Source organism: Apium graveolens, chromosome 4 (assembly GCF_009905375.1).
Source record: "Apium graveolens cultivar Ventura chromosome 4, ASM990537v1, whole genome shotgun sequence".
In the NCBI taxonomy this organism is placed as follows: Eukaryota; Viridiplantae; Streptophyta; class Magnoliopsida; order Apiales; family Apiaceae; genus Apium; species Apium graveolens.
Window position 1 is genome coordinate 63,425,106 of NC_133650.1, and position 71,904 is coordinate 63,497,009.

The window sequence follows — 71,904 nt, forward strand, 5'->3', positions numbered from 1 at the left end:
ACCATGGGAGTGATGGATCAGGATGTAACTTTTAATGTGTTCAATGACATGAAGTTCCCTATGGAAAATGAGGAGTGCTTAAAAGTGGAGTTGGTTGATTCTGTGGTTACTTCAGAACTTGATCAATTGCTAAGGTCTGATGCCTTAGAGAAGGCCTTGTTGGGGAATTCCGATAGTGAAGATGATGAAGGTGATGAGCAGTTACAATTTCTGAATGCTTCTCCCTGGAAGAGGAAGATAGATATGCCTTTTGAATCTCTTGAAATGGAGGAGCTGAACAAAGCTCCTAAGCGCCTCCATCCATCTATTGAGGAAGCTCCTACTCTTGAGCTTAAGCATTTACCTGAACATTTAAGGTATGCATTTTTAGGTGATGCATCTACTTTGCCTATTATTATTGCATCTGACCTTTCAGGTAGCGACGAGGAGAAGCTTTTGAGAATTCTTAGAGAATTCAAGTCGGCAATTGGTTAGACTATAGCAGATATTAAGGGAATCAGCCCTTCGTATTGTATGCACAAAATTCTCCTAGAGCCAGGAAGAAAGCCTACTGTGGAGCAACAGAGAAGGCTAAATCCGATCATGAAAGAGGTTGTGAAGAAGGAAATCCTCAAGTGGTTAGATGCAGGTATCATCTATCCTATTTCTGACACTTCATGGGTGAGCCCAGTTCAGTGTGTGCCAAAGAAAGAAGGTATCACTGTGGTAGCAAATGAGAAGAATGAGCTTATTCCTACAAGGAAAGATCACTTCCCTCTTCCTTTTATTGATCAGATGCTTGACAGATTGGCTGGGCATGAGTACTACTGTCTTCTGGATGGTTATTCTGGTTATAATCAAATTTGCATTGCACCGGAAGATCAGGAGAAGACTACTTTCACTTGTCAATTTGGTACTTTCGCCTTTTGAACGGTTTCTTTTGGGTTATGTGGAGCACCGACCACATTTCAGAGATGCTGACTATCTTCTCTGATATGATTGGTCAGAATGTGGAGGTGTTCATGGACGATTTCTCTGTGTTTGGTGATTCATTTGATGAGTGCTTGCAGAATTTATGCGACGTTCTCAAGAGGTGTGTTGAGACCAATTTGGTTCTCAATTGGGATAAATGTCACTTTATGGTGCGACAGAGCATTATTCTTGGGCACAAGGTCTCTAGTAAGGGTTTGAGGTGGACAAATCCAAAGTGGGGGTCATCGAAAATCTTCCCCACCAATTTCTGTAAAGGGATTTTGCAGTTTTCTTGGTCATGCGGGCTTCTACAGGCGGTTCATCAGGGACTTCTCAAAAATTTTGAAGCCATTGTGTAATTTGCTAGAGAAAGATTTTCCTTTCAAGTTTAATGACGAGTGCCTTGCTGCTTTTGAGACATTAAAGAAGAGTTTGATTACGGCACCTATCATAACTGCACCTGATTTGAGTGAACCGTTTGAGATGATATGCGATGCAAGTGACTATGCAGTTGAAGCAGTTCTTGAGCAAAGAAAGAAAAACATATTTCATGTAGTCTAATATGCTAGTAAGACTCTAAATGGTGCTCAACTGAACTACACTACTACAGAAAAAGAACTTTTGGCTATTGTCTATGGTTTTGAGAAATTTCGATCTTATCTGCTTGGGACGAAGGTGACAGTTTTCACTGATCACGCTGCCATTCGATATCTCGTCTCAAAGAAGGACTCAAAGCCTAGATTGATCATATGGGTTCTTTTACTCCAGGAGTTTGAATTAGAGATAAAAGACATAAAAGGGACTGAAAATCAAGTCGCTGATCATCTCTCGCATTTAGAGGATCCAATTGCAACTTACTGGATAAGGCATTAATAAATGAGTCTTTTCCCGATGAGCAGCTGTTTGGAGTACAAGAGGAAGAACCGTGGTTCGCAGACATTATGAACTACCTTGTGAGTAATATCATGCATCTCGACTTGACATACGCTCAAAGGAAGAAGTTTCTGCATGAAGTGAAGTGGTATATGTGGGATGAGCCGTTACTTTTTTGAAAAAGAGCTGACCAAATCATTAGGAGATGTATTCCTTACAGCGAAACGGGGGGGATCTTGCAAGATTGCCACTCAACGGCTTATGGAGGACATTATGGTGGAGAAAAGACAGCAGCTCGTATTCTTCAAGCAGGTTTCTTTTGGCCGACTTTGTTTAAAGATGCTCATCAGTTTGTTTGGAAATGTGATCGATGTCAACGTGTGGGTAATATGTCCAAGAGGGATGAGATGCCTTTTAATGTGCTTCTCGAGGTTGAAGTCTTCGATGTTTGGGGAATTGACTTCATGGGGCCATTTGTCTCATCTTGTAACAATCAGTATATCTCATTGGCAGTTAATTATGTCTCGAAATGGGTTGAAGTCAAGGCGTTGCCAACAAACGATGCGAATGTAGTGCTTAATTTTCTTCATAAGCAAATATTCACAAGATTTGGAACTCCAAGAGTCATAATCAGTGATGAGGGGTCGCATTTTTACAATCGCAAGTTCACTGCTATGATACAAAGGTATAATGTGAATCATCGCATTGCTACGGCTTATTATCCTCAGATGAATGGTCAAGCTAAGGTATCTAACAGAGAGATCAAGCGCATTTTAGAGAAGGTAGTGTATGCATCAAGGAAAGATTGGTCTTTGAAACTTGACGAAGCTGTTTGGGCGTATATAACAACATACAAGACTCCATTGGAAATGTCGTCATTTTAGTTGGTTTATGGTAAGGGGTATCATTTGCCGGTAGAGCTCAAGCATAAAGCGTATTGGGCTTTGAAGAAGTTGAATCTTGATTTGGATACAGCTGGAAAGAAGAGGATGCTTCAATTGAATAAAATCAATGAGTTTCGACTTCAAGCATATGAAAACAACAAAATGTATAAGGAGAAAGTCAAGAGGTGGCACGATAGGAGTCTAGTGCTCAAATCATTTATACTGGGGCAACAAGTTTTTTTGTTTAACTCTCGTCTCCGTCTTTTCCTGGAAAGTTGAAGTGAAGATGGTCAGGGTCGTTTGTTATCAAAACTGTGTTTCCACATGAAGCAGTGGAGATTTTTTAGAATGATCTGGGCCAAGCATTCAAGGTAAATGGTCAGAGGTTGAAGCATTATTATGGTGACACGGCAAACCGTGAGGTGGTTAGTGCTATTTTATTGACCGTTTGATCTCGCATATCTACGTCGAGCTAACGACGTAAAACAAGCACTTCTTGGGAGGCAACCCAAGTTTGTTGTACATTAGTAGGTAAAGGAAGCAAGAAGAAAAGAGAAAAACATAAAAAAATCAGAAAAATAGAAAATTTCAGGGCCAACTTCAGAAGCTGAGCGCGCCCGCGCTGATCTAGCGCGCGGCCGCACTGGAATTCCAGAAACCAAGCGCGCGCGCTCTGATCTAGCGCGCGCCCACGCCGATCTGGCAGAAGGTGAGCGCGCCTGCGCTAGTCTAGCGCGGCAGCGCTGGGGTCCCGATTCAGAAAAAAAAATAAAAATAAATAAAAGGTAGTTTGTGTAGAGAAAATCAGAGACTTCTTTTAAAAATCAATTTCTACCCGAATTTCACTCTTCCACATCCCAAATTTCCCTCTCCAAATTAAACCCATTATTCCCACTATTCTCATAATCAATTCCCATTTCTATTCCATATCTAATTCTCTTCTCACCTCCTATATATACACACACTTATACACAAACTTCTGCGCCACTTCTCAAATTCTCAAACACAATTCTCTCTTTAACACCTATCACTTATTCTCTCTTATTTAATCCCAATGGTACCCAAGAGATAAAGAACTCCAAGTCAGCAGCAACACCACTGATTCTTCGAGTGCAGGTGGTATGAGGCCGAGGTTTTCAACTCCCGAGGCAGAAGCGGAGTATACGAGGCTTCTCTCGAAGCCTATAGCAAAGGAGTGAGGTTTTCTGCCATCAGGGAAAGATGGTAAGTTGTTGGAGATGATCTTGGAGAAGGGCTGGGTTGCTTTTTTGTGAGGCACCTGCTGTTGTGCCCATGAGTGTTGTTCGATAGTTTTATGCGAATGCAAAGGCAGAGAAGAATCGTTTCACTGTGATTAGGGGGATGAAGGTGGAGTACAGTGCAGATGCGATAAGGAGGGTGATTGAGCAGCCCGCGAGGAAGCCCGGTCAAGATACCTGGAACGATAAGACTCCGGAGGACTTTGATTTGGATTTGATAGTTGTTACTCTTTGTGTGCCTAAGACTCATTGGAAGTTCAAGAGGGGCACGACTGATTATTCCACATTCTCTGCTTCGTGTATGAACAAGTTTGCTCGTACATGGAATGCATTTATTTGTGCTAATATCATGCCATCTTCTCATATGCATGAGGTTACTGTGGAGCATGCATATTTGTTGTGGGGAATTCCGCAGGGTGACTATGTGGATCTTGGTATGGTGATTTACCAAGGTATTATGAGGTTTTTACAAGGGAGTACTACGGGTTCTATACCCTATGTGTCCATTATGACGAAGTTGTGTGCGGTAGTTGGTGTTCGTTGGCTAGCACGCGAGCAGCTCCAGATTTCGAGTGCTCCGATTGACAGCACCACTTTGGCGATGATGCAAGAGTGGGATGGAGGCAAGCCTGATTTGAAGGGACTTGGTTATTCTTTTGACCATCTGCCTGGTGGGAGGCCAGCTGCTGGGGCAGCTCAGTCGAGCAGGACTGCATGGAGATCTCAGTTGGGCGAGGAGGCTGGTCCATCGCAGCAGGAGGAGGCAGGAGCATATGTTGGAGTTGGTATGAGCACGACGCAGTATAGACGTATAGCGAGGAGGATGGATGTAATGCATGACATCCATAGTCAGTTTGCATGTGATATCACCCAGGCATTGAGGACTACTTTCAGAGCCACGGGTGTGGACATCCAGTGGCCAGTATTTGGTGAGAACTCCGTGTATCCACCTCCAGACACGCCTGACACTCCACCCTTTGAGGGTGAGGATCCTGATTCTGAGTAGGTATGCCTGATTCCTTACTACCACCTTCACTGAGGACAGTGAAAATTTTAAGTTTGGGGGAGTAGTTGAAGGACTATATTTTATGTGAGTCGCATGTAGTTTGCATATTCATGATAATTTAGTGCATGTAGTTTTTTAGTTTAGTGCATATAGTTGCATATTTTGCCATGTAGTTTTTTTTTGTAGTTTTTATGATAGTTTGTTCATATAGTTCTTGTATTTGCATAATAACATGACCCCTTAGATGATTTTTCTGATTGACTTATGATATAGATGTTAGTGTAGTGATGTTAAGTCTTATCGAATTGATTTGCATGCTAGAGACAATTGTATTTCACTAAGTCTTATATGTTGCTTGAGTGCTAGATCACGGTCATGGTTTGTTTATTGTCGAGGTTTAATCGCTTGTTTAAATTTAGAATTTAGGATATTCTCTTAAGGATAAAATAATATGGATTTTTTAAAAATTGGAGAAATTGGATTTCATTGCTAGTTGTGGTGGCTAGATGTCAATTGGCTAGTAGTCGACTCATATTTATATGAATAGTCTAGGGTTGCGAGATGGAGCGAAACACACTCGTTCAGAAATTTATGAAAAATAAGAAAAAAGGGAAAAAAAGAAAAGAAAAAATTGATCACGAGTGGGCTCTTTAGTACTTGAGTTATTAAGTTCTTAGGGGACTTTGTGCCTAGTTACCTAAGGCTTTTACGGTCTGGGATCTGCTAACCTAACGCTCGTTACACGGGTACTATTGTATAAGTCTTTTGTGGAGCTCACTCATTGCACGGTCAAATAAGCATATGTGTTTTGTTTATGTGTTGTGAATAAAAGCGTGAATCCATATAGAACTCAAATATAAGAATTGAAGTGTTATAAGTTATTTTGAGTCTAGCTTTTATTTTATTTATAACCTTGTGATTGCTTTGATGAGTAGTGAGTCATGATTATTGATCTAGTTGTGATAGTATATCTATAAGCATTTGCACACACGCACGTCTCTGGTTTGTAGGTTGATTTGTGAGGTTTGATTGATCTTTATGCGAATAACTGAATTTTTTGAGATGTTGTTTGTTGATTGGTTTAGTTATTCTATTGGGGATCGTTGCATTCATTTAGTTCCATTCATGCATTTTTATTTCTTGTACTTTGAGTCTGTTTATGCTTGAGGACAAGCATCGATTCAAGTGTGGGGGTATGTTGAGTGGTAATTATGAAACTTTATAACGCTCCATTAAGCTTTAAATTGGTGTATTTGTACTCAAGTTGTTGGTGTTTTAATGTGTTTTCTAGTATTTTTGCATTTTAGGCATTAATCCGGGATTCAGGTGAATTAGCATTGATTTGATGCTAATATGGTATTAGGATGGTGTCCAAGGAATAAAGCTCGCGAAGAATAACTCATTGCAGCAAGAAATGAAGGCAATTCCATTTTTTCCAGAAGACCAGTGCGCCTGCGCTGTGCTAGCGCGCGACCGCGCCAAAGAAACAGAATGTCAGCACGTCCGCGCTGGTGAAGCGCGCGGCCGCGCTAGTTCGGGAATTCAGTTTCCTGTTTCAATTAGCAGATTGTTTTTCTGGGCTTTTGGCTTAATTGGGAGGCTATTTAAAACAATAAAAAGATGTTTATTTATAACAGAGCGTAAGGAGAAGACAACAAGAAGACCTATAGCACAATTCAACGAAGATGAAGAAGATCTAGTTTATTCTTGTGAATCTTTGTTTCAAGTTGTAATCTTGGATGCTCATTTCTTGTTTTGTTGAACTTAATACTCTGGATTACGTACTTTGTTTATTATTTGTTTATAAAGACTACGTTTATTATACCATGCTTTCATCGGAACCCACGTTGATGATGAGTCCGATTATGGGCTAATCGTTATCATGGGGTTCTAGCGAATTTATTTATGGATTTCTTTAGTTGATTATTTCTATGCCTTAGTGTGTGGTGATTGTATGATAACCTAGTATTGGCTGTGCTTATTTGTCTTATGAGCGTCGTGAACTTATAAGATAGCTTGTTAATTCTTAATAAAGCGATAGTGAATTTAAGGATTTAGAACTTGCCATGCTAGCATAGGTTCATGTGTTATTGTTATGCATGATTCGTAGGTAATTTTAACCATCTTACTTGCCCTATGTAATCATGATAGATAACTTGTGCATTAAACCGTTATGTTGTCAAATTCTATAGACATATAGGGTCTCAATATAATTGGTGTCTATTCAGCTTTTATCTCTTTTGTGGATGTCTGGTAGTATGGTATTCGTGCAACGAAAGTTGGCGTTTATCAGTTTCGTGTTATCTGATTAGTGTCATCACCATTACATGCTAAGGTTAAGAATGAAATGGCTATTGAATGAAGTACTTAATGAAGTTAGAATCCCATGTTTGTGTTATATATTATTCAACTCTCTTTACTCTCTTAGTTAATGTTCTCTAGTATAATTCTCAATAGTTAATCATAGTATAATCCAAACCCAAATTTATTATTTATCTTAGCATTGAATAATAGCCATATCATTGTTGCATAAGTGCATAAATCACAAAGTTAACCTAAACCAGTCTCTGTGGGAATAAACTAGAAATAATTCTATATTACTTGCGATCGCGTATACTTGTGTGAATTATTAGCGTGTGCTTAGCGACTAACACCTTTTTTGCATGGCCGCTTCTGCTTCTTTCTTGTTTCCCTGATCCTTTTTGTTCTTCTTACCCTTAGCTCCAATTCGGTCAAAGACAGATCTCTTAGATTGCTGGGAGTCCCCGGACTCCTCCGGTTCTTCCTCAAGTTTGTCTTCTTCCTGGAGCCGGGTTTGCTCCTGCCTGTAGAGCCGGATTGCTTCTGCCAACTCATTACTTGTGAGGTTGGCCATGTGCTCGTCAGCCACCGGGACATTAGTGTACTTGTATTGGTTCAGTTCAATGAGGGTTCTAGCATCCCGAGTGTTGACAATCCTCTCCATAACTGGAGTGTATTGAAGTGGTTGCTCCCGGAGTGTTTCTTGTTCGGCTCCCGGGTCCTGAGCCTATGAGTGGTCCGGCTCCTGGACCTGAGTGCTAGCAGAGGGTCTCCCAGAAGTATATTTTCCTGCTCTTGCCATTGTCTCAAAAATACCAACAACAACTAACAAAAATTTCCAACTAACAATATTGATCTAAGGTTGTTTTTCGTCAATCGCATAAACTATCCAGAACAATAACAAGCAGTAATAAACAGCTTTCTGGGACTAGTTTAAATAATATTCTGGGACTATTTAACAATGTGGTAGAATGAGTGCAGCTGGGTTCTAGAACATAAAGGCTGAAGGGTTTTTAGCACATAAACGTAACGAAAACGTAAATTTAAATCTTAAAAAAAAACGAAACCCTCCGCAGGATCCATGCAAAAAATAATATTTAATTCGTAGTTCAGTATGTTTACCTTAAGAAGCTTTACGTTAATGGAAAGATGGAGGTCTTTAATAGAGATCCAAGAACGATGATCGGAAATCCCTAGCAGCTGCTCCTCAAATGTGAAGCACTCCACCGGTATCCACCAAGAGTACAATATGATGGGGAGGAAGAGGTTGAGAGAATTAGGTGCCTCCCTCTTGTTCTACTTTAGAATTAGGGTTAATTATTTGGGTTTTTTGGCAAATAGGGTTTATAATAGTATATTTATAGGCAAAATTTTCATCTGAAAATTTTCCATAAAATATTATTATTATTAACCCTTTAATTGATTATTCTTATTGACCAATTGACTAATAATTAAAACACCTTTTAATCATTAATCCCTTTTCTAAACACTTTAGAAAAATAATTCTCTCACTTGATTTAATTTCCAAAATTAAATTCTTAATTAATAATATTAAGAATTAATTAAATCTCATTTAATCAATTATTAAATCTGCTAATTAATTATTTATTTCACAAATAAATAATTACCAGTCATTATTAATTAATTCCTCCACCATTAAATCATTCTCTTTTATGGTGTGACCCTGTAGGTTCAATATTAGGCCGGTAGTAGAAATAAATAATAATAAAACTATTTTATCATTATTTATATAAATTCTCTAATTCATTAAATATGATTAATTAATAAATTAATCATATTTATTCTACATCGTGAGGGATACTTCTCAGCATATCGCGACTATCCGGATAATACGAATTCACTGCTTAGAATACCAAGAACCTATTCAGTGAGTAGTTACCGTACAATCAATTCCTTCTACCCTGCAATGTCACGATTAAATACAAGACATGGAACTTGTGGCAAGCCTATCTTATTTAATCATTTGCTTTCCCATTCACTATGCTTAGTTCTATTTAATATAAATTAGAAACTCTATTCTAATTTCATTCACTCTGGCCAGAGATTCCTGAACTAGCATAAGTGGATCAGCATTGAACATTTTCTTCCTTCACTGGAAGGGGTAAATCCTTTATTGATCATACACTATCTTCATGTACAAATTCCTATACCCAGTAGAGCCCTTATAATTGTCCCTGGAGACTAAAAACTAAACCAAAGCATAGTTCAGTGTACACAAGATGACTATGATGACCTTAAGTCTAAGGATACTTGTACAACTATCACTATGTGAACAACTGTTGACACGTGAGTGAACTCCATCAGTTGTTCAGCTGTGTGAGTCATGTTCAGTGAACTTATTCTATAATAAGCACATACATACTAGCTATAGTGTCACCACACAAATGTCTATGAGAACAGACATCCTTCATAATGAAGCAAGCATAGTATGTACCGATCTTTGTGGATTACTAATTACCAGTTAGTAATCCTACGACCAGGAAATATTTAAGTTTAGAGTTATCATCTTTTAGGTCTCATTATTATGATCTCATCATAATCCATAAAAGGCTTTACTCTAAACTATGGTATATCTTATTTAAACACTTAAATAGATAAAGCCCGCAATAAAACCAAAACAAGTCTTTTATTAATATCAATGAAATCAAAACAGATTACATAAAAGTTATTCCTAAATTATCATACATGATTGGACTTAGGACATATCTCTTTCAATCTCCCACTTGTACTAAAGCCAATCACTCTGGTATCTAATACCCATCTTGTCTTTATGACGATCAAAGTGACTTTGAGAAAGTGGCTTTGTGAGTGGGTCTGCTACGTTGTTATGTGTGTCAACTCTCTTGACGTCTCCTCTTTTAATACAATACAAGAAATGTTATCGCGCTCCCACTAACCTTTTTGTAGACACATGGTTCATCTATGTTTTTGATAAAACCAAACTCTTTGATTGTCTCATCAAAATGGATGTTCCATCTACGAGAAGCTTGCTTTAAATCATATATGGTTCGCAGCAGCTTACACACTAGGTGTTCATTTCCCTTGGAAAGAAAACCCTCTGGTTGTGTCATATACACTTCCTCTTCAAGTTTCCCATTGAGGAAGGCCGTTTTCACGTCCATTTGCCAGATCTCATTATCGTAGTAAGCAGCAATCGCAAGCAAAATCCGAATTGATTTTAACAGGGCTACAGGCAAAAAAGTTTCATCAAAGTCAATCCCTTGCCTTTGTCTGAATCCTTTTGCCACGAGTCTGTCCTTATAGGTCTCCACCTGCCCATCTGCCCCAATCTTTCTTTTGTATACCCACTTGCACCCAATAAGCTTAACACCTTCAGGCGCCTCAACCAGAGTCCATACTTGGTTGGTATACATAGATTCCATTTCGGATTTCATGGCACTATGCCATTTCTCTGAGTCAACATTACTCATAGCCTCATTATAGGTCACAGGGTCGTCATCATCAATGATTGACAACTCATTGTCATTCTCAATGACAAGGCCATAAATATAATACTTCTTAGGTTGGCGAGACACTCTCCCTGACCTACGAATGGGCTGTTCCACAGAAGGTTGTTCAGTCTGAACAGGTGTTTCCACTTGATCCATAGTAGTTTATGTTTTTTGAACTTCATCAAGTTCAATTTTGCTCCCACTGTTTCCTTCAAGGATAAACTGCTTTTCCAAGAAGGTAGTATGTCTGGAGACAAACACCCGATGATGGGTGTAAAAGTAATACCCTAAAGTCTCTTTAGGATATCCCATAAAATTACATTTTACAGATCGAGATTCCAGCTTATCTGGGTCAACTTTCTTGACATAAGCTGGACATCCTCAAATCTTAACGTGTTTAAGACTCGGTTTCCTTTCTTTCCATATCTCATATGGAATTTGAGGAACATATTTGGAAGGCACCTTATTCAGTAAATATGCTGAGGTTTCCAATGCATAACCCCACAAGAATACTGGAAGATTCGCATAGCTCATCATGGACCGAACCATGTCTAACAAAGTTCGATTTCTCTTTTCAGATACCCCATTCAACTGTGTAGTATATGGAGGAGTCCACTGGGAGACTATACCATTTTCTTTGAGATAAGCTAGAAACTCTCCATTCAAGTATTCACCACCTCGATCTGATCGAAGAGTTATTATACTATGTTTGGTTTGTTTCTCCACTTCATACTTATATTCTTTGAACTTTTCAAAGGCTTCAGACTTGTGTTTCATCAAATACACATATCTGAATCTAGATCGATCATCTATGAAAGTAATGAAGTATGAAAATCCACCCATGGCTTGCGTAGACATTGGTCCACATACATCTGTGTGTACCAATCCTAGCAAATCTGCAGCCCTCTCTCCATGTCCACTAAATAGAGATTTGGTCATTTTACCCAATAGACAAGACTCGGATGTAGGATATGATTCAAAATCAAAGGGTCAAGTAACCGTTCCTTATGCAATGTCCGCAGTCTATTTTCACTAATATGACCAAGTCCGCAGTGTCACAAGAAAGTGAGATTTTCATCATCCCTTTTTCTTTTATTAGTATGTTCAATTTGTAGTAAATTATGCTCTACGTCACATACATACAGACCATTGTTTAAAATACCACTTCCATAAAGAACGTTATCTCTAAGAATTGAACATTTATTATTCTGAATAACAAACGAAAATCCAGCCAAGTCTAACATGGAATAGAAATAATGTTCCTCACAATCGAGGGAACAAAATAACAATTATTTAGAACAATAGTCTTGCCCGTAGGCATATGTAAATGAAATGATCCTACAGCTTCAGCAGCAACTCTTGCTCCATTTCCCATCCGCAGAATCACCTCCTCTTCTTCAAGAGTCCTACTTCTCCATAGTCCCTGCAACGAATTGCAAATATGAGAACCACGGGCGGTATCTAATACCCAAGTAGAAATTTGACTTAGTGACATATTAAATTCGATCATGAACATACCTGAATCAGAAGCGGTAGTCTCACTACCCTTCTTCTTCTTCAATTATGCAAGGTAAACCTTGCAGTTCCTCTTCCAGTGCCTCACCTTGTTACAGTGAAAGCAAACAACTTTGATCTTGGGGTCTTCAGCTTTTGGTGGAACCAGCTTTTTCTCACCTACTTTCTTCTTCTTGGAAGGGTTCTTCTTCCTTTTCTTAGGATTGGAACCTTCACCAATTAGAAGAACAGAACTCTTCTTAGGGGGGAAATTCGATTCCGCAGTCTTCAACATGTTGTGGAGTTCAGGCAGGCTGACATCTAGCTTATTCATATGAAAGTTCACAACAAACTGCAAGAACGAACTCAGAAGTGATTGCAAGACCAAGTATTGGCTCAGCTCCCCATCCATGACAAAACCAAGTTTTCCAAGACGTTCAATCAAATTGATCATCTTAAGTACATGGTCATTCACAGATGATCCCTCAGACAACCTACAACCGAACAGTTCCTTCGATATCTCATATCGAGTTGTCCTCCCTGCCACATCATACAACTCTTGTAGATGCATAAGGATAGTGTGAGCATCCATATGCTCATGTTGCTTATGTAGCTCAATGTTCATGGAAGCTAGCATGATGCATTGAGCAACATTTGCATCATTTATCCACTTACGATACACAACATGTTCATCATTATGTGCATCGCTAGCAGGTTCAGTAGGCTTAGGTGAGTCAAGCACATATTCCAGCTTCTTAACCTTGAGAACAATTCTCAAGTTTCGAAGCCAGTCAGCAAAATTAGGACCAGTCAACTTGTGAGCATCTAGTATACTCCGGAGTGATAGTGCAGAAGACATAACGAATATAGTAAATCTGTAAATGATGAACACATAACAACACTTAGCAAATATTCATTGTCATTTCAAGACACTATATGAATCGGGTCTTTATTCATAAGTGGCTCCCACTAGTTTATCTAATTTATACAACCCCTAAGTGAAAATTAAGCATTCATAATGCTAGTAGGAATAGGGATCCTACATTCCATCACACAACCTCGGCTGTAGCACGAAACATCTTGTGATTTTCAATAGGCAGACAACTCTTGTTAATTACATCTTATGTTATTCCCTAATAAAACTTTAGCCTCTTGAATAATTGAGTCACGGCTGTAGCACGACAAACTCAATATTCTAAGTCAAATCTAACCCAACATTTCGTACAATTGAATCAGTCTCCAACGGCCCACGGCTGTTGCACGTAACGACCTTTAGATTCTAATTCAATGTACACATATATATGTAATAGACAAGTATTTCTTATTTCGAAATCAAAGCCCTCGGCTGTAGCACGAAACGACAATGATTTAAAAATAAGAACCACTTTCTACCATGTTGGAAGGCTATGACCAACACAAGCCCGTTGTGTCATTGGCCAATTACTACTTGATATTATTTAATTTTAGAGGGATTATATTATGTTACAATCATAATCATATTATAAAGAGATTCTTCCTTTTAAATTAAATATTTCAAATCAATAATCGATAATCAGATGATTCCCAGATCGGGGGGAGCATTGTCAAGAGGCGTCACTTAATACCCCTTTCTTACAGATAGAAATATGCTTTTGACAGAATCATCCTTTCTCTCAATATTAAAAATTCATATTTAATTACGTGTTTCATAAATACAAGAATCTCATTATTGTATTCATAATATTATTGTTAAGGCAAGAAATGATTCATATTCTAGATTTTCTAGAGCACGCCTTATATTGATTTAAGTTCACCTAAATCTATCATCGCATGGTAAGCATAGGCATATATCTCATATATAAAATTAAATAAACAAGTAAATGTAAAGTGCAATAAAGTAAATGTGTTTGGTTATGGCCCCATCCTATGTGATCTTTATCAAGCTCATGATAAAGATCAAGGTCAATCTAATATGGTGATGGAAATAAATACAACTACTTATTACATAAGTCTTCTTCTTTGTTTAGACTTCTTGTATGCCTCGTCTTCTTCTTTGTATCACCTCCATTGGATAGCCTTCTTGAGTCTTCAATTACATTACATAGATTGAAAGTAAAACTAATCTAATGAACTTACAAGAATAACTCGAGTTACATTCGAGATTTATGATTACAAAGATTGACGACATGCAAGTCGTATTTAAAACCAAAACCAAAACCATTACACTAAGGTCGAAAGGCCATAACCATCCACCATGCTCATACAACACATAAAAGCATGTTAAAACACATAATCTGATCTTAACATATCATATTATCCATGATCTAATCATAAAAAAATATGACAAAAATCAGAAAAATCAGAATCAAATCAGAAAAATAAGAATCACTGTTTACGGGCAGTCAACGACGTCAAACGCCTTACAAACAAGTCATTGATAGCTTTATCTATCAGTTTTGTTCAGACGCTCGTTTACCTATGGAATAGGGTATTCGTTTGCGTAAATCGGACACCAGACCCAGATTTCAGCAAATCTGCAGCAGCCAATTCAGAATCCGTATCTAATATGATTCTCATAATTAGAACAAACATAAATCATGTATATATCAGTATATATACAGATTACATAATCATCTTAGGATTATACAACTTACATGGATATCATATATTCAAAACCATACCTATATAAGCATATTATATCAACATCAAATCATGGCGAATCACGTACATGCTCATATATCGAAAACAGTTAAACACATAAACGAATTAAAAACTTTTCGCAAGTAGCTCTGATGTCATTGAAGGGTTTTTAGCACATAAACGCAACGAAAACGTAAATTTAAATCTTAAAAAAAACCGAAACCCTCCGCAGGATCCATGCGAAAAATAATATTTAATTCATAGTTCAGTATGTTTACCTTAAGAAGCTTTACGTTAATGGAAAGATGGAGGTCTTTAATAGCGATCCAAGAACGATGATCGGAAATCCCTAGCAGCTGCTCCTCAAGTGTGAAGCACTCCACCGGTATCCACCAAGAGTACAATGTGATGGGGAGGAAGAGGTTGAGAGAATTAGGTGCCTCCCTCTTGTTCTACTTTAGAATTAGGGTTAATTATTTGGGGTTTTTTGGCAAATAGGGTTTATAATAGTATATTTATAGGCAAAATTTTCAGCTGAAAATTTTCCATAAAATATTATTATTATTAACCCTTTAATTGATTATTCTTATTGACCAATTAACTAATAATTAAAACACATTTTAATCATTAATCCCTTTTCTGAACACTTTAGAAAAATAATTCTCTCACTTGATTTAATTTCCAAAATTAAATTCTTAATTAATAATATTAAGAATTAATTAAATCTTATTTAATCAATTATTAAATCTTCTAATTAATTATTTATTTCATAAATAAATAATTACCAGCCATTATTAATTAATTCCTCCACCATTAAATCATTCTCTTTTATGGTGTGACCCTGTAGGTTCAATATTAAGCCGGTAGTAGAAATAAATAATAATAAAACTATTTTATCATTATTTATATAAATTCTCTAATTCATTAAATATGATTAATAAATAAATTAATCATATTTATTCTACATCGTGAGGGATACTTCTCAGCATATCGCGACTATCCGGATAATACAAATTCACTACTTAAAATACCAAGAACCTATTCAGTGAGTAGTTACCGTACAATCAATTCCTTCTACCCTGCAATGTCACGATTAAATACAAGGCATGGAACTTGTGTCAAGCCTATCTTATTTAATCATTTGCTTTCCCATTCACTATGCTTAGTTCTATTTAATGTAAATTAGAAACTCCTTTCTAATTTCATTCACTCTAGCCAGAGATTCCTGAACTAGCATAAGTGGATCAACATTGAACATTCTCTTCCTTCACTGGAAGGGGTAGATCCTTTATTGATCATACACTATCTTCGTGTACAAATTCCTATACCCAGTACAGCCCTTATAATTGTCCCTGGAGACTAAGAACTAAACCAAAGCATAGTTCAGTGTACACAAGATGACTATGATGACCTCAAGTCTAAGGATACTTGTACAACTATCACTATGTGAACAACTGCTGACACGTGAGTGAACTCCATCAATTGTTCAACTGTGTGAGTCATGTTCAGTGAACTTATTCTATAATAAGCACCTACATACTAGCTATAGTGTCACCACACAAATGTCTATGAGAACAGATATCCTTCATAATGAAGCAAACATAGTATGTACCGATCTTTGCGGATTACTAATTACCAGTTAGTAATCCTACGACCAGGAAATATTTAAATTTAGAGTTATCATCTTTTAGGTCTCATTATTATGATCTCATCATAATCCATAAAAAGCTTTACTCTAAACTGTGGTATATCTTATTTAAACACTTAAATAGATAAAGCCCGTAATAAAACCAAAACAAATCTTTTATTAATATCAATGAAATCAAAACAGATTACATAAAAGTTATTCCTAAATCATCATACATGATTGGACTTAGGACTCATCTCTTTCGAAGGCAATATGCAAACTAGAGCAAAATAGGGGTTTTAAAATAATCAAAACTAATAGTAGCACACACAAACATGGCTTAAATCAACGAAATAAGGCTCACACAAACGTGGCCTAGAACAACGAGCACACACAAACGTGGCTTAATTAAACAACATTCATATTTATGAGAGAGTTTGGTTGCTTGGGTTCTTACAAGTTAAAGAAATGGACTCTTTCAAGAGCTTGCTGATGAAGGTGAATCCAGGGGCACTGAGACCCAAGGATGGAGAACCCCTTCTTCTAGTGCCAAATGATAATTCCTGGTGGCGGGGCTGCTCCTTCGACGCTGTGCCTGGATCCTTCGCCGCGGTGAAGGTGTAGCTGTGGTGGGGTAGCTGTGGTGGGGTTCCTATAAAACAACACCGGAAGGGGGGTTTGGGTCCCGCGGCGCCTCCGGTGTAAGAGTAAGAACTCGCTTTTGGGGAAGATGAAGATAGATCTGAATGCAAGGTGGTTGTGTGTGTATATGAGTGCAAGAGAGTGATTAATCCCAAAATCTTTCCTCTTTGGGCTACTTATAGCCCAAGGGTAGGGTTTAGGGGTTGATACCTTTTAATCGTAGTCATCGGTTCTAGGAGCGGAGGACGCTTGGCTGGAGTTGATGCTTTACACGTGTCGGGACGGGACTTGTTGGGGAATTTCCTGAGTATCTTATGACACATGACTTGATTATTCCCATGATTGATGGGTGACATTTGTCCTTATCATGCGTTTCGGTATGCGCCTCACGTGACGGGACCTCCCAAGATTGGGCTTGCGGGACTGGGTCAGTTAGGACTAGTAGTGTGCGGGACTGGATTGAGTTAGAATTCCAGGTCTGGTTCTTGCAGGAGCTACATGTACTATCACCCGTATTAAATGATCATCCGTTATGCGTGAAGTATGGACAACCGTTTGAGGCAAGAAAGAGGGAAACGTTTTGATAATTCATTGAACGACTATGCCCAAACGGGTCTTCGGTCCGTGAGCATTCGCCCCGATAGTTTTGGTGTTCGGTGAGTTTTTGCTTGTTGGGCCTTATTGGACCTGTAGCTAGCAATAAGATTTATACCCAAATCTCGATTGTGTATTTAGTTTTTGTTATTTTGATTTAATTTTTATATTATACGGTACAAGTTTTCGAATAACGTACTAAATTTATATTTATTCACCCCATGTAATTAACCTTTTTGACTAAAATATGATATATTTTAGAAAATTTCTCCGGTACGGAGTTCAATTTGAACCTAAAACCAGCATAGAACCTTAGGATTCAAAAAATTAATTTTTACGGTTCGATTTGATCAGTTTTTATTGATTTTAATTAAATAATTTGAATTTTAATTCGGTATTTTCTGACCCCACTTCATTCCAATTACTAACCAAGACTCCAAGAGGGGGCTGGTAATGGTATACAAAAAGCCTTTCGTGAAGGGAAGAGGATGAACCTAAACATGAGCTCGGGCGAGTCAATCGTGGCTCAAATCCAAGGTCTTTCCACCTCTCCTCGTGACATCTCTCAACTCCACGCTTTTCTCAAGCAATCTGATGATCTTATTCGCTCCGACTCCACTCGCTTTGCTCCTTTACTCACTCTACTCGATCCCTCCATTCACTCTCTCGGTTTTCTTTACATTTTGTATGTCTCTTACTTTTTATTCTTCTTCTCTTCTTTTTATTTTATTTAACTCTTTCATTTTCATTTATGTCCTTTTCTTATATGTGCTGCTTCAATTTCTAGGTTTAATTAAGTTTTTTTTTTCTTTTTTTATATTTTATGGAGTTCAATTTGTACATTTTGGTTGAATAACAAGTTGAAAACCCTAATAAGTCTTTTCATTTTGAATCTACAAGATAAATCAGTTCAAAGAATCTCATTTCTCGATTATGACTTACGAGTATATTGTTAGGATATTGTGTTCGAGTCCACAATTTTCTGCAGATAAATAAGTTTGATTACCTTTTGGAATTTCATTTTTTGATTATTAGTTGTGAGTATATTGTTCTGGTGTTTAGCAGTCTTTTCCGCACAAGATTATGCATACTGATTTACTTAAATTGACATTAACAGTCTTGTAGAGTGAGAATGGGGGGGGAGTATTTAATCCTGTCAGATAAGTGTTTGCAGCTAAATATTAGGTCAAAGCACAGTTGTAAGTAACATGCTCGTTTAAATACATTGCTGCTTGTCTCGATGTACTGTATTAGGTCTTTAGAATTTCTATTGAGTAAAATTGGCAATGTGCTCATGAGTAGGCTTAATATTGCCTATATAATGACTTGACGTGAATTGGTGTTCGCTAGATTGAAGTATTTAAAAATGCAGCTTTTGATTTGGCATAATCAGGATTCAGGATGATTAATACTTTCTTTTTAACTACGGCGTTAACAGGGATGCCTGCACTTCAGGTCCTACTCCAAAAGAGCAAGCTAATGAACATGTTTGCACTATTGCTAGATTTGTCAAAGCTTGCTCCACTGAACAGATTCGTATGGCTCCTGAGAAGTGTATGTTTGCTTACTATTGGCTGTATTGATGTACATGCACGTTACTTACTGTGATCTAACATGACTGTTAATTTTGAGATTGCAGTTGTATCTATATGTAAAAAGTTGAAGGACCAGGTGATGTTTCTTGCAGCTCCCATACGAGGGATTGCTCCTATGCTGACCGCTATTAGGAAGCTTCAATCATCTACCGAGCATTTAACTACTTTACATCCTGACTTTCTACTTCTTTGTCTATCTGCTAAATGCTATAAAAATGGGTTATCGATTTTGGAAGATGATATATATGAAGTTGATCAACCAAGAGACTTTCTCCTATACGGATATTACGGGTGTGTTTTTCGTTAAAAGATCTTTTCATAAAGTTTTGAATCTACACTTGCATTGGTTGATACGAGGCTTGATACATGTTAGCCGCTAAATTGTACTTTACAGCAATCAGCTTGAGGTCACAAAAGAAATATATAATCATTAATCATGTAAATAATTAACTCTTGATAGATACATGTGCTTGTTGCCTCATCCTACAAAAAAATTTAATGTTAAGCATAAATTATTACATTTACAAGTTAACCAAATTACAAAAATTAGAAATTTTTTTTGACCATGATTCCCCTTTTGCACATGATAGAGGGATGATTTGCATTGGTCTGAAGCGCTTTCGCAAGGCAATGGAGCTCCTACACCATGTATTGTTTCTTCTTGTTATGGAGCTTATCAAACTATACGGATATTTCGACAGTTTAATATAAATATTTTTATTTGCTACAAATTAATCTCTAAAATCTCAGGTTGTAACTGCTCCTATGTCCAATATGAGCGCTATAGCTGTTGAGGCTTACAAAAAGTATATCCTGGTTTCACTCATTCACCTGGGGCAGGTTTGAATTATTTTCTCATACATGACAACTTGATATTCATAAAGGAATTTGAAATAGGTTACGTTAGTTTGATAGTAATTTTGTTACTTTGTTTGTGCTATGCTGAATGAAGTTGAAGTTTTATTTTTTATAGCCAGGAGGGTAGTACTGTCTAAAACTTCGGGCCTGATAAGAGGTCGTCATAATTATGTTGTTGAAATAATTGATTTTAGATTGTATTAAGTAGTTTATGCTACCGGTTTTGGAGGGTAAGGAGTAAGTGACATTTTGAAGAAACTGATGGTATAGATTACCAAGTAAGAAAAACTCTCTTTCTGTAGCAATAGATCTCCGATAGGCTTTTATTAGACCTAGAATTTTAAAGGCATTGAGACCACGGTTTTAGATATATCACTCGCTTGGCTCCTGGACGTGATTTTGTACAGGGGCCAGTTGCCTTTTTAGCTGCTGCTTGCATTCTTTAGTGACTGCTGCTTTTTCGTGATAGGCTAAGAAGGTTGGCCTCTTCTGCAGTTCTTGGGATGCAATTTTGTATTTATACTTTAAAGTTGATTTAGAAAGCCTCTTATATGAATACAACTATATTTCCGATACTAGGTATTAGCATTATTGATGTCTATTTGCTACGTCCTATGTTAAAATTGTAGTGGAATTTCTGTTCTTAGGTTGCATACTTCATTGTATTATGGCTGGATTTTTTACGTGGTAGTTTCCATCAACTTTGTGATATAGTTCCTTCTATGTTTTTATATTTTCAAATTTGTGGTCAGTTATATTTCATCTTTGAACATCGTTTTCTTTTGTTTACAGTTTAATGCCTCCGTCCCTAAGTATGCTTCTACAGTGGCTCAAAGGAATCTGAAAAATTTTACTCAGGTGATTTTTGGTATTCATAAGATGTAAAGTTTGGTGCTTTCATCAGCTGTACTTTAAAAGCTACATTTCTGTAAGAGTAAGACTATATATGCTTCATCTGGTGGACATAATTTCATTTGTTCTCACTCATAAGAATCTGTGTGATTGGATATATAAGTTAAGTAATGCTAGAGGTACCAAAATGGTTTTCCGTATAGTCCCAAATGATTAAAACCTTTTTTGTACCTATATTTTGAAGAGAAGTCACCTTTGACTTGAATATTTCTCAGTGGATAGTTGGATAACAGGGATACATAAGGCATTATGCCCGGTCCTGTTTTATCAGTCCTGCTGCCAGATATAATATGAAGTTACATTTATTAATTGTGATATGCCATGTGGCAAGAGCAGCTAAATATTAAAGGACTAATGTTAAAAACTAGTATACATGTACCTTATAATGGTTTCAGAGTGCAAAAGAGTTTGAGTGGCATATACTAAATGTTTGATTCGGTGAAATGGGTGATATATCCTATGATAAAGAGATGGTGAGCCAGGAGTTGGATTCTATGATGTTTATTTATTCGTAGAAAGAAATAATTGTACTTCCATTATATTGGTTCCATAAAGTCAGACTTAAATGCTCAATTTTTTGGTCCACGAATTTTTAATTTATGTAATCTATATTTATTTTTTCATCTGGACAGCCCTATCTTGAACTGGCAGTTAGTTATGGCACTGGAAAAGTTGCAGAATTGGAGGCATGCATTCGGCAACACAGGGAGAGGTTTCAGAATGTGAGTATATTAGTCAGAGGAGGTTTAGATGTATTTTTCAGCTGAAGAAAATTAAAATAAAGCTTGAGATGGATACCTCTCTATAATGTTTTGTTGTAAATCCCTAATCTTCTGCTTTTCAGGACAACAATTTTGGGTTGGCGAGGCAGGTCGTATCATCCATATACAAGAGAAATATACAGAGATTGACTCAGACATATTTGACTCTCTCCCTCGAAGGCATAGCCAACAGTGTGCAACTGAATAGCCCTAGGGAGGCAGAAATGCATGTTCTTCAAATGGTAATTAAATTACAGGGTGCTACCACTCTTTTTCTTTTTTAAATATTAGTTTATGTGATTGATTGGGGTTTTTTCTTGTAACTCAAAATTTCAGTCTTTAATGTTATTGTAGATCCAAGACGGTGAAATTCATGCTACAATCAACCAGAAGGATGGAATGGTTAGATTCCTAGAGGATCCTGAGCAATATAAATCATGTGCAATGATTGAGCGCATTGACTCATCAATTGAAAGGTATCCTTTCATGAGCTGCACTAAAAAAAATTAAACTATGTCTACATGTGAACAAGGTTGAACCGTATCCAATGAATTTAAGGTGATCTTGATTGGTAATGTAGTGCATTGAGTTTGGTTGATTATATCCCTTCTCTGTCTTTTATAATCACTGATGTTCCATTGATTCTTCAACTTATCTGTCTTAATCTGCTCACCTAAGTCCTACTAGTAATTGTCCAAGTCCTGTTGATACTAGGTTTTATTTTTTGATTTATTTACTTTGTTCCAGGATGATGACATTATCAAAGAAGCTCACTGCTACAGATGAGCTAATGTCATGTGACCCTGCATACTTGTCAAGGGTAAATTTGTTCTCCCAAATTTCAGCAGTTCCTTGGTAAAACACAGACATTATTGTGTTTAACTAAAGTGCGCTTTAAATCAGGTTGGGAAGGAGCGAGCGCCAAGGCTAGACTTTGATGACTATGATCCTGTTCCTCAGAAGTTCAGCATGTGAAGTGACGGAGACTTTTATTGTGCGTAAAAGGATAGAAAACGTGTTGCAATAACAGTTTGTTAGTCACTATTAGGGATGTTGAAAATATGATGAAGTTTATCAGAATCGGTAACAGTGACAGGGTGTCATGCTAGACTTAATTGTCAGTTTATTGCAGACTTTATAATTGAAGAACATGTTTCTATAAAATTGTTGTCCGACAAGAATTTTCGGAGAGAAATTAGCAAATTGAGAAGCATAGTAGAGTAATTGAGCACTAAAATGAAAATATATGAACCGGGAAATTAGTTTTCACTACAGATTACAGAAGCGCCGTCCATTTTACAAACATGTTAGTCCGTTCAGTGAATATGCGAATGTGTGGATTGAAACAACCAATTACATATATACTGATATGTAATATATATTATATATTTCTCATGAAAGCTGCTTTTATTGAGGACAGAGGCAGCTCTGAAATTTGACGTATCTGATTTGATTAATAAAGTTTAGTGGGGAGGGGGTGGTTCTAATGTTGAGCGCATATCAGAATTCAGGTGGAAAACAAAACTGCCAGTTGTGCTGATTTTGTGATGATACCATATGGGACGGAGTTATCAGAAAATTGTTGAGCAAAAGTAGAGGAAAACGCGGGTTATTATCATTATTTGAAGCTTGAAAAGGGGAGGGCCAGGGCCAGGGCCAGGGCCAGGGCCAGAGTCATTTGTGTTAATACTGAAAAAAGACTCCACCTAAAACATTCTAGCAGAGTTGCTTTTGCACCATAACCAAGACTCGGAAGGAGACTTGGGCAGTGGAGGAAGCAGTAACGCCCTCCTACACAGCCCAAATGGCCACCCCTCACAATGGCAAAACTCCAGAATTACTGACCGTCGTGGCCATTCCAGATACTCCACACGCCTTAAACTCGAGCACTGAGAAAGGTTCGACCTTACAGATACAAATGCTTCCATGTTATCCCCAGTATTTGAACATACAGATAAACAACAACTGCAGACTGAGTAGAAGTCTTCAGTTTCTTCAGTAACATCAACACCGTCTTTCTCCTTTTGTTTGATTGTCTTTGGAGCTATGGAGAATGCTCTGGTTGTAGGATCAAACGCCCAACTACAGCTCTCCAATGCAAGGCTCCCTTTACGCCTGGCTTTCGACTCCATGTATCTACTTAGAACTGCAGAGACAAACATCTGGAAACCCATTTCAAACAATTAAAAGCAGGATAGCACATAAACATGATATAGATATTAAGCCCTCCTAAGTCCTAACATAATATAGTAGTGTCGTGGAAACCTTAATATGCTCCTAATTTTATAATTTACACTTAGGTTTAATATTGCTGCTATCATTTCTATTAACCCCTCCCCCTACTAACCAACTAGCCATAAAAATGAAAATGATTATAAATAATTTAATGATTAGTACTTCTTGTTCATCATCATCATCATCTTGGTCTTGTCGAGGGCTTGAGGACGAAGAAAGCCTTGCACGAAAAGTACAACTGGAAAATGCATCCTTGAGGGTTGATGTAATGTATTTGAACCCATTTGGTTGGTCCTCGTGATATAATGGGGTCATTGTGAAAGTGCAGTTGGATATTTGGAGCTAGTAATATGTGTAACTGAAAGGGCTGTGTTACAAGGTTCATATATAAAGCATGCTTTTATGAAAGTGGCATCTCAACCCGAGTAAATTTGTCTGTATTTTATCCTTTGGGGTGAAGACAAAGTTAAATCAGGATAACAAAGTTCAAACAAATTACCTCTAATTTATCGACGTTGGAAGGTCCCCAGTCGATGGCTGTGATGTACCTGCAGTATTAATCTCATATCTGCTGCACACTGTATTCTCTTCATCCTGAAGAAATGGTAATGTAGGACTTTGTACCAAACCATGACTACTACTAGTCGTATAATGTGCTTTATTTCTATATTCTTGAAATTTAATTCATTATACCAAATTTATATCTTCGCCTTATCTTTTTTTACATCGATTATGATGTATTATCTGAAATAATTTGAAGCTTTTCCACATATAAATAGTTTATACACTACACAAACACACGTGTAATTTGAATGTAACACAAGTGTTTATTACAAACTAACAACGTACGCACTCTGCAAATCTCATTATTTTTTACCTTCCTGTTTTTTCAACAGACATGTTACCGGTACTACTCTGCTGTATCACAATGGTTTGAACAAGTAAAAGCAATTCCTTTAATTTTAAGCCAATTTATCTTTACTTGCATTGCGTTTAATGAGGCATGCAAAACACGCAAGACATGAGTGTATGACTCCTCAAATTAGTCTGTGGCGAGAACAAATTTTATGCAGTCGCTAATCCATATGCAGAACAACTTCAAAGTTAACAAAATTTGGCGTTTCTATCCTTGCACAGCATGTGCCACTCCTGCAGTACTGCAGCTTGAAGAGCACGATGCTCAACCTCCTCTGCAGTTAACTTGGACAATGTTGAAGGTTCCTTTTCTTCACCATATTCATCTTTCTTTTCCTTTTCAGCTTCCTCTTCATCATCTGAGTTTGGAATCTTTGGAGGAGGTTTGGCTGCCTTTAACAGAGCTATCCGTTCCATTGATACTTTAAGCCTCTCTTCAGCAACTGCTTTGACTTCCTCTTCAGCCATATATTCTACTCCTCCATCAGTAAGGTCATCTAACCAAGACTGTACATCTAAGCCAATCTCCTTTGTGATCGCTGAATCTGAAGCTCGCACGACAAATTTGCACAACATAGTCGTCGTCTCATCACCCAAATCTACATTTGTACTTACTTCACTGGAACCAAATATCATCATGCCTAAGAAGCCTCCGTACCAAGTCTTTGCAGCAAAGCATAGCTGTTTCAGACAAAAATGTCTGTAAAGAATTAATAAGTAAATGTATGGTAGATTGGGCTAGGGAATACGGAATGAACTATTTCTGGATCAAATGAATTCTAAAGTTTCTTAATTTATTTTCATGTTCAGCTCAACCTAGCTTGAGTGCACAAGTTTGAATTACAACAATCCTTAACACCGAATACCTGAAAACCAGCTACTGTTCGGATGATGTGGGAGCAAACTTTATGGAATGGCTTGGAAGACAAAGATTTGAGTCCACTTAAAAAAGGTGAAGCTCCATATTGCTGAGCAGCTGTTGCTGTAGATCCACTTCCTTCATATGTATATGCACCTGTGTACTCAATTATAGCAGGTAAACTAGGCCATAAGCGGAAATACTCAACAGGAGAAATCTTATGTGGCAGAAGAAGCTCAGTCAAAGGAATCTTGTAAGGCTGACATCTTAAAATGACAGGATCTCCCGCGTCTTGATTTAGGGTTCCATTATGTCTCATAATGTTCACATAATCTTCATCGTCGTAATCATCTGGATCACCAGCACCAAAATAGGGGTAATACATGACTTGAACCCAGAGAGCACATCTCTCGAAACTTGAGACAGCCAAAGTCACACTGCACCAGACTGGCTCCTGCAAATAAGACTATTTAATAAACTAAACATACTTCTGCCATGACAAAATATATTATTCCTATTCAAATTAGATATCATTGTTGATCCACATCTAAATATTAACACATTCTCATTTAAAGATAATTGAAGTCCTAGAAATGTGATAGTGATCAACTATTACTTAATTTGTCTAGTCAAGTTACACCTCTGCGCTCAATAATTTTACAGGCTATAATATCTGTACACTTAAGGTACCAGGAAATTGTGGTTTTTTTTAGCTGGTAGAGAAAAATAAAACAGAAAACAATTACCAAAGTCACCGCAGCAGTACTGGTATACATATAATGACATATAGCACAGAAATTGGGAAAGCCATGTCAACAGTGGGAAAGCAATGTCAACATAACAACATGAATAACTAAAACAGGGAATGGACAACATTTTAAGTGATAAATGATATGAATTTCAATCAAACCTGTGAAGCGAGACTTCGCAACTGCCGAACTGCTTGGAGCGATCCATCCATGTAAACCAGTGGACCAGATAAACCTACTTTGATATCTACCCGGCTCAGTTCAATTTCTGTCATATTTAGGACCTGAAATAATTCTGACAGTTTTGTCAGCCCCTGGATGCTTGCAAACCATACATTTAAATGCTAGTCGCTATTCTCTTATAATAGATCATTAGGCAACTTTCTAGCTATTTATTATATAAAAAAAATGCAACATAGCCTGTATTAGTTCTTCTAGGTCAATTGTTAATAAAGACTCTTCTCAGACTCTCCCCTCGAGTCTAGAGCTCTTCATAATTAGCTGGAATTATCCTTACTTTGGAACTTACCTTTATCTAATCCTTAATGTATACTGAATAGATATACAAATAGAGAACTCTAGAATAAAAGCTGAAGTTGTAAATAGTTATAGAAGGATGGTTAACCTTTAGGTGCAGAGTGATCCTTCCGTCATTAGAATCTGTCAAATGATATGCTTCGATGTAGCAAGGGTCACTACTACCAGTCAAGGTAACTGCATTTGGAGGAACTTTGAGAAGAGCAGAATCATTTCTTTTAGTCAGCAGTAGAGTTAATTCACTAGGATTAGGCCTCCATAATTCCAAAATGGCCTTATGGACCAACCCTTCCAGTTTTCGATCCTGAGCTGCTGATGCATCATAAAATTGAACGGTTAGCTTGTGGTGGCTAAATGGATAGTCTCCACTGGCTTCACTAAACCCTGCCCATCTGAAACGAAGACATAGCATTAGCATCTAATTTCTGTAAGATACCTACGAAAATTGCTAATATGATTGACAGTAAACATTGCAATATGTGTGTATTCCGATGTGCAATACAGAACTCAGGTAATGGTGCAGATGTCTGCTTTTGCAAAAGAGAGGTTTAATATGAATGCTCAAATAAAGGGATAAATTACTTGCTCTCTGGATGGTTTTGAACATATTTGATTCTTTGCAATATCAACCTAGTTTGGTGTTTGTTAACTGAATCAGCTGCATTATCGTTCCTGTAGTCTTCAAGCTCTTTTGTTAGCAACTGCCCAGCCCTAGCATGACGTGATCCCAACCGCTGAGCACATAAAAGGACTGCTTGAACATCTTGAAGGCTGTTTGTTGTAGCTGCGGATAAGTCAGGATTGAATAAAACTTTGTGGATACTTGATACAATAATGTTCAGAGGATCATCAGGATCATCAGCTAGAAGAGGATCCAAACCCTCCAGATTAACATGTTCTGCAATAGACCATATAAGACGTGCACAAACTCTAGGGGAATTCACCTGCCACATGAACAATTGTTTAGTGAAAAGATACAACTGACACTGTCTCCATGCAGGAAAATTTTAAAATAAAAGGAACTATATAAACATAGTAAGGAATACTAGATGTAGGGCCACAATCTTTAGTAGAATCATTGGGTGAACCAACACGAGAATTTTCATTATCTTCTACTTCTGCTGTTGAGGAAAACTACAAGAAGATTCTAATCAACGGAAGCAGCAAAATGGACACAGATGACAGGTGTTTATACTTACAAAACTTAACCAAATTTTCAGGAAAAACAACTCACGGTTCATGGAAAACCTTAGTTTTGCACATAATAGAGAGAAATGTTACAACTAATACAAGTATCAAAGCAGAAACAAACTGCATGTTACCAGTTTCTTTTAGCAGGATTTTTTTTTTTTGCCAAGTACTTCTATAATACTATAAAGTGTAGGGTGTTCTTTGGCCATATGAAGGCTAAAGTTTGGTTTTTATTATCAATGTTGGGTGCTCTTGGTTCTTCTCAGCCCAGAAGGCTAGCCAAAGCATTAAGGTGATCCTCGCATTTATGAAAAAATCTGTAGTTACATTTACAACCACACCCAGAAAGAGGATATGGCAGAAAAGAGTTTTTATCTAATGGCACAAAAAACTAAGACAGACAAGGTTCAACTGATGAATATGTATTAATTCATTATAAGATGGCTCAAGTAGCTGACCTATATCGTTCTACAAACTAAACTTTAGTCCAGTAAATAACTTGTTCCATGAATTTCAACATGAATATGTATACGAGTCAGAAGCTACATAAACTCTCATGAATGCATCAAACACATGCGGTACCTTTTATAATTGTTATTAATCTACTTGTACATGCCACAAACCTCAGGCAAAGCTTTAACAAGTTCGCGTTGTAAATTTTGCAATCTTGTTTCGTTAAGAATCTGATCTTGTGATGCTCCATCTTTAACTCTTTTGACACCTCCCCTAGTGTCATATATATGGCAAAGCCTAACCAGCAGCTTCAAGTAGCAGTCAATTGCATATGTTCGACCCTCACAATCCCATTTCACACAAGGTTTACAAACTTCCACCACTTCCAAAGCGGGCTCTGTCCAATTTAACGCTCCATAACCTGTTCCATATGCCAGTGCTCCTATTACTCGACTCTCCATACCTGAACTTTTTAGTTCAGGCAATGGTAGGGACAACTGAAAGCAGCTTTCCACCAACATGGCAACTAGTTCTTCTCTAAACAGACTTTTACTTGATACGATGTTGAGATCATCTTTTATCCTGGCTTCTTCAAAAAGTGAAATCACATCTGTTCCTGGAAGAGGTTTTTGTCCTCTTCGAACGCTTTCTTTTGCAAAAAGATCGACACAAAGAGCAGTCCTACATATGCAAGCTAAAGCATGCATGCGATCAGATTCTGCCCTTAGATTTCTCACCATCAGAAGCAACCTTTTAAAAAGTGAAACCTGAAAGATTCGAATTGACAATATGAAAGACGCATTGCACTACAGAAATCATGTCATGTAATTTAAATCATTTTTTTTAATGCATTTAAGCCAATTGTAGTTACACTTGTTCAGAAATGAGTTTAAAGTAGTGAACAAGTATTTCGCTACCTTCCACTTTTTATCTAATTAGTTCACAATATTTTTCCTTTTCAACTGAATTAATATGTTTTATCCAAATAACATTCTAGGCTTAATTGGTCAATAGTAATATTAAGCAGATAGTCGGATACAAATGCTCAAACCTGCATACTAAGATCAAGGAGATGTATATTAGTGACCACAGCTCTGACAATACTCTCTCTGGCAGAAGAGAACTCTTGTCTATCCCATAGTGTCAAAATTGCGATAATGGACGCAGAAGCCCACTCAGGCTTCCCTCCGGGCACATCAGCCAAGTACAACATGTTAACCCCTACCTCAAAAATCAATGCAGGATCCAGAGAAGAGTTCAAAAAGGGTGCCAAGTGACTAACCACATCCGATACTCCCACAAGCCTTTCCGCATTACTAGACACATTTTTTTCAATCTTAGCCATTCTGGAAGACATATAAAACTTTTCAATCATCTCTAATGACCCCGAAGCCACGGCCTTAACAGCATAAACAAGCGGATGCACTGTAGCCCTAAAACTCTCAACAGGAATAATCAACGACCTCGACATCAATGCATTTCTCTTCCTCCAAACAAATTCCACCATAGACGACACCCAATAAGACCTAATCGCAACAGAATTCTCACTGTCAACAAGCTTATCACCAGCTAACCGACTCATTTTCTTCGACTCGTATTCCTGAAACAATCTCCCCACCGACTCAAACGCTACTTTGGAAACAGCATCAGCACTATCCAACATATTCTGCCCTATCCTTTTCCACCAATACGAGACCTTATCTAACAGATTAAAATTATTCTCACACAACGTAACCAAATCATCGCGTGCCAAAACCGAGCCTAACGTCTCCGTAGTAGCAAACCTTAAATTCTGACTAACCGAATCAAAACAACTCGAAATCTCCTTACTACAATCCGAAATGAGAATGCCTAAACGATGCGAAGGGAGAGCAGCGAGAATGGAGACAGCCGCAGCAGTAACATCAGGATCATGAAAACTGAGATCATTGCGAATGCCGGCACACACAACCTCCCAAAGATCAGCAGTTAAGCGAGTGTTTCGAATAAGATCAAATGCAAGTTTCTTCGAAACAGCGGAGGCAGGAGACAGGACAATTTCCTCAACAGCAGACTTAGCAATCACGGAAATATCGCGACCAGCAGCTGATTGTTGCAGGGCTTGGAGAAGGGCGCCTGATTGACGGAGAGCGTCGTTTGATCGAAGATCAGCTTGGATTTGAGCTAGTAGTATATCCATAGTTGAGTCATAGCTAGGGGAATTATAATATCAACATGTTTATAAGAGTCTGTCAAGGGAGGTGCAAATGCTGTTTTCAAGGGGGGACAGTTGTTTCACGTGCTCAAGGATCGGTTCAGTTGGCTAGTTTGGCGCGCGGATTTTCACACCTGTCCTCCCATTAAACGCTGACAAGATGACATACCAATTTTGTCCTTTTATCACTCGGGTAAGTATTAATTTAAAGTCCATGTAAATTATTTATTAGTTGTGCGACAAACTTGTTAAGTAACCCGTATATTTAAAATTTTAAGGTCTCAGGGAAATATCCGCCGGACAGAATTTTATACTCTTTCATGCTATTGACAATGACAAATCTAACCAATACTAATACTAACAGCAAATATTTAAATTAAATATACTGGGTGGGAGGACTCGAATCCCAGTGCCCCTTTAACCCGAATTCTGATACCACGTTAGTTTTAGATGTCCGAAAAAAATTTTATACTCTTTAACACTTCCATTTAATCGTACAATACGTTTTGCTACGATTGATAACTTACCCATAAAAAATATTTAAATTAAATAAATGGGAGTAGGAGAACTCGAACCCGGTTCCCTCCCTACCCCGAGTTTTGATATCATATTAAATAACAAGCCGCTCTAAAAGTTTAAGGTGTTAGAGTAAGGCCCGAATATCATATTATACTCTTTAACAAAAATTACATTGTTATCTTTCTATTTAAATTTTAACTCAGTTTTTCAGAAATATATAGATCTCATGTTATACGAGAAACTAAGAATATATAAACAAAATAAATAAGATTAAAAGAGAGAAGCGAAAGTGTATATATATTATGTAGTACATAATAGAAAGGAGGCAAAAGTCTTGGTATATAAAAATAAATAAGATTAAAAGAGAGAAGCGAAAGTGTATATATATTATCTAGTGCATAATAGAAAGGAGGCAATAATCTTGGTATATGAAAATATGTAAAACTTACAAAATATTCTTGTTACTGGGTAATTGTTAATTATAGTAAGAGAACATGGTTACTAAGATTACCATGGGTTACTTCCCGACGCAACTTAATAATACGATGTCATTTATTATTTTATACACTTGTCTTAATTTTCATTACTTTTCTTTTTCTTTTAAAGAACTTAATATTTTTCTTAAAGCCTGAGTCGGGACATATATTAAGGTTTCCAGATATACATGGTCATGTAGGTTGAGTAATCTACCAACTACACATGCATATATACGTGATAATCCCAGATCACCCCGGGACCTTCTCCTGGTAGGGCCCGAACTCGAACTCCTTTTAGGCTGTGACGGTGGCCGTGTGCGGTGTAGCTGTGGGGTGGGAACCTACAAAACAGAACCGGAGGGGGGTAGCGTCCCCGCGGCACCTCCGGCGTGAGGATGAGAAAGGGTTTTGAGGAGAAGAAGGGCAAAGTTGGGATTATGCAGATATGTTTGTGAGGAGTACGTGTGTGCATGTAAGTATATGTGAGAGAGAGAGAGAGAGTATATATGCTCGTATATCTTAACCTTCCTTCTGTTCTACCTTTTATAGGCCTCCTACTAGGGTTTAGGGGTTTGTCCCTTTTCATCTGGACCGTAGGTTGGCCTTTTGGACTGTAGGGCATCTGGACGCCTGGGATGCGTCAGAGTACTATCAGATCTGGACCGTAAGAACGTCCTGGATTCCGGGTGCCTGGAAGGTGGTGATGTTGCCACGTGTCCTGGGCTCCCCAAGGTCAACGCTGAATCCGTCAGAGTACTATTAGATCTGGACCGTAGGAACGTTCTGGATCCCGGGAACCTGGACGGTGGTGATGCCGCCACGTGTCCTGGGGTCTTATGTTTGGGCCCTGGGCCTCTTCAATTGGGCCTGACTTATTATGGGCTATCATTTGCCCCCCACTCCCTTATGCGGGTTTACCCGGATGGGGGAGTAGAGTAATTGCCCTTGTGCCGCGGCGCCTTTGTAAAATTTTAGGTGTTATTTGATTTGCTGCACCCAAACCCCGGGGTCAAATGGGGGTGTGACTCCGGGGTTAGCTTGGTTAGTCATTTGATTTTAGTTCAAGGTGGGATTCCTTGAAACACTTTGGAAAATTTTTGGGGGTTTGATTTATTCCCCCTAAGCCCGAGGTCACATGGGGATGAGACTCCGGGGTTGACTTGGTTAGTCATTTGATTTTAGTTCAAGGTGGGGTTCCTTGAAACGCTTTGGAAAATTTTGGGGGTTTGATTTATTGCCCCCTAAGCCCGGGGTCACATGGGGATGAGACTCCGGGGTTGACTTGGTTAGTCATTTGATTTTAGTTCAAGGTGGGATTCCTTGAAACACTTTGGAAAATTTTTGGGGGTTTGATTTATTCCCCCCTAAGCCCGAGGTCACATGGGGATGAGACTCCGGGGTTGACTTGGTTAGTCATTTGATTTTAGTTCAAGGTGGGGTTCCTTGAAACGCTTTGGAAAATTTTGGGGGTTTGATTTATTGCCCCCTAAGCCCGGGGTCACATGGGGATGAGACCCCGGGGTTGACTTGGTTAGTCATTTGACTTGAGTTCAAGTTTTGGGCACGGTTTGGTGGGCAAGTACACTCCTGACATTTGATTTAACTGGACTCTGAAAAGCTGTCGCTGCAAACCCGGGATGCCAGGAGGCTGTTGGGATTCCAGCCGGGATCAGAGATATACACCTGTTATGCGTATCTTTTGAGTGTACAGTTTTTTGTTTTCCCCCCTTTTTTGCCTAAAAAGACGCGTCGTGACATGATTGCAGTAGTGGTAATAACTGCTGCGGTTATTAAATTGACGCCAATCAGGGGGTGCCACGTGGCCCCGACGGTTCCCTTAATCACAAAGCCGTTCATCTCTTCTCTCTACCCTCTATAAATACTTGCCTTTTCTCTCCATTTTTATTTTACGCAAACACTTCCACAGAGAGAGCCAAGAGAGATTTTTCAGAGATTTTTCGGAGCATTTCTTGTTGAAGCCACATTTCTTTCTCCTGCCCATTTGTAAGTATCTCGATTATTTTGCTTCCTTTTTCACTTTTTCCTTATGTTTTTGCGATGCATGTAGTTATTTTGCGCGAGTTTTTGCTTCGCCACTTTGCATTTCTTGCTCGTATTTCATGACCGCCTTGATGTTTTAGCCTCGAATCTTTGTAGTGTAGTTTTTGCGTAGCTTTTCCAATGGCTTTGTGTCTTGTTTGTGTGAATAGCATGGATTTTTGTAGTTTTGTATGCGAATAAGTGGGTTTTTGTAGTGTAAATAGTTGTAGAGCCCGGGGTGTGTTCTTGATATCTGCTTTTTGTTGTATATGTATGTATATGCTGCAGATCTTGTTTTTGGGGTAAGATACGTTCATGATTTGTTTCTAAACTTGTTCTGTTTTTTGTCTTGTTTTGTTGTTGGGTTCGGGTTTGGCATTGACTCCGGGGTGCGTTTACATAGACACGTGTAGTATATGCCAGGTAGTCGTTTTAAGCGTATTACCACTCTTAGGAATCGGTATCCCGAGCGTCCTGTCGGGTTAGGTGAACTTAACTCCTTCTACCCCTCTTCCTCTTCCAGCTGCAGTTCAGTAGAAATGCCTCCCCGGGTTGACCCACCTCAACAAGTTTTAGCTCAGACCCTAGTATTAGGTCCCGGGGGTACCTTATCGAATCCGGATGGGTCGTGGGAGGATGTAGATGAATATTTTGTCCAGTGCCGAGTGAACCCCAAGCCCATGAGCTTTTATTACAGAGATTTATCCGAGGCATATGGGGGCCCGGATGGTTTGGGAGGCCGGGAGCCTTATAATGAGGATGAAATGGATAAGAAGTTCTTCACCGCCCCGGGTACTAGGTATGAGTGTGGGGCAGTTCATAGAGAGGTTCAGGAGAAATACACAGACGCCGAGGTAGATGGTGCCCTTAGGCTTGCCTTTAATCTTGATGACACCTACCAGTGGAGATGGCCTGAGGAGCATGAAAGGGTATACCACCGACCGGAGGGGGGATGGGTTGGAATTCCACTTGAGCATCTCCGGGGCATGCGCCTTGGACTACATCAGTTCACCAAATCCCTATGCCGGGATGTTTATGGTATCCCTTTTACTCAGCTGGCCCCGAACTCGGTGAAATGGATCAGCTGGTTTTTAGCTTGCTGTCACGTCAAAAATTACCTCCCCACCTTCAAACTTTTTCATCATATTTTTAAAATTAAGAGATCCACCGCTCGGCCGATTTACGAGTTCATGTTTAGGATAGAGGATTGTGGGTATCCCTCTGATAAGATGGTGCTCCCGGTTAGTATGTTGACGTCGCTTAAGGGGTGGCACCGGGAGTTCATTTTTGTCCGGGGTGGGGATCTGGAGTTCATGCCACTCCATAAACTTGAGATTAAAACAGATAGGTTTCCGGTCCAGCGGCTCGGGCAAGCAGCTCTCGCGATGGTTTATGCCTTCTGTGGGGCACTTGGGACGCAGTGGACCCGGGACTATTTTACTAGCAATGAGAACATGCATGCTGCCGGATGTAAGTCTATTGCCTTTGCTTTATTTTGATGCTGTATCTGTTTATTGATTGCTTGTATCCGGGACTGATTTCTTGCTGTTTTCCTTTTCAGGTATTCCGAAGTTGATTCCCTATCCCCCCAATATGTCTGCCCAACTTAAAGATCTGTCGGCCAAGCTGCGAAGGATTGGGGGAATGACTAGCGTGGATGTTGGGAAGAAGAAGGTTGGAGAGGGTGATGATGCGGCCCGGAAGGCGGCGCCGTCTCGCCCGGGGAGGACGACAATCGTGATCGATGAGCCCCGGTCCGAAGACGTGCAGCAGGGGGATGTGATAAGAGTTCCAATGCCTCGAAAGAGGAAGGGTGTCCCTGCGAGTTCCGGGGATAAAAGTGGCGATGTTTCGGAGGGCCCGGTTTCGAAGAAGGCTGCTATTGATCTGGCCCCGGACACTCCGGAGACTCTGAAGGCCTTGCTTGCTAGTTTTACCCCGGAGGTTCGCCGGAGGGAGTTGTTCGAAGATTATGCCAGTACGGCGGAGAGGAAGAAATACAGGAAGGAGCCCCTTGATGACTTCCTGGTCGGGCTTCAGGAGGACATCACTGCTGTAAGCATTTTTCTTGTTCTCTTCTTGTACTCTTGTTTTTGTGTTGCCTAATCATGACTTTTAATGTTTTCAGGCTAACTCCCGGGTTGCTGGACTGGTTTGCATAACCCGGAGCCTTCAGGCGAAGGCTGATGCTGCCGAAGTCTATCAAGTTGAATCTGAGAGGCTATCCCGGGAGATCCAGGAGTTGAAAGAGGCCAGTGCAAGGGAGGCTGCTGCTCATAAGAAGATTATAGATGAGATCCGGGAGAGGCAGGACCGGGCTGAGGCTTCTGTCCGGGAGATGAGGGCTGAAAATCAGAAGTTGAAAGATGATCTTGCCGCCCGGCCCACCCCCGAGGAGGTTCTGGCAGGGTTCCGGGGGACTCCCGCGTATTTCGAAGAGCTGAATGACAAAGCGCTGGAGAAGATCCAGATCTGCTGGAATGTTGCTTCGAAGTATCTCGGCGAGGAGCCTCAAGGTACAATAGACGTCTTCCTGGAGAAGTATATAGAAGAGGAGACCCGATTGGAGCAGGAAAAGGAAGCTGTCCGGGCAATGGAGTCTGGTGTTGGAACGTCCAGCAATGTTCCCTTCTTCTCCGGGTCGCCACTTGCTGAGCAGCCTCCCATACCAGAGGGCAATCCGGAGCAGCCTCCTTCGCCTCCTGCCGACTCTGCCGCTGAAGCTTAAAGATCTTGCCATGTCTTGGCATGTAATTTTATTTCCTTATTTTTAGCTTAAGTTATTCCGAACTAAGCCTTTTGGCTTTTTAGACGATTGTAATTTGAATCTTGGTTTGCCCCCCGGGGTGTGTTTTCCCGGGGTAGTTTAATGTTATTATGCTCTGCTTCCTTCATATTGATTCGCATGTTTAGAGCTTCAGACTTGGACACATGGGCTGTGTTTTAGTGGACCCCGGGATGGGGTAAAATTTAAACTTTACTAAAGTTTTATGAATACTCATATGGCTGAGCTTTTATAGGACCCCGGGTAGGGGTAATTACGTTTAACTCCTGGGTTGGGCTTTTATAGGTCCCCGGGTAGGGGTGAATCTTCATTTGATAGAAATTTTTAAAGTACACATGGGCTGTGCTTGTGCAGACCCCGGGTTGGGGTAAAAACATTTAACTTTGAGAATTTTTATAAGTACTCATGGGTTGAGCTTTCATAGGACCCCGGGCAGGGGTAATTACGTTTAACTCCTGGGTTGGGTTTTTTGTAGGTCCCCGGGCAGGGGTGAATCTCCATTTGATAGAAATTTTTAAAGTACACATGGGCTGTGCTTATTTAAATTTGATGGCAAATAACGGAGCAACGTAATGAAATTGATTCAAGCTATGGAACGCTTAAAGCAGAGTTTTTCATTCATATTGAAAGCAAAAATTACATTCTGGGGCGAATGAGGACAGTGCTTACATTAAAATGTCATAATGTAGATGTAGATGTGTTTCCCGGGTGTGCACCTTTTCCTTATTGGTAGAATTTCCTTAGGCGGGTTCCATGCCAGGTGTTGGGGACCTCTGTTCCGCTGAGGTAGCTTAGCTTGTAAGTTCCTGGACGGATCACTTCTTTGACTATATAAGGGCCTTCCCAGTTTGGCTGTAGCTTTCCCTGGTTAGTTGGGTCAGAGGCTTCAGTGTCCCGGAGTACTAGATCTCCCGCCATATATTCCCGTATTCTGGCTTTCTTCGCAAAGTAAAGCTTTGTTTTTTCCTTGTAGCTTTCCATTTTTTCTACGGCCCGATCTCTTACCTCGTCCAGGAGTTCGAGGTTGGTCCTGAGGCCTTCTATGTTGGAGACCTCGTCAAAGTTGGTCACTCTGTGAGAAGGGGATCCGGCCTCTATCGGTAACCGGGCTTCAGTACCGTAGGCGAGCCTGAATGGAGTCTCCCCGGTTCCCGTCCGGGGGGTAGTTCTGTATGACCATAGAACCTTCGGGAGTTCATCCGGCCAGTTCTTTTTAGAGTCTTCCAGTCTCTTTTCCAGGCCTCGGAGTATAATTCTGTTTGTGACCTCGACTTGTCCATTCCCTTGTGGATGGGCGACAGATGCTTTTTTGTGTCTGATCCCGAGTTCTTTTAGATAGGTTTCAAAATCTGAACCCACGAACTGCGGGCCATTGTCCGAGATTAAGACCATCGGGATCCCGAACCTCATTACAATCGTGTCTACAAACTTGATGCAATCTTGTTGGTTAATGGTTCTCATAGCCTTGGCCTCCGCCCACTTAGTCATATAATCTATTGCTACTAGGACATAACGGAGATCCCCTTTCGCTCGAGGGAAAGGACCCATGATGTCAATTCCCCAGACAGCGAATGGAATTGGTGAGAGAACGGATCCCGGGAGGCTTGACCCCTGTTTTGGTACGTTGCTGAACTTCTGGCACTTGCTGCATTTTTTGACATAGGCGCATGAATCAGCGTGGATTGTTGGCCAGTAATAGCCTTGTCTGATGACTTTGTAGGCTAGAGCTTTAGCCGCTAGGTGATCCCCGCAGATCCCTTCATGAACCTCCTGGAGGCAGTAATGCGCTTCCTCCGGATCAACGCACTTTAGAGTTGGTGCAGAGAAAGTTCTCCGGTATAACTGATTGTTTTCCAGAAAGAAGCGTGCAGCCTTATACTTGAGGTACCGGGCTTTGTTCTGATCTTCCGGCAGGGTACCGTCCTCGAGGTAGGCTATGTAGGGCGTCATCCAATTCTCCGGGCTGCTAATACAAAATACTTCTTGTCTATCGGTGCTGGGGGCCCCGAGTTCCTCAAAGTAAACCGAACTGCTTAGATCTGAAGTATTCTGGACGAGCTTGGACAGCTCGTCTGCTTTCGCATTTTCCTCTCTGTTTATCTGCAAGATGGTCGAGTCCGGGATGGTTTCCAGGATTGCTCTAACCATTTCCTGATATCGGGCCAATTTAGGATCTTTTGCGACATATTCACCCTTGGTTTGTCTTACCACGATCTGAGAATCGCTGTAGATTGTTAACCTCTTTACTCCAAGGGATTTGGCTAGCCTAAGCCCGGAGAGTAGGGCTTCGTATTCAGCCTGGTTATTTGTTGCTTTGAAGGCGAAGGTGATGGCCTGCTGAATTACGAATCCATCCGGGCTGGAGAGGATCAGACCGGCTCCGCACCTTTCGGCTGTGGCCGAGCCATCGACATATAGCGTCCAAAGATCCTGGTTGTTAGACTCTTTTTTATCTTTGGAACTGGTTTCCGGTGTTTCGGGGGTTTCTGGGAAAGTGCATTCCATGACAAACTCGGCCAACGCCTGGGCTTTTATGGTTGTCCTCGGGATGAATTTGATGTTGAATTGGCTCAATTCAATTGCCCAATTGACTAATCTCCCGGAGGCGTCCGGTTTGTGGATGATTTTGCGAAGTGGTTGATTGGTGATTACTCTGATTTCCCTGCCTTGGAAGTATTGTCTTAACTTTCTGCTCGAGTGTACGAGGGCCAGTGTGAATTTTTCCAGGTTGGGGTACCGGGTTTCGGCGTCTTTCAGGACTTGGCTCGCATAATATACCGGGGTCTGTGTGCCATTTTCCTCCCTGATGAGTGCAGAGGATACTGCTCTTTCCCCGGCTGCGATGTATAGGTAAAGGGGCTCCCCGGGCTTTGCTTTTGATAGAATAGGCGGGTTCATCAGATGCCGCTTTACTTCCTCAAACGTTGTTTGACAATCCGGGGTCCATTCAATTAGCTTTTTGTTCTGGGCTCCTTTTAACAGCTCAAAGAACGGTAAGCATTTCTCTGCCAGCTTTGGGATAAATCTCCGAAGTGCCGCTAGGCATCCTGAGAGCTTTTGGATGTCTTTTTGAGTTCGGGGAACTGTCATTTCCATTATAGCTTTGATCTTCTCCGGGTTGGCCTCTATTCCTCTTTCGCTGACTAGAAAGCCTAAAAACTTCCCGGAAGGGACCCCGAACGTGCATTTTTCCGGATTCAGCTTCATGTTGTATTTTCTCAAGTTTTCGAAACACTCCCGAAGGTCCTGGATGTGCTCTGAGGTTGTGACTGACTTGGCGATCATGTCATCAACGTAAGATTCCATGTTCCTGCCCAGTTGCTCTTTAAAGATGGTATTCATCATTTTTTGGTATGTTGCCCCGGCGTTGATTAACCCAAACGGCATCATAACAAAAGCGTAGACGGCCCGGTGTGTGATGAATGCCGTTTTTGCAATGTCTGCCGGATTCATCTTGACCTGGTTATAACCCGAGAAGGCATCCATAAAACTTAACATGACATGGCCCGAGGTCGCGTCTATCAGCTAGTCTATATTGGGCAGGGGGTAAGAGTCTTTAGGACATGCTGAATTGAGGTTTGTATAATCCACGCACATTCGCCACTTGCCGTTGGGTTTTTTGACCAGCACAACGTTTGCTAGCCAGTCCGGATACTTAATTTCACAGATTATGTCTGCCTTTAACAACTTCTCGACTTCTTGGTCGATTGCCTGTTGCCTTTCCGGGGCGAAGTTCCTCCGCTTTTGTTTGATTGGTTTTTGCTTTGGATCTACATCCAGACTGTGCATGGCCACGAATTCATCGATTCCTGGCATGTCTTCCGGGGACCAGGCGAATACATCAGCGTGTTCTTTTAGTAGGCCGATAAGCTCCTTTTGGAATGTGGTTTCCAATCCTTTTCCGATTTTGACTTTTCGGGTGGGGTTCCCGGGTTCCAAATCTACCTCGATTGTCTGTTGGGCCGGTTCTACCTTCGTCTTCTCCTTGCTCTCTACAAACTTTTGAATCCGGGCGTCAGCGTTGGTTACGCTGTATCCGGAGTCTTCGATCATGTTCACATCCAAACGGGGCCTTTTACTAAGGTGCTCTCGATGCTTCTTTCTGCTTTGTCCCTTGGGCAGGGACATTATTCTCTTCCGGTTTTCAGGTTCCGTTTCTGCCATGACGAGTGCTTGACCATAGCATCTACCGGCCATTTCCCTATCTCCTTTCAGTTCTCCGGTGCCTCCTGGGGTGGGGAACTTGAGTTTCAAGTGGATAGTTGAGGGGATCGCCCTGAGCTTGGTGATAGTGGGCCTACCAAGGATCATATTGTATGAGGAGGCTGCGCTTATCACATAGAATTTCATCATATGGGAGACCACTCGGGGTGCGGTTCCAAATATAATGGGAAGATAGATGATACCCCGGATTGGAATCATGGTGTTCCCGAATCCGTACAAAGGGTCTTCGAGACAGGGATCCATTCTGAGGTGTCCGAGCTCCATCCTGTTAAGCGTGTGCTCGAATACGATATTAGCAGACGAACCATTATCAACTAGGATTCTTTTTACCTCGTTGTTTGCGACGTCGAGGGTCACCACTAATGCCAAGTTGTGATCCGGATCGAGGCCCTCATAATCAGAATAAGAGAAGCAAATCGGTTCGTCCTCCTGGGTCTGGATCATCATCACGTCATTCTCCCGATCCGGGCTCCGCGGTGGGGAGGCTGTGCCACCGAAAACAACATTCACCATATTTTTCCCTCTTCCCGCGGCTCTGTCTTTGTCATTCGAGCCCCTTTGAAGATACTGGTTCATGTTTCCTTTTTTGATTTGGTCTTCTATGAACATCTTGAGGGAGAAACAGTTTTCAGTAGTATGGCCATGATCCTCGTGATAGCCACAATGCTTGTCCCGGGCCCTGTTTTCGGGCGGCGCTAGCAAGGGTTTTGGCGGATAATAAAATGGTTTGCCCTTGACTTCACGCAAAACGTCGGCCCGGGGTCTGTTGAGGGGTGTCCACTCTGGTTCCGGCTTGGGTTCCTTCTTGGCCTTTTGTTTTCTTTCGTTTTTTCTCGACTCGGGGGACATTTCCCGGGGTGGGGTTCCCCGGGACTGCTGAATGTAGTTGGCTTGTCTGTCAAACTTGTATCTCTTGTCTCTCCGGGACGACGAGCGTCGCTCCGGAGACTCGTCATCGTCTTGTATCCTTCTGTTCATCTTCATTGATTTGAGGAAATCATTTTCCTTTATGAACTTTGATGCCAACGCGTATGCTGACGCCAGGCTTTGGGGCTCCCTGTGAATCAGGTCTTTGACATAGCCTTCACAAGATATCGGGTGCAAGTTTCTTCGAAAGATGTTTACTGCCTCCTTTTCTTCTAAGTTGGAGAGTTGGTTGATTGCTTCCTGGAATCTTTTGATGAATTCCGGAAGGGGTTCCTTGCTTCTTTGTTGGATTGTTTCTAGGTGACACATCTGCAGCTCGTTCATCCGGTTGGCCCTAAATCTTTTCAAAAATATCTCGCGGAAGTCTCTCCAGGAGTCCACACTCCGGGACGGTATGCGGCTGAACCATTTCTGAGCGCCCCCCTTCAGTGTTGATGCGAAGAATCGGCATCTAGTCAGGTCGCTGTAATCATAAATATTGGATATTTGCTCAAAATAGTTCAGATGCTCTTCAGGGTCAGCCAGCCCGTCAAAAGAGTCGAAATTGAAATGCTTCAGCCCTGACTCTCTAGGGGTGGCTTCCAGGCTCTTTGTGAACGGGGTCGCTGCTGCCCCTACTTCCATGTCACCCTCCACTTTCCTTTTAAGGTCTCGAAGGGCCCGGGCCATTTGTTCTTGCTTGGACTCCTTCTCCGGTTCCGAGTCTGAGGAAACGTGAATCCGGTGGCCCCTTTTCTTAAGTTTGGCCTCCTCCTCCCGGATCCTCCTTTCTATGGATTCTTGGGTTTTAGCCTCTTCTTCTCTCCGGATTCTCTCCCGGAGGGCAGCTTTTCTTATTTCATCTCTGGCGTCCTCTGGTGGCTTTTTTAAATTCTTCGCAATCCGGTCGAAGACGGATCCCCGAGATTCTCCGGACTGTTCTTTAGTCCGCTCTCGCCGATCCCCTGGGCGGGTCTCCGGCTCGGCGTTCTGCTTTTCCTTCCACAAGTCCATAGCCGCCTGTATCTGTTCCGGGGTCATGCTTCCCCATGGGTTTGTGGTGATCCCTGTGTGTTTGTGGGCAGCTTTTTCAATGACTATTCTTTGATCTCCTGGTTGGAGATTTTGAGAGGGAGTCCGGGTTATGGGGAGCCCTTCTTCCAGGTCTTCCATGTCTCCATCCCTGGGTTGGGGAGGAGGCGGTAGGAAAGAGGTGGAAACTGCTGCTTTGCTTTTTCTTGTAGTCATGGTTATGGGAGATGGTGTTTCGTGCTTGTCGGAGGTTCGAGCCCTCCTTCTAGCGCCAATGATAATCCCAGATCACCCCGGGACCTTCTCCTGGTAGGGCCCGAACTCGAACTCCTTTTAGGCTGTGACGGTGGCCGTGTGCGGTGTAGCTGTGGGGTGGGAACCTACAAAACAGAACCGGAGGGGGGTAGCGTCCCCGCGGCACCTCCGGCGTGAGGATGAGAAAGGGTTTTGAGGAGAAGAAGGGCAAAGTTGGGATTATGCAGATATGTTTGTGAGGAGTACGTGTGTGCATGTAAGTATATGTGAGAGAGAGAGAGAGAGTATATATGCTCGTATATCTTAACCTTCCTTCTGTTCTACCTTTTATAGGCCTCCTACTAGGGTTTAGGGGTTTGTCCCTTTTCATCTGGACCGTAGGTTGGCCTTTTGGACTGTAGGGCATCTGGACGCCTGGGATGCGTCAGAGTACTATCAGATCTGGACCGTAAGAACGTCCTGGATTCCGGGTGCCTGGAAGGTGGTGATGTTGCCACGTGTCCTGGGCTCCCCAAGGTCAACGCTGAATCCGTCAGAGTACTATTAGATCTGGACCGTAGGAACGTTCTGGATCCCGGGAACCTGGACGGTGGTGATGCCGCCACGTGTCCTGGGGTCTTATGTTTGGGCCCTGGGCCTCTTCAATTGGGCCTGACTTATTATGGGCTATCAATACGCACTTAAAAAAATTCTACAAAACCTTATTTCATAAATGGCCGCTTCCCTCACCCAAAAAATCTTACTATTTTTTCTGTTAATAAACAGTGCAAAGTATATTGGACCGAGCTTGCAATAAATTAAAATTTTATTAGAGCCATGAGGCCTGAATCGTTTTGGTCAGGTTTTGGATATCTTGCCACGATAAATGATTACAAAGTAATAAGACTTGGAAATTTATGTTGATCCAAGAGGAGGAACTTTGCTAACATTTGCTAACTATATACGTGATTAATTCTGATTTTTTTTTAAAAATGGACAATATAGCATTTCACTATTCAAGTATCGTAGTACTACAAAAATTATAGTCTTAAGACCACTAATAATCAAGTCAGATAGTTTAAAACCAATGATCTATTTTTCTCTAAAATTATGAAGCTTCTTTGATTGCTTTGAGTAAAACTTATTCTTAAGGTTTCCTCTCACTGGCATAGCCTTGACATTACGATCAAATTCGTTAACAGTCTACAACACCATAAGTTATCACACCACATAGTTGTGATCAAGAATGATTGTAGTTTGCACACTAAAATTTTCATGACTTAGTTGAAGACTTAAGTTACATAAAAAAAGGACACAAAAATATATCAAACCAGTGTACACCATATGGGATTCTAACAAATTTAGTATCTGCAATTTTATTTTAATAAACTCTAAAATCTAACAACAAAAATAATAGAACTACTTCAATTGCATATTGTCTATTCTGAAACTTCTGCATTTTCATCATCAACTTCATTCATATTCTCGACACACTTTTTTATCTGTAATTACAAAATCAAAACCACCTAAAAAATAAGTACCAAACATCTTAAGATTAAATAATTCAAGAATAACATAAAGTTATACTTACTGGTTATCAGGAAAATTGTATCCAATTGAGAAAAAAAAATCCACTTCCGCATTTTCTTAAATTATGTCCAATGCTACCACATTTTCTACATGTGCGCGATTTTACTTGAACTTGTGAAGCTTGTTTACCGGAGTCTTGCATTTGGCAGGATCTCTAATTGTGATTTGAGATGTTTGAGACATGACTTGATTGTCTAATTCAGTGAATATATTCCCCTGCTTTATTTCAATTTCATCAAGTTGCTTCGATAAGTTTCTTAAGCAATTGACCGCTGCTACTAAGAATTCAACCTTATTACTAGTGTTGTATCTAGCAGCGAGTGTCCATATTTTCAATATGTATCTCTCAGGAATAGATGTAAGGTCAATTTTTTTCTTCATCAAATACAAAATATGTTTGCACAATAGTCCTGCTGTCTCAAATTTCGCACAACTACACTTAAAATCGAACTTTGGTATGACCTTCACAACATGTGACGCAGCTTTGTCATCATAATTATAAGTAACTTGGTAAGTTGACTCGTCCCCGTCCTTTTTAAGTTTCTCATGTCGGCAGTGAAAAACACAATCAAATTCTTCCTTGAATTTATGAAAGACATTCTTCGTGTACACTTGACTTGCATGAGAGTCGATCAAAGTTAATTTTGTGAGATCTGCTTTTGTAGTCATAAAAATAAAATCTTCATCCTTCTCTTTATCACGACTATATGAAATAGCTTTGTCATACTGATCGATAAATTCATACAATGGAGTGCTATTATGGACAAAACCGTCAAAAAATGCATTTATGCTTTCGCTCCTCTGACTTAATTTCATACCTGCAATATTGACATATAGTGATATATGCAACATAATAAAAATTAGGTCACTTTAATATACGTGAATTTTATGTATTTTAGATAAAGTAGTAGTAGTAATAATAATAATAATAATAATAATAATAATAATAATAATAATAATAATAATAATAATAATAATAATAATAATAATAATAATAATAAAAATCTATTTTAAAAGAGAGTTGGATATAAACTTAAATTTCTAATTGGAATAGAAATCGGTTTGTTATGACCAAGTCGTGCATATAAATATTATATCAACCATACTGTTAAAAGCATATTCGTGGGATTGTTATTAGAGCCGCAGAGAGAGAGCATGACAAAGAGAAGAGGACATTAGAGATCATCTTTTTGGTTTAAAAATCAAGAAGGTATTCTTTAACTACTTATGCATTGGTGTGTTAAGTTAACAATTAATATATATATATATATGGCATGTGTTATTTGTGTCAAATACATTGATTTTTTACATTCAAAATTTAGCCATACTTGTTACTTGTTGCTCCCTTTTGTTATATAATATTTATATACATGATTCTTCTATTAAATAAAAATTTATAATATTTAACTCCATGATGGTATGCTAATTGTGTTACTAATAGCAGGAAGTCAACAATTACATATAAGTCTTATGTTGTGTTGTTTGTTATTTACTTTTAAAATTATGTTTACGATTTATTAATTGAAATTAGTTTGACATTTTTTTTATATGTTAGTTTTAATATATTTTATTTACGTATGTGGTTAAGTATAATCTATCACTGGATTTAAGTTATGTATCACTAAATTCATGGTTTATGTTTATAATAAAAATATTAATTACTAGTGTACTAGCTCTAGTAATCCCACTACATGTGGTTATTGCTCTGTTTTCCTTGTCCATGATCATGTCTCTTAATTCCAATATAATTTTATTTTAATTCAATTTTTAGACTTTAGCCTAATTCAGGTTTTTGACTTTAAGTTAATAAAGTAAGTAATATCTTTAGTTGCTCTACGTGATTAGTTAAGTTCAATTATATATATATATATATATATATATATATATATATATATATATATATTATGTGCATGCATATGGTCTCTGTATTTCACCTAATGTCAAGGTCATATGGAAGTTATAACGGACATCTAAAACTAGCTGCTATATTTTATTATATAATAATTTGTTATTATATAAACCTCAAAACAATTGTTTATTGGTCAAAGTGAAGTTTATGGTCATGTGATGCATAACCGTCATTTTCTTAATTTGGTTGCTTATATTATACTAGAGCCTCGAATAATAATATTAGTTGCAAAAATAAAGTTAATAAATATTTAATAGTGAGGATTGCTCGTGGTGGCTGAATAAATTAAATGAATGCATACCAATTAATATAATTAATTCTGTTATCTAGATCGGAGCCTGGGAATTTAGAGGATCGTGTCTGGATTTTATTAGTATTTTAGTTGCGATATTTAAGGTACAGATTTTGTCCCCTTTTTATTCAGCACTACTCCTCTTAGAATTTAGAAATATTTGATTCGTTCAGTTCTTCTATATCCTGCTCATTCAATATTTGATTTGACTTTTTCTGACTTCTGAAAATTATTTTAAAATTGATTTGGAAATTTTAAATATTTGTTTATGCGGTTTTCAAAATTTATCTATGACACCCCTTGTTTTGAAAATTTAAATTAATTGTCTCAGGTGATTTTAAATTTGCGAGAATATTTTTATTTGAACCCTTAGAGATATAGGGTATACCGAGTTAACCAACCATGTCATTGCGGCACCAGTGACATGACACTTCCGTGACAGTGTGATTAGTCACAGCGTATCCTTATGTTAGCTCTTGGGAGGAGATTTTGCGCATTTGATATTTGTTCAGGATACGTGGGTGCACCAGAGTTTGATTTGTGATTTGATTTATGGTGATGTTGTATATGCCGTACACGTTATCCATTATGTTGCACACATTAGGTACTCTATGATGTGTGTATTTGTATATGTTCTGATCTCGGTATGAAATATCTTAACCTCTCGTTGCTTCAGCCTTACTTATTTTTAAAATTGTTCTTTTATTATAAATTGTTGATTAGTTATTTATAATCTCTTATTTTATAAACTGTATTCCAAATCCGTATTTGGCGTTTGGCTCATGCCGTATTCTTTTTCTGGCAGGTGCTTAGGGGGATCTGGGACTGTGTGATGGAGAGTTACCCCATTTATTGATTAGGATTTCGGACTTTATCAGTATCTAGATTTAATTATTTATTTAGAGATTTCAACATTTATATTATTGGTTTAGATAATTTGGAGATTTAATATTATTTTGGAGATTTTAGACTGTTTAAATTATGTTCAAAAATATATTAGTGCTCTGTTTGCAGGTTTATGGATTTTAAGTAATATCTCCTTTTAATAATTAAAAAAGGGGTGTTACAGAGATGGCATCAAAGCTTAGGTTCTTTCTTGTAGAAAACCTACTTAGGTTGACCTGTGAGTTTGGGTAGACGATATGATGGGTGTTCCATTTAATTTTGTTTCTTTCTGCTCTTTATCATTTCATTCTGCTTCATCATTTTGAAATCTATTTGTAACTAATTCATCATATTAATTCTCGTAATCTTCATTCATTCGCTATCTTATATTGTAGATGCCTCCTAGACGTGATCTTTTTCATATTGACCCCGCTCAGCTTACTGAGATGATAGGGCAAGCAGCGGCTCAGGCTGTACAGCAGGCTTTGGCAAACCAAGGAAATCATAATGGAGAGGGAAATCAGAATGGACAAGGAAATCAGAATGGCGATGGAAACCAAAATAGACGAGAAAATCAGAATGGCAATGGGAATCAGAATCAGAACGGTCAGGGCCATCAGCTGGAGCTGTTTGTATGGTTGGAGAGGTTTGTGAAGCAGAAACCCGACTCTTTTAGTGCATCACCGACTCCCATTGATGCTGAAAATTGGATTGTTCATCTCGAGAAGATTTTTGATGCACTGGGTTGTGATGAGATTCAGAAGGTCAGGTTAGTTGTGTATAAGTTGGAGGGGGATGCTCAGAGGTGGTGGAGAGGAGTGAAAGCTACTAAAGGGGAGCAGTATGCAGAGGCTTTGGAATGGCAGGGATTCAAGGAGGTATTCTATGAGTAGTACTTCTCTAATGCTGATAAGGAGGCTTATTTGAGGGAGTTTCACTCTATTGTGCAGCACCATGATGAGAGCATTACTGATTATATGACGAGGTTTATAAGGTTGGCTGGATTTGCAGGGACAGTTGCAGGGACTGCTGCACAACAGAATGATAAATTTAAATGGGGGTTGAAGTCTTATCTGAGGGGTTCCATAATTTTTTAAATTTGATAATGTGGCAGAGGTAGCTGATGCAACAAAGGATATTGAGAAGGAGCGCATAGATTTCAGGACTTTCAGGTCTAACAGTGGTAGTAAGAGGACTAGGGATGATCAGGGTTTTGCACAGGATAGACAGTGGTATGGAGGTTAGAATGGTCAGCAGGGACAGTGGTGCAGACCGAATCAGAATAGGGGTGGTCAGTCATTTCACGGCCGGAATCAGTATGTAGGTCAGAATCAGAATCAGCAGTTTCAGCGACTATGATTCCAGTGGCTCCTTGTGCTACATGTGGTGGACATCATCCAGGTAGAGCTTGTTACAGACAAACTGGGGCTTGTTTCTTATGTGGTAGCATGTCCCATAAGGCAAAGGATTGTACAGTGTCGCGCAACGCTGGTGGAGGAGGAGCTGGCGGTGGTAATGGTAGTCAGCAGAATTCTACAGCCAGAGTGTTTGCATTGACTGCAAATCAGGCAACAGCTAATTCAGGTACCTTTTCAGGAACACTTCTTGTTGGTAGATGTGATGCTTATGTGTTATTTGATACTGGTTTGACCCATTCTGTTGTGTCTTTATCATTTGTTCGTCATCTTGGCGCTGCACCTTCATTATTATATCCTCATATGTATATTGCTACCCCGATGGGGAATTCTATTATTATATCTGATGTATATCGAGAGTGTCTGATAGTTGTGGGAGATAGAAATTATAAGGTTAACTTGCTTCCAATGAAGATGCATGACTTTGACATTATCTTAGGCATGGATTGGTTGAGTGAACATCGTATCACAATTGATTGTCAAGGAAAGATGGTGATCTTTGGGGATGCAAATAAACCATAATTTGTATACCAAGGATCTCAGCTGAAAGGGGAGGCTAAATTAATTTCTCCTCTAAAGGCGACTAAATTGTTGTCTAAGGGTTGTGATGGCTACCTTGCTTTCGTGAAGGATACATCGAAGGATGAACCTCGTATCGAGGATTATCTAGTTGTCATGGAGTATGAAGATGTGTTCCCCGATGAGCTACCAGGTTTTCCACCACATAGAGAGGTGGAGTTTACTATTGAACTTGTTCCAGGTGCCGAGCCTATTTCTAAGGCGCCTTATCGAATGACACCACTTGAGTTGCAAGAATTGAAGGCGCAGTTGCAAGAGTTATTGGATAGAGGATTTATCAGGCCAAGTGTGTCTCCGTGGGGCACTCATGTGCTGTTTGTGAAGAAGAAGGATGGTTCCATGAGATTGTGCATTGACTATAGGGAGTTAAATAAGGTGACTGTTAGAAATAGGTATCCTTTGCCACTCATTGATGACTTGTTTGATCAGTTGCATGGGGCGAAGTACTTTTCGAAGATAGATTTGAGATCTGGTTACCATCAGTTACGAGTTAGGGAGGAAGACATTCCGAAAACTGCATTTCACACTCGTTATGGTCATTATGAGTTTCTTGTGATGTCCTTTGGGTTGACGAATGCACCAGCGGTATTTATGGATTTGATGAATCGGGTCTTTCATGATTATCAGGATAAATTTGTGGTGGTTTTTATAGATGATATTTTGATATACTCTAGGAGCAGAGAGGAGCATGAGGAGCATTTGCGTACTGTACTTGAAATTTTGAGGGAGAAGAAGTTGTTTGCGAAAATTTCAAAGTGTGAATTCTGGTTGGAGGAAGTGGCATTTTTGGGGTATATTGTATCTGGTAGAGGCATTGAGTTAGATCATGCGAAAGTCGAGGCTATTACTAATTGGCCGAGACCCAGCAATATGACGGAGGTAAGAAGTTTTTTGGGTTTGGCAGGCTACTATAGGCGTTTTGTGGAAGGTTTTTCATCTATAGCCTTGTCATTAACTCAACTCATGAACAAGGGCATTAAGTTCGAGTGGAATGGTGATCGTGAGAAGAGCTTTCAAGAGTTGAAGAAGAGGTTGGTGTCTGCTCCAATACTTGTGTTGCCATCAGGGAGTAAAGGTTTTCAGGTTTATAGTGACGCTTCAAAGAGAGGATTGGGGTATGTTCTTATGCATCATGGGAAAGTGATTTCTTACGCCTCCAGGCAACTTAAACCTTATGAGGTGAACTATCCTACCCATGACTTGAAATTAGTGGTTGTGGTATTTGCTTTGAAGATCTGGAGACACTATCTTTATGGAGAGACTTGTGATATCTTTACTGATCACAAGAGTCTCAAATATATTTTTACCCAAAAGGAGCTTAATATGAGGCAGCGAAGGCAGCTTGAAATTATTAAGAATTATGATGCTAATATTCAGTACCATCCAGGGAAGGCGAATGTAGTGGTAGACGCTCTTAGTAGGAAGAACTTTGGGAGTTTTGCATCTCTCATTACTCAGCCGCACCTTATTTCAGATTTGGAGCGCTTGGGTGTTGAGTTGTATGTTAGAGGATCAAGTGGTAGCATTGCAAATTTGAAAGTGGAATCGAATCTTGTTGCAAGGGTTAAGAAAGCTCAGAAGAGTGATACAAGTTTGGAAGTTATTAGATCCGAGGTGTCAGGTGGAAAGCAAACACATTTTTGTGTTGATGATGAGGGTGTGATATGGTTGGGTGGAAAATTGTGCGTGCCCGCAGACCCGTTGATTCATGAGGAAATTTTGAAGGAGGCTCATAGTTCTTCATTTTCTATTCATACAGGTTCTACTAAGATGTATGGATATTTGAAGAAGCACTTTTGGTGGAGTGGAATGAAGGGAGATATAGCAGAATTTGTGGGAAAATGTCTTACATGTCAACAAGTGAAGATAGACCATCAGAGGCCTAGTGGATTGTTGCAGCTAGGGGTGAACGCGGGTCGGGTTGGGCGGTTTAGAAGTAATAAATCGAACCAACCCAATTAATTCGGTTTTTAAAAAATGAACCCGTTAACCGAAAAAATTATTTTCAGCCCAACTCTACCCTTTATATATTGGGTCGGGTTGGTTCGGGTTGGTTTGGGTTAAAACTCGAATAAAACTATTTAAATATTTTTAAGAGTCAAAATTACAAATATTTTTAATCAAAAGTTGAAGTGTACCCCATAATTTAACAAAAAATAAAAATTATTGGATATTATATGTACCGTGTACTCTTCTAGTTTAAAATCAATAACTTACGGCGTGTTACCCGTAAAATAATTATTTTATTTCAAATATATTATTTATTACAATAAATACATAAATTAAAATTTCTAATAATAATACTATAATAAAGAAATCGGGTTGGGTTGGGTTAATAAGGGTTTAAATTTTTTGAACCTTGACCCAACCCATTATATTCGGGTTGACAAAAAATTAAACCAATTAAAATTCGGGTTTTGGATAGTTCGGCTCCGTCGGCCGAAATAAGGGGCGGGTTGGGTCGATTTTACGGTTTGATCGGTTTTTTGTTCACCCCTAGTTGCAGCAGCTAGATATTCCAGTTTGGAAGTGGGAAAACATTACTATGGATTTTTTGACTCATTTGTCGAGGACTTTCAAGAATAGCCATGTCATATGGGTGGTGGTTGATAGACTTACTAAGTCTGCTCACTTCTTGCCTATTAGAGAGACTACTCATGTGCATGAGTTGGCAGAGATTTTTCAGCGAGATATTGTTAGACTTCATGGTGTGCCTGTGTCGATAGTTTTTGACAGAGATACGAGGTTTACATCTCGTTTTTGGAAGGGATTCCAGCAAGCTTGGGGTACGAGGCTTAATTTTAGTACAGCTTATCATCCGCAGACCGATGGATAGTCAGAGAGGACGATTCAGACATTGGAGGATATGTTGAGGGCTTGTGCGTTAGAGTGGACAGGTGATTGGGACAAGTACCTGTATCTGGTTGAGTTTGCGTACAATAATAGTTGGCACGCGAGTATTGGTATGCCACCATTTGAGGCTTTGTATGGTAGAAGGTATAGGGCACCATCTTGTTGGGATGAGGTTGGTGAGAGAGTCATTGAAGGACCAGAGCTGGTTAGAATCACTAATGAGAAGGTAGAGAAAGTTAAAGAAAGTTTAAAGGAATCCCGATCACGTCAAAAGAGTTATGCGGATCAACATCGGAAGTTTGGTGGATTTGGCCAGGTGATCATGTGTTCTTGAAGGTGTCTCCTTGTAAGGGTGTGAAGTATTTTGGTATGAAGGGAAAGCTTGGTCCGGAATATGTTGGACCTTTTGATGTTATGGAGAAAGTTGGGGAAGTATCTTATAGAGTTGTGTTGCCACCACAACTATCTCATGTGCATAATATGTTTCATGTATCTGTTTTGAAGAGTTATAAATATCATCCATTACACGTAGTTCAATATCCATTACATAAGATTAGAGAGGATCTTTCTTGTGAGGAAGAAGCTGAGACTATCTTAGCTCGAGAGGAGCGAGTTTTGAGAAAGAACACCATTCCGTTTGTGAAAGTTTTGTGAAAAAATCATTCGGAGAGAGAGGCTACTTGGGAATTAAAAGAATCTATTCGTGAGAAATATCCGTATTTGTTCGATTCAGGTACAAGTATATAGTTTCGTTTGATTTCAGGGACGGTATCCTTTTTAAGGGGGTATATATGTAATATACGTGAATTTTATATATTTTAGATAAAGTAGTAGTAGTAGTAGTAGTAGTAATAATAATAATAATATATTTTAAAAGAGAGTTGGATATAAACTTAAATTTCTAATTGGAATAGAAATCGGTTTGTTATGACCAAGTCGTGCATATAAATATTATATCAACCCTAATGTTAAAACCATATTCGTGGGATTGTTATTAGAGCCGTAGAGAGAGAGAGAGAGAGAGAGAGAGAGAGAGAGAGAGAGAGAGAGAGTGAGAGAGAGAGAGCATAACAGAGAGAAGAGGACATTAGAGATCATCTTTTCGGTTTAAAAATCAAGAAGGTATTCTTTAACAACTTATTTGTATGTATTGGTGTGTTAAGTTAACAATTAATACATATATATATATATATACGACATGTGTTATTTGTGTCAAATACATTGATTTCATCTTCTGAGTTTTACATTCAAAATTTAGTCATACTTTGTTACTTGTTGCTCCGTTTTGTTATATAATATTTATATACATGATTCTCTAATGAAATAAAAATTTATAATATCTAACTCCATGATGGTATGCTAATTGTGTTACTAACCCACAGGAAGTCAACAATTACATATAAGTCTTATGTTGTGTTGTGTGTTATTTACTTTTAAAATTTTGTTTACGATTTATTAATTGATATTAGTTTGGATTTTTTTTATATGTTAGTTCTTAATATATTTTATTTACGTATGTGGTTAAGTATAATCCATCACTGGATTTAAGTTATGTATCACTAAATTCATGGTTTATGTTTATAATTAAAATATTAATTACTAGTGTACTAGCTCTAGTAATCCCAGTATATGTGGTTGTTGCTCTGTTTTCCTTGTCCATGACCATGTCTTTTAATTCCAATGTAATTTTGTTTTAATTCAATTTTTAGACTTTAGCCTAATTCACGTTTTTGACTTTAAGTTAATAAAATAAGTAATATCTTTAGTTGATCTACGTGATTAGTTAGGTTCAATTATATATATATATATATATATATATATATATATATTCTGTGCATGCATATGGTTTCTGTATTTCAACTAATGTCAAGGTCATATGGAAGCTGTGATGGACATCTAAAACTAGCTGCTATATTTTATTATATAATAATTTGTTATTATATAAATCTCAAAGCAATTGTTTATTGGTCAAAGTGAAGTTTATGGTCATGTGATGCATAACAATCATTTTCTTAATTTGGTTGCTTATATTATACTAGAGCCTCGAATAATAATATTAGTTTCAAAAATAAAGTTTATAAATATTTAATAGTGAGGATTGCTCGTGGTGGCTGAATAAATTAAATGAATGCATACCAATTAATATAATTAATTCTGTTATCTAGATCGGGGCCTGGGAATTTAGAGGATCGTGTCTGGATTTTATTAGTATTTTAGCTGCGATATTTAAGGTACAGATTCTGTCCCCTTTTTATTCAGCGCTACTCCTCTTAGCATTTAGAAATATTTGATTCGTTCAGTTCTTCTGTATCATGCTCATTCAATATTTGATTTGAATTTTTATGACTTCCGAAAATTATTTTAAACTTGATTTGGAAATTTTAAATATCTGTTTATGCGGTTTTCAAAATTTATCTATGACACCCCCTGTTTTGAAAATTTAAATTAATTTTCTCAGGTGATTTTAAATTTGCGAGAATATTTTTATTTGAACCCTTATAGATATAGGGTATACCGAGTTAACCAGCTGTAGGGGTACTACAACCATGTCATTGCGGCACCAGTGACATGACACTTCCGTGACAGTGTGATTGGTCACGGCGTATCCTTCTGTTAGCTCTTGGGAGGAGCTTTTGCGCATTTGATATTTGTTCAGGATACGTGGGTGCACCCAGAGTTTGATTTGTGATTTGATTTATGGTGATGTTGTATATGCCGTACACGTTATCCATTCTGTTGCACACATTAGGTACCCTATGATGTGTGTATTTGTATCTGTTTTGATCTCGGTATGAAATATCCTAAACTCTCGTTGCTTCAGCCTTACTTATTTTTAAAATTGTTCTTTTATTATAAATTGCTGATTATTTATTTCTGATCTCTTATTTTATAAACTGTATTCCAAATCCGTACTGGGCGTTTGGCTCATGCCGTATTCTTTTTCTGGCAGGTGCTTAGGGGGATCTGGGACTATTAGTTCGATATGTAGCATCAAACACAACCACATCATTAAATAACATATACGCATTTCTTGCCCTTCCATCAGCCCAAAATATGTTTCTACAAACCTGATTCTCGTCAACTTCAATTGCATAATAGAATTGTGAATCCCGAGCTTGCATTTCCATTAGCTTATTCAAAACAATAGTACATTCTTTACCAATGTTACCTTTTCTAGTTGCTCTCAAATGGCCAAAAACTTGTTGTGGGGTGATTTTAGAAGAATTATGACTTCCAACATTTATCAACCATGTAATTTTTGCAGGCCCAATATCACAACTATGAAAGTCATCTACTGCATTTTTGTTATGTGGTTCTTGACTAGCCTTCTTGTTAGATCACAACCGTGCCCTTTTTTTGGGTGAATATACCATCTCACGGGTATGTGTATTCGAGAAACGAGTAATGCACCATTGTCCATTTGGAGTTCGTTGAACTATCATATGTGCCTTACAATTTTCTCCTGTGACACGACGATATTTAACTTCCCTTCCTTCTTCACTCTTATCAAATCTTCTAAAACCTTCTTTGTTGCAAATAAATATTTTTTTATTAAGGAACCATCATTCCTGAACTTATAAGATGAATACTTACGAGTAGCAAATCCTTTCCTCAATGCAAAAATTCTATAAAAATCATACACAATCTTATCATTGAAAAATTCCATACCTACATGTGGCAAGTGTTGTGTCGGTATCTTCGGAATGTATTTCGGTATCATAGTCTTGTAATTGTTCATCTGAACTCCATTCATCTTGAATTTTCTCAAAATCCACCAAATTGTCATTGAAATCAATCTCCTCGATAGTTTGAAACTGAAATTGAAAAAAATTATCATGGTCTATGAATGTTTCACCCATTGATACAAGATCAGTACTATGATATTCTCATACAACGAGTAAGAAGATTCACAAAGCAGATGTGTGACTTACGAGTTCTACATGTATAGGTGACTTGTAATGTTGGATTTTTAAACGCAGCGGGGGCATGGCAAAACACTTTTACACATACAAAATCCAAATAAAAGCATATAAATCGTGAATAAAAATTCGAGGGATCGAATCTAACCTTTAAAAATAATTCGGAGACAACGATCAGAGATCCTTAGCAGTTGCTCCTCAAGTGTGAAGCACTCCACCGGTATCCACCAAGAAAACGACTTTTAGGAGGAGGAGGAGGTGGAGAGAATTTGGTTTTCTGAAACTTTTGGGTTTCTGGGGTTAGAATAAAATAGGGTCTATAACAGTGTATTTATAGGCAAAATTTTCAGCTGAAATTTTCCCATAAATATTATTATTATTATCCCATTTATTATTCTGATTAATAATTAAAACACCTTTTAATTATTAATCCTTTTTCTAAACACTTTAGAAATAATTCTCTCTCTTGATTTAATTTCCAAAAAATTAAATCCTTAATTAATAATATTAAGAACTTTTCTTAATTAATTTATAATCAATTAAATCTCATTTAATCAATTATTAAATTTGCCAATTAATTATTTATTTCACAAATAAATAATTATTAGCCATTATTAATTAATTCCTCCACCATAAAATCATTCTCTTTTTATGGTGTGACCCTGTAGGTTCAATATTAAGCCGGTAGTAGAAATAAATAATAATAAAACTATTTTATCATTATTTATATAAATTCTCTAATTTATTAAATATGATTAATTAATTAATCACATTTATTCTACATCGTGAGTGATGCTTCTCAACATATCGCGACTATCCGGATAATATGAATTCACTGCTTAGAATACCAAGAACCTGTCAGTGAATAGTTACCGTACAATAAACTCCTTCTACCCTACAATGTCCCGATTAAATACAAGGCATGGATCTCGTGTCAAGCCTATCTAATTCAATCACTTGCTTACCATTTACTATGCGTAGTTCTATGCAAATTAGAAACTCCTTTCTAATTTCATTCACTCTGGCCAGAGATTCCTGAACTAGCATAAGTGGATCAGCCTTGAACATTCGCTTCCTTCACTGGAAGGGGTAGATCCTTTATTGATCATACACTATCTTCGTGTACAAATTCCTATACCCAGAAGAGCCCTAATAATTGTCCCTGGAGACTAAGAACTAAATCAAAGCATAGTTCAGTGTACACAAGATGACTATGATGACCTCAAGTCTAAGGATACTTGTACAACTATCACTAAGCGAACAACTGCTGACACGTGAGTGAACTCCATCAGTTGTTCAGCTGTGCGAGTCATGTTCAGTGAACTTATTCTATAATAAGCACCTACATACTAGCTATAGTGTCACCACACAAATGTCTATGAGAACAGACATCCTTCATAATGAAGCAAGCATAGTATGTACCGATCTTTGCGGATTATTAATTACCACTTAGTAATCCTATGACCAGGAACTATTTAAGTTTAGAGTTATCATCTTTTTAGGTCTCACTATTATGATCTCATCATAATCCATAAAAAGCTTTACTCTAAACTATGGTATATCTTATTTAAACACTTAAATAGATAAAGCCCGTAATAAAAACAAAACAAGTCTTTATTAATATCAATGAAATCAAAATAGATAACATAAAAGTTATTCCTAAATCCTAATACACGATTGGACTTAGGACATATTCCTTTCAATCTCCCACTTGTACTAAAGCCAATCACTCCGGCATCTAATACCCATCATGACGATCAAAGTGACTTTCATAAAGTAGCTTTGTGAGTGGCTCTGCTATGTTGTTGTGTGTGTCAACTCTAATTCAATACAATATAAGAAATATTACCGCGCTCCCACTAACCCTTTTGTAGACGCATGGTTCATCTACATTTTTGATAAAATCAAACTCTTTGATTATCTCATAAAAACGAATGTTCCATCTTTCGAGAAGCTTGCTTTAAACCACATTAATCGCAAGCAAAATCCGAACTGATTTTAACAGGGCTACATGTAAAAAGTTTCATCAAAGTCAATCCAAAAGCCTGGCCTTATAGGTCTCCACCTGGCCATCTGCTATAATCTATCTTTTGTATACCGTATACATAGATTCCATTCTGGATTTCATGGAACTATGCCATTTCTCTGAGTCAACACTACTCATAGCCTCATTATAGGTTACAGGGTCGTCATCATCAATGATCGACAACTCATTGTCATTCTCAATGACAAGGCCATATTACCTCTCAGGTTGGCGAGACACTCTCCCTGATCTATGAATGGGCTGTTCCACAAAAGGTTGTTCAGTCAGAACAGGTGTTTCCACTTGATCCGTAGTAGTTTGTGCTTCTTGAACTTCATCAAGTTCAATTTTGCTCCCACTGTTTCCTTCAAGGATAAACTCCTTTTCCAAGAAGGTAGCATGTCTGGAGACAAACACCCGATGATCGGTGCAAAAGTAATACCCTAAAGTCTCTTTAGGATATCCCACAAAACTACATTTTCCGGATCGATATTCCAGCTTATCTGGGTCAACTTACATAAGCTGGACATCCCCAAATCTTAACGTGTTTAAGACTCGGTTTCCTTTCTTTCCATATCTCATACGGAGTTTGAGGAACAGATTTGGAAGGCACCATATTCAGTAAATATGCTGAGGTTTCCAATGCATAACCCTATAGGAATACTGGAAGATTTGCATAGCTCATCATGGACCGAACTATGTCTAACAAAGTTCGATTTCTCCTTTCAGATACCAATCTGGAGGAGTCCACTGGGAGACTATACCATTTACTTTGAGATAATCTAGAAACACTCCATTAAAGTATTCACCACCTCGATCTAATCGAAGAATTATAATACTATGTTTGGTTTGTTTCTCCACTTCATACTTATACTCTTTGAAATTTTCAAAGGCTTCAGACTTGTGTTTCATCAAACACATATCCGAATCTAGATCTATTATCCATGAAAGTAATGAAGTATGAAAATCCACCCATGGCTTGCGTAGACATTGGTCCACATACATCTGTGTGTACCATTCCTAGCAAATTTGCAGCCCTCTCTCCATGTCCAGTAAATGGAGACTGCAGTACCACTATAAAGTGAGATTTTCATCATCCCTTTTCTTTTATTAGTTTGTTCAATCTGAAGTAAATTATGTCACATATATTCAGACCATTATCTAAAGTACCACGTCCATAAAGAATATTATCTCTAAGAATAGAACATTCATTATTCTCAATAATAAATGAAAATCCATCCAAGTCTAACTTGGGAATAATATTCCTCACAATCGAGGGAACAAAATAACAATTATTTCAAACAATAGTCTTGCCCGTAGGCCTATGTAAATGAAATGATTCTACATCTTCAGCAGCAACTCTTGCTCCATTTCCCATCAGTAGAATCACCTCCTCTTCCTCAAGAGTCCTACTTCTCCTTGGTCCCTGCAACAAATTGCAGATATGAGAACCACAGGCGGTATCGAATACCCAAGTAGAAATGACATATTCACTTCTATCATGAACATACCTGAATCAGAAGCGGTAGTCTCACTACCCTTCTTCTTCAATTCTGCAAGGTAAACCTTGCAGTTCCTCTTCCAGTGCCCCACCTTGTTACAGTAAAAGCAAACAACTTTGCTCTTGGGGTCTTCAGCTTTTGGTGGAACCGGCGTTTTCTCACCTACTTTCTTCTTCTTGGAAGAGTTCCTCTTCCTTTTCTTAGGATTGGAACCTTCACCAATTAGAAGAACAGAACTCTTCTTAGGGGGAAAATTCGATTCCGCAGTCTTCAACATGTTGTGGAGTTCAGGCAGGCTGACATCCAACTTATTCATGTGAAAGTTCACAACAAACTGCGAGAACGAACTTGGAAGCGATTGCAAGACCAAGTCTTGGCTCAGCTCCCCATCCATGGCAAAACCAAGTTGTCCAAGACGTTCAATCAAATTGATCATCTTAAGTACATGGTCATTCACAGATGATCCCTCAGACATCCTACTCCCGAACAACTCCTTCAATATCTCATATCGAGCCGTCCTCCCTGCCACATCATACAACTCTTGTAGATGCATGAGGATAGTGTGAGCATCCATATGCTCATGTTGCTTCTGTAGCTCAATGTTCATGGAAGCTAGCATGATGCATTGAGCAACATTTGCATCATCTATCCACTTACGATACATAACATGTTCATCATTATGTGCATCACTAGCAGGTTCAGTAGGCTTAGGTGAGTCAATCACGTATTCCAGCTTCTCAATCCTGAGAACAATTCTCAAGTTTCGAAGCCAGTCAGCATAATTAGGACCAGTCAATTTGTGAGCATCTAGTATGCTCCTGAGTGATAGTGCAGAAGACATAACGTACAAAGTAAATCTGTAAATGATAAACACATAACAACACTTAGCAAATATTCAATTTCATTTCAAAACACTATATGAATCGGGTCTTTATTCATAAGTGGCTCCCACTAGTTTTCCTAATTTATTCAACCCCCTACGTGAAAAATTAAGCATTCATAATGCTAGTGAGAATAGGGATCCTACATTCCATTACAAGACCCCGGCTATAGCATGAACCGCCATGTAATGTTCAATAGGCAGACAACTCTTGTCAATTACATCTCATGTTATTCCCTAATCAAACTTTAGCCTCTTGAATAATTTAGTCTCGGCTGTAGCACGACAAACTCAATATTCTAAGTCAAGTCTAACCCAACATTCCGTACAGTTGAATCAGTCCCCAAAGGCCCACGACTGTAGCACGTACCGACCTTTAGATTCTTATTCAATATACACATCTCTATGTAATAGACAAGTATTTCTTATTTCGAAATCAAAGCCCTCGGCTGTAGCACGAACCGACAATGATTCAAAAATAAGAACTACTTTTCTATCATGTTGGAAGGCTATGACCGACACAAGCCCGTTGTATCATTGGCCAATTACTACTTGATATTATTTAATTTTAGAGGGATTATATTATGTTACAATCATAATCATATTATAAAGAGATTCTTCCTTTTAAATTAAATATTTCAAATCAATAATCAATAATCAGACGATTCCCAGATCGGGTGGAGCATTGTCAAGAGGCGTCACTTAATAACCCTTTCTTACAGATAGAAATCTATTGTTGACAGAATCATCCTTTCTCTCATATCGAAAATTCATATTCAATTACATGTTTCACAAACACAAGAATCTCATGATTGTATTCATAATATTATTCTTAAGGTTATGAAACAATTTCACTATACTAGGTTGTCTAACAAACGCCTTATGTTTATTTAAGTTCACCTAAATCTATCATCGCATGATAAACTAAGCATATATCACATACATCAACATGAATAAACATCAAGGTAGGCATGTTATATCATCTAGCACATTGGTCTAAGCAATATACATCTCTATGTATCACATGAAGTATTTAAAAGCAATTTAAACAGTTAAAAACAGCTTAAAAACACTTCTGTTAGCTATAAACAGTTTGAAACAATTTCAGAAAATATCATATAATATACCATTAGAAGCATCTCGAAAAGACGAATCCAACGACACCAAAATCACCCAATTCTGAGCTTCCATGCGCCCTCATGCGTCCCGAGAAGGTGTCCCACGCGCCGCCACGCGCACACGCGCTGTCAGGCGCGTGTCAGACCTCCCCCACGCGCGCCCACGCGCCCCTAACCCCTATGCTGACGTCAGCATGACGTCATCTGATGACGTCAACATGACGTCACCAGCGCGTGTCTTCCACGCACCGCGCGTGGCACGCCAGCGCGTGAGCCCCACGCGCGCGTGGTCGACGCGCGGTCCTTCGTCCTGTTACAGTCAGCCGCCGTTTTTCTCTCTCCTTGAACAGCGTGCCGCCGTCCAGCTCTTTCTTTTTCCGTGCAGCAGACATGGTCTTTTCTCTTTAAAAATAACAGCAGCAACAACACAGATATATACATACAAACAATTTATATATATATGAATATATGATTTATTTAATTACGAATTTAATTGTTAGAACTTTAAAAATTCATAATAAAAAATCTATACATCCTAAAATTATGAAAAAAATACCCAGACGATCTACAACACTTGTAGAACCCAGATCAACATTCAAAATTATTCTGAGAAACGATTTCTCATCAGGCAAAATTAATCCATAATATAACTTGTAAAAATCATAATTAATTCATACAAGCACATAAAATTCTGAAATTTTTACCACAGATCTATATGCATACAACCTATGCTCTGATACCATTGTTGGATTTTTAAACGCAGCGGGGGCATGGCAAAACACTTTTACACATATAAAATCCAAATAAAAGCATATAAATCGTGAATAAAAATTCGAGGGATCGAATCTAACCTTTAAAATTCTTATTCAATATACACATCTCTATGTAATAGACAAGTATTTCTTATTTCGAAATCAAAGCCCTCGGCTGTAGCACGAACCGACAATGATTCAAAAATAAGAACTACTTTTCTATCATGTTGGAAGGCTATGACCAGGAACTATTTAAGTTTAGAGTTATCATCTTTTTAGGTCTCACTATTATGATCTCATCATAATCCATAAAAAGCTTTACTATAAACTATGGTATATCTTATTTAAACACTTAAATAGATAAAGCCCGTAATAAAAACAAAACAAGTCTTTATTAATATCAATGAAATCAAAACAGATAACATAAAAGTTATTCCTAAATTCTAATACACGATTGAACTTAGGACATATTCCTTTCATGTAAAACCCTAATTTTATGAACGAGCAATACAACGATCGACCTCTTATTAAAGAAATAAAAAAGAAAAGAAAAAAAAGATTAAGACAGGTGTATAAAATAAAAAAATGACATCTTATTATTAAGTTGCCTCGGGAAGTAACCCTGAGGAAGTAACCCTGGGGTAATCTTAGAAACCATATTCTCTTACAATAATGGCATATGATTTTAATGTAATAATTATTATTGATATTTAAGTCAACGTCCCCTCACTCAAAATCACATTTTGAGATAAAAATCATATTTTGGAATTGAACTCTAAAAATGTTAAGAGTACTTGAACATAACCTAAACATTTAATCATACGGAACTTAAAATTAAAACCCCATTTTAAGATTAATTTATCCTGGGATTAACTCATTTTAGAATTAATTTATCTTGGAGTTGACCTATCGCGGAGTTCACCTTTCATCTGGGATTAACCCATCTTAAAATTGATCTATCTTGATTTGAATATTTGAAAATTTCGGGAATATTAGTACTAGATTTTGTGACCACACATTACATTTTAGGTTATATCAAATAAAAGAGATATTTCAATTAGCACGACGGTGGATGGCCAAAATCAATCCATGCACTGATAATATTTTTCGGAGATCTCAGACCCCTTATAAATGATATAATTGAACATGTCTGAAAAGGAGAGGTGTTATTTAGTGTATTTGTCATTTATAAAATGAGAGCAACTCAAATAGTAGTTTTGGTAGAATGCATCTTTAACATGATGCACTTATTTGACTATTAATTTTATATCAAAACTAAAATAAAATACATTGTTATTGATTCAAAAGACTATTAGAAAGGTAATTATTAAAAATGCGCAGTTAAAACCAAAATTCTAAAAGACAACTTACTTCAAACCTAAGGTACTCCGACTCTAATGCCAACAAACTTGATATTACACCGAACCTTTAAATTAAAAGAACGAGTCGCGAAGTGCAGTAAGCTAACTACCGTCCAACGACTCAAAATAATTTTATCTTTTTTAAAAACTCAACTTAAATACATAACACATAACATAAATCACATAATATCACATGTATATTTGAAAACAAGTATGACAAAGATGCACATAACAATTATCACAACAATTCACATATTCAATATTTTTATTCTTATTAAATAAATAAATCTTAATATAATTCTTATTTCAAAATCTCCCGGTTATTATTTTATCATTATATTATAATGTGTAATATATATTATACCATATTATTATAAGCGAAACATGGTTTTGTTTGTTCGGTTGGTTAGCACCTTCTTAAAAAGTATGTTAGCACCTTTCAAAATAAATATTAAACAAATTAAATTTAACTAAAAAATTAAATCATGTATCTAATATAATTATATAAACTCTATGAATTATTATTCAACTTAATTTCTAATCGCACTCAATTTCTTTCTAACCTCTTTTATTGGGAACCAACCACTTCCAAAATTAATTTTAGTAATTCAAATTATAATATAACAAAATAATTAAAAAATCAAGAAAAAATTAATATTAAAAAACAATACCAAATCATCTACATACACAATTACTATTTAAGACTCCAACTTTCCTATCTAAAATTCAAATCCAAAAATTTTGGATATAAAATTAAATTTGTATCCAAATTAAAAATATTAGGTTCTATATATTCAAAATTTTGGATTTCGAATTAAATATGCATCATATCGGATTATTTATTTATTTTGCCATCCCTTTAATCTAGTTTGAATAAAAACTTGACGGTCCTTAACATCCCAATTGAGTACTTACAAGTCCAATGAAAAAGTGCAGCCCAAACACGAAAACAAGGCCCAAACAATGAATAGTTGTCGCGTGGCAACCATGAATACAAACATCACAACCACATATATTTGCTGTGTATCTCTTTCACTGGCGGCCCCCTAAATTATCTCATAATTCTAATCATCAACCAAATTAGAGCCACCTATACATACATTTTTCATTCCCTCAGCTTCCCCTTCGGAGATCTACGGTCAGCCCCTCTCTCTCTCTCTCTCTCTCCCCCCCCCCCTCCCCCTCTCTCTCTGCGTGTATTTAGTGTTCCGATGTAATCGATTCTTGACTTCTTCTAATTTCGCCTGATCTACACATATGCTTTTGACTTGTTTACATTTATGATCTGTATCTATTGCTACCATATGTTTCGAATTTATGCTTAATTTTATTTATCTTTAGGCTGCCAGTTCATTTCATTTTACTTTACTCTATCTTACTTTTGCAAATCTGATAAGTGTTTGTGTATGTGTGTTTTACAATACAGCTACACTCTGTTTGGTTGGAGGAAATGAAATGATTTGAAAATGATTTTTTAATTGTAAACAATTTTATAGTTGAAAGGGAATGAAAGCACGAAAAGTGAGAGACTTTAAACTATTTTAGAAACCGATGATTTTTTTATTGGAACTATGGTTTATATATGAATTAATTGAATGGAGATTATGAATATTTAGTTATTGACTCAAGCAGATTATTTAATTTTTTGTTTGAGTTCCTAATTCCTCCAGGCAAGTTGGAATTCCGTGCTATCAAAATTAACCTTTTATGATATTACTATGTTAGGCCTAAGTGTTTTGTGTGTGTGTGTGCGTTTATAACATTTTTAAAGCAGTAAATAAGGAATATTGTAAGATGTGTGTGTACATCTATGGCTTAGAAATCTCTTTGTGAATTCAAATTAAGAGAGCAATATGATAATTTAGTGATTTTTGAAGATGTTTAGTTGCAAATATGTGTTGTCGAAAGAAGCACAGGGAAATAGTTACACAACCTAGTGGGAACAATAATGAGTGATTGATTACTAAATATGAAATATTCAGGTTTATAATTTGCAGCAGTTAATGCTAAACATCTTGCTTACTGGTTGTTTTGAATTGCTCTTTCCCCTTCTATTCGTGTTACATACAAAAATTTATGCACTTGTTACCAAAAACTCCGTGCAGGATCTGAGCTCCTTCCGATGTCTAGTTAAGTTACAAGTTTTTGTCTTTATATCTAAGCTCTTTCCAGGGCACAGTTAATAACTCAATATTGACTTTGTAATGATTGACATCTCTGAAATTGATGCAGCTGATCTTTTAATCACTTGTGAATGTCTAAATTATCAGCGCCAGTCTATCTATCTTAGTTTTATCTCTTTCTTGTTGTGAATAACAGAGTAATTGGCTAAAATGGTTGGGGGTGGAGCAATTCAACGATTACTCAGGACAAGACTCCTATCTCAATCCACTGTAAGAACATTATCCTTCATTTCAGCTCATAATCTGCATATCTTGCAAAGGAATTTGAAAAACACATGGTATATATTGTATTTTTTCCATTAATATTATTTCTGGTCATCCACAATGCCACATATAGTGTGTTACTGTTGTCATTGTTATACTTTGCAGTCAATGTTGTACACTGTAGTGATAGGATTTGTGGAGGAATGAGGATCCAGGGCTAGTAGCAGATGGATTACCTTAATTTTTTTAATTTAGTTTTGGGATTATTACTTTTAGTTTCTTTTCCTTTTGTTCGTCACTCATAATGAAGTCTACATCTTTAACATATTATCTAAAAGAGCTTGTCAAAACTGGCTTTTAACATAAAGTGAAATGGAATTCAAGTTTCCAAATCCATTAAGTTCCTACACACTTAGAATTTATAAATTTGTAAATAATTTATGTAAGCAGTGTGGTACTTGTTAGAAAGAATTATGATATATGTAATTGCACCATTTATATTTGCATAAAATTATGCAAGTAGAAGTTTATATTTATTGTTCATGTTCCTTTAAATTCCCTCACGCTTAGAATTTGTAAATATTTTCCGTAAGATGTGTGATGTGTGGTACTTCTTAGAAAGAATTATGATATATGTAATTGCACCATTTATATGTGCATAAAATTATGTAAGGCGAAGTTTATATTTAATGTTCATATTCCTTTAAATTCCCCCACACTTAGAAGTTGTAAATTTGTAAATATTTTCCGTAAGATGTGTGACACTATTTGAACATAATTGTGATACATTTTCTTGCACCATTACACATTTCATGTTTTCTGTATGTGGGTTTTTATCATAGATGCCTAATTTTTGTATTAGTTCCCAAGCTTTTGCTGGATAAGCACCTTGAATAAGTATTTAGAAAGTCCATTTCTGTTTCACGTAATGACTCAGTGTAATTAAAGGGGGCATAGTAGATTGTATGAAATATTAGAGTTTCTTTTAAACCTGAACAAGAATTATGAATACTGATTGATGTTTTTCTGTCATCCATGCTTATGTTATTCACAGGGCCGTCCAGTTTTGTCCTCTCTTCTAGCTAAGAAAGATCAAGAGGAAGCTAAATCTGCTGGCATGAAGTCCCTTAGAGCATTTGCCCTTCTTGGAGCCGGTGTTACAGGGCTTCTGGGCTTTGCTACAATAGCTTCTGCTGATGAGTCTGAGCATGGTTTGGAGTGTCCTAGCTATCCATGGCCTCATGCAGGGATTCTGAGTTCATATGATCACGCCTCGTGAGTTACATTTGACATGCCATCTATCTTTTCATTTTTGTTTTTGCTTCTCCCTTGATCAAAGGCATATTTCGTAAGAATTGTATGGTAGAGGGTTTATTTCTCTTCGAGTCATTCAAGGTACAACATGGTCAAAGAAATATTATTATATGTGGAGAGTTTTAGCCTTAAAAATAAGTTTGCCCCTATGTATAGTAATGTTAGATCACTGTAGACATTTTTCTGTTACCTAAATCAGAGAACCAAACCACGTCGTTGCTGATCTTTGTGCACTGTTCTCAAATTTACTGCACAGGATTCGTCGTGGTCATCAGGTGTACCAACAAGTCTGTGCATCCTGCCATTCAATGTCCCTAGTTTCATATCGTGACTTGGTGGGTGTGGCATATACAGAGGAGGAAACAAAGGCTATGGCTGCTGAAATTGAGGTTGTTGATGGACCTAATGATGAGGGTGAGATGTTTACCCGTCCTGGTAAACTGAGTGATAAATTTCCTGAGCCATATCCAAATGAGCAGGCAGCTAGATTTGCCAATGGAGGGGCTTATCCTCCTGATTTAAGTGTTATTACCAAGGTAATTACTCAATTTGGTTTTGTTGTCTTGCATAACTTTTATGTTTATCAGAAGCATTTTCTCACCCTTCTCTCTTTTCAGGCTCGTCATAATGGTCAGAATTACGTATTTGCCCTTCTAACTGGTTACCGTGAACCACCTGCCGGAGTTTCTGTAAGTTTTTATATTAGTTTCAGTCACTTGTTCAAATGTTTTACTAGAAAAAAATAATATCGGAAGGTAGATTGCTTTACAACTAGTCCTTGATATTTTGTTGACTCGCTTTTTCTTATCTGTAAGATACCTTAGCTACTGCTGTCTGCTGCATTTTGCAAATTTGCCTTTTACTGGTATGAACCAGAGACTTGTTTTCCAGCAACATATTCCTAATGGCTTTACAGCATTGCAATATAAGCCACTCTACATTTGTAACTGTATAACATGATACAAACGAGGTTCTTTCAGGAGCACAACTAGACAACCTAAATATGTGAAAATGAGGCAGATAGTAAAGACCTGTGTGGATTTGTAGTAAGGAAGTACTCTCAGTGATATAGTATAACTAAAATTTAAATTCACAAATAATTATCTTTACCTGTAAACTAAATTTATTCTTACTGGACATGTAACCTTGGTCTGTCTCTAATATTTTGTTTTTGGCCGAATTCAACCAAGCTTCACAGTTTTTATTTGTTGTTCTGCACCTGTCGTAGTAATAATAAGTTTGTGTCGATGGATTAATTGTAATATCATATCTAGTTATAAAAACAATGGTTATGTATTTCTACAATATTTTATTTGATATTGCTCCAAGTTATAAAGAAAAAGATCCGTTTTAAATGAAAAAAGTTACTTACTTCCCTTGAAATCGTGCTGGTATGTAGGTCAGAGAAGGACTGCACTATAATCCATACTTCCCTGGTGGAGCTATTGCTATGCCCAAAATGCTTAACGATGGTGCTGTTGAGTACGAAGATGGTACTCCAGCGACAGAAGCTCAGGTTGGAATATTTTTTTTCCCTTTTTACCATTAAGAATAATTTGAGTTCTGTAATTAGAGGTTTATAGGAGTTCTGTATCATTACTTGTTCTCTTGTACTGCGGTCAACCTAGTATTCTTTTTCATTTTGTTGTTGCAGATGGGTAAAGATATTGTCAGCTTTTTATCTTGGGCTGCAGAACCAGAGATGGAAGAGAGGAAACTGGTGTGTACTCCCGCTTCTTCAATTCTTTATGTCTATACAAGATTCCTTAAGCCTTACATGTTGTAATTGATTACTGTAGATGGGATTCAAGTGGATATTAGTACTCTCCCTGGCCTTTCTTCAAGCAGGATACTACAGACGCTTGAAGTGGTCTGTTCTCAAATCCCGGAAGGTGATTGTTGACGTTGTCAATTAATCCAACCTCTTAATATATGATTTCCTAGTCCCCTGATGTCCTTGGGGGGCATGTTTTGGCACGCGGCAGTAATTATTTTGCAGGACAAGGCTTTTTCATTTGGCTGTTGTGCTGGTTATAGTTGTACTATAATCATATAAAATGATTTAGTTTTCTCAGTTTATAAGGGAGAATAAGAGCCCAGTAGATGTGCATACACTATAACCTTGTCTGCAATATGTCCTGTTTGGAATTTGTTACTAAATGAGCAGTCCTGGATTTTTTAGTGTGTTAATAAATGTTATGGCGCCGAATACTATACATTCATTTCCCAAATGGTTGGACAGTTTGCAATTTTCATAATATAGTACAATAAAATTGAAAGGATGAATAGAATTATTATAGAACTATAATATGCGGCCTTATCAATGTTATAAAAATTAGGAATCAGAAGAGATCGGCTGAGGTACCGACTTAGGGTTAATCGGAGAATGAGATTAATCGGAGAATGAGATTAATCGGAACGATCAATCGGAAGAAAAATCAGATGTATTTTATATTTTAATTAATATCCTTTTTAATAGTAATTTATAAGTTAATATATATTTATTAGTGTATTATATAATTTATATTTGTTTAAATTTAATTGAAACTCTATATTTTATATAATAATTGATTTGCAATGATCAATAAATATATATAAAAATTAATCGGATTTAAAAAAACAGATCCGTTGCGTTCTTGGTAGATAATAATTGGGTATTAATCGATAAATTCGGGAATCTTTAGAACCTTGGTATGACGTGATGAAATAAATTTTTGAGTAATAAGCTTCTAATCTTTTTGATAATTTTGTTCAGTTGAACCAAAAATATTAATTTATCTGTTTGATGTTACCATTGCTAATTTAACGGGTACTAAACTAGTATTTATAGAGAGTAATAATCACATATAAGTTGATTTGATATAGTGATTTATCCTTTGGTATTATCATTGCTAATTTAACGGGTAATAAATTAGTATAGTATTTATAAAGAGGAATAATCACATATAAGTTGATTTTGCTATTTAACTGGTAATATTTTCTTTTTAAAATTGTAACTCGTAAAAAGTATATTTACGGAGGACAACAAAGATATTCAAAAAAATTCCTATTCAAGGCCAGATAACTTAGTTTAAACATTTCATCAAAACTGACAACTTAGTTTAAACATTTCATCAAAACTGAACCTCTCTCGCCCAGCACGGATGAGGTTATCTGGAATGGTTATGTAACTTAAAAGGTCACTCGATGTGCGTTGTGGTGCGATTTGAATTAAAATCATAAATTAAATTGCACAAGTGATTTAGTCAAATTGTCAAATCACAATCGCATCGTATGAATCTTAAATTGCGTAATTCGTATCATGATATGGTGTGGCGTGTTTGAAGCAGTTTGAGAAAATAATAAATAATATTATTAAAAATTGATTTTGTTAAAATTTAAATTTCAAAATATTCATATTTAACTTAAATTTTGAGTTGAACTCCCAAACTACCGTAAGACTGTACAAAAATTCAGCAACCGCACAAAAACTTGATCGATAATATATTAGACTAAGTTGCTGATTAGAACATTAACAAATAAGCTAAAAAGGTCAAAACACAAGTTTGAGATATATACGCTGTATTTGATCACGTATAATAGAATGATATTCCTGATAAAGTAATTGTAAAATATGCTAGTCAAATATAAACATCAAATCATATAATTTAAGAACATAATATGAAACTTCTAAATATAACAAATAAATGTAATGCTATTAAAAAAATAAATAAATGTAATACTCTTAAATTTAAATAAATATATAACACAAAAAATATAAATCTTATTTTCTAAAATTGCGGTGCAATGCGATTTTCAAAAGCTCAACACACAACCTGCATCACACGGTTTGTGAAAAAATCAAACTGATAACTCCGGTGAGCGGGCGGCTCCGTCCGACGGCGTTCCTGGACCTTCTGTGCGTGGGTGAGGTGTAGCTGCTGGTT

At 38.0% G+C, this 71,904-nt stretch overlaps 5 protein-coding genes across 6 annotated transcripts; 3 read left to right on the forward strand and 2 right to left on the reverse strand.

Moving 5' to 3' along the window:
• The first annotated feature begins 18,150 nt into the window (after positions 1-18,150).
• Positions 18,151-23,013, forward strand: LOC141718020 (COP9 signalosome complex subunit 3). Its single transcript, XM_074520351.1, has 11 exons — positions 18,151-18,408; positions 19,162-19,277; positions 19,363-19,609; positions 19,909-19,966; positions 20,069-20,158; positions 20,969-21,034; positions 21,721-21,810; positions 21,933-22,091; positions 22,204-22,325; positions 22,597-22,669; positions 22,753-23,013. Exons 1-11 carry the CDS (start codon positions 18,212-18,214, stop codon positions 22,822-22,824), a joined length of 1,290 nt encoding a protein of 429 aa, XP_074376452.1. The 5' UTR covers positions 18,151-18,211; the 3' UTR covers positions 22,825-23,013.
• Positions 23,014-23,045: 32 nt separating this feature from the next.
• Positions 23,046-24,499, reverse strand: LOC141718021 (uncharacterized). The gene is made up of 2 exons (XM_074520352.1): positions 24,247-24,499; positions 23,046-24,011 (listed from the first exon to the last, which is right to left on the reverse strand). Exons 1-2 carry the CDS (start codon positions 24,397-24,399, stop codon positions 23,556-23,558), a joined length of 609 nt encoding a protein of 202 aa, XP_074376453.1. The 5' UTR covers positions 24,400-24,499; the 3' UTR covers positions 23,046-23,555.
• Positions 24,500-24,937: 438 nt separating this feature from the next.
• On the reverse strand, positions 24,938-30,967 carry LOC141718019 (protein TPLATE-like). 2 transcript variants are annotated; one of them, XM_074520349.1, is made up of 7 exons: positions 29,840-30,967; positions 28,959-29,555; positions 27,727-28,088; positions 27,233-27,536; positions 26,769-26,891; positions 25,866-26,312; positions 24,938-25,680 (listed from the first exon to the last, which is right to left on the reverse strand). In XM_074520349.1, exons 1-7 carry the CDS (start codon positions 30,965-30,967, stop codon positions 25,189-25,191), a joined length of 3,453 nt encoding a protein of 1,150 aa, XP_074376450.1. In that variant the 3' UTR covers positions 24,938-25,188. The 2 variants fall into 2 exon arrangements, with proteins under 2 accessions (XP_074376450.1, XP_074376451.1); XM_074520350.1 differs by having other exon boundaries at positions 25,465-25,699.
• Positions 30,968-49,229: 18,262 nt separating this feature from the next.
• Positions 49,230-53,055, forward strand: LOC141718583 (uncharacterized). The gene is made up of 6 exons (XM_074520962.1): positions 49,230-49,781; positions 49,890-50,202; positions 50,773-50,983; positions 51,377-51,640; positions 52,515-52,654; positions 52,766-53,055. The coding sequence occupies exons 1-6, from the start codon at positions 49,230-49,232 to the stop codon at positions 53,053-53,055; spliced, it is 1,770 nt and encodes a 589-aa protein (XP_074377063.1).
• Positions 53,056-65,265: 12,210 nt separating this feature from the next.
• Positions 65,266-70,194, forward strand: LOC141718023 (cytochrome c1-2, heme protein, mitochondrial). The gene is made up of 8 exons (XM_074520353.1): positions 65,266-65,415; positions 66,597-66,670; positions 67,719-67,939; positions 68,235-68,514; positions 68,596-68,667; positions 69,378-69,494; positions 69,633-69,698; positions 69,778-70,194. Exons 2-8 carry the CDS (start codon positions 66,611-66,613, stop codon positions 69,892-69,894), a joined length of 933 nt encoding a protein of 310 aa, XP_074376454.1. The 5' UTR covers positions 65,266-65,415; positions 66,597-66,610; the 3' UTR covers positions 69,895-70,194.
• Positions 70,195-71,904: the final 1,710 nt, after the last annotated feature.

Coding starts and splice junctions, on each gene's coding strand:
- LOC141718020 (XM_074520351.1), top strand. CDS start 18,212: ATGAACCTAAACATGAGCTCGGGCGAGTCAATCGTGGCTCAAATCCAA. Junction 20,159..20,968: donor CACTCATTCACCTGGGGCAG/GTTTGAATTATT, acceptor TTTTGTTTACAG/TTTAATGCCTCCGTCCCTAA. Junction 21,035..21,720: donor ATCTGAAAAATTTTACTCAG/GTGATTTTTGGT, acceptor TCATCTGGACAG/CCCTATCTTGAACTGGCAGT.
- LOC141718019 (XM_074520349.1), bottom strand. CDS start 30,967: ATGGATATACTACTAGCTCAAATCCAAGCTGATCTTCGATCAAACGAC. Junction 29,556..29,839: donor TCCTTGATCTTAGTATGCAG/GTTTGAGCATTT, acceptor CGAATCTTTCAG/GTTTCACTTTTTAAAAGGTT. Junction 25,681..25,865: donor GAACAGTAGCTGGTTTTCAG/GTATTCGGTGTT, acceptor TGTCTGAAACAG/CTATGCTTTGCTGCAAAGAC.
- LOC141718023 (XM_074520353.1), top strand. CDS start 66,611: ATGGTTGGGGGTGGAGCAATTCAACGATTACTCAGGACAAGACTCCTA. Junction 68,668..69,377: donor AACCACCTGCCGGAGTTTCT/GTAAGTTTTTAT, acceptor GCTGGTATGTAG/GTCAGAGAAGGACTGCACTA. Junction 69,699..69,777: donor AGATGGAAGAGAGGAAACTG/GTGTGTACTCCC, acceptor TGATTACTGTAG/ATGGGATTCAAGTGGATATT.
- LOC141718583 (XM_074520962.1), top strand. CDS start 49,230: ATGATTCCAGTGGCTCCTTGTGCTACATGTGGTGGACATCATCCAGGT. Junction 49,782..49,889: donor TTGATTGTCAAGGAAAGATG/GTGATCTTTGGG, acceptor TTGTTGTCTAAG/GGTTGTGATGGCTACCTTGC. Junction 52,655..52,765: donor GGGATTCCAGCAAGCTTGGG/GTACGAGGCTTA, acceptor TAGAGTGGACAG/GTGATTGGGACAAGTACCTG.
- LOC141718021 (XM_074520352.1), bottom strand. CDS start 24,399: ATGACCCCATTATATCACGAGGACCAACCAAATGGGTTCAAATACATT. Junction 24,012..24,246: donor ATGATGATGATGAACAAGAA/GTACTAATCATT, acceptor ATGGGTTTCCAG/ATGTTTGTCTCTGCAGTTCT.